The sequence below is a fragment of the Triticum urartu genome, chromosome 2, assembly GCF_003073215.2.
Source record: "Triticum urartu cultivar G1812 chromosome 2, Tu2.1, whole genome shotgun sequence".
NCBI classification, from domain to species: Eukaryota; Viridiplantae; Streptophyta; class Magnoliopsida; order Poales; family Poaceae; genus Triticum; species Triticum urartu.
In genome coordinates this window covers 732,339,361-732,411,449 of record NC_053023.1, presented here as the reverse complement: position 1 = coordinate 732,411,449, position 72,089 = coordinate 732,339,361, and the positions used below count along the sequence as shown (strand labels likewise).

Sequence of the window (72,089 nt, the reverse complement as noted above, 5' to 3'; positions counted from 1 at the left end):
AAAGTAACAGTCGGGGGCCGTCGGGAACCCAGGCCCACCTCTACCGGGATGGAGCCACCTGCCCCTTCAGCCCCCATCTCCGAACAGTATCACAGGTAATGTAACTGTGTAAAGTATATCGTATATGCCCGTGATCACCTCCCGAAGTGATCACGGCCCAGTAGTATAGCATGGCAGACGGACAAGAGTGTAGGGCCACTAATGGAACACTAGCATCCTATACTAAGCAGTAGGATAGCAGGTAATGGTAACAACAGTAGTGGCAAGGACAGGCTATGCATCAGGATAGGAATAACGGAAAGCAGTAACATGCTACACTACTCTAATGCAAGCAGTATAGAGAAGAGTAGGCGATATCTGGTGATCAAAGGGGGGGCTTGCCTGGTTGCTCTGGCAAGAGAGAGGGGTCGTCAGAGAGGGGTCGTCAACACCGTAGTCGTACTGGGTAGCAGCGGCGTCGGTCTCGGTGTCTAGCGAGAGAAGAGGGGGAAGAAACAATAAATATAATGCAAACAATTGCATGACGATGCATGACATGACAAAGCGTGATGCTAGGTGTGCCCTAACGCGGTACGAGGTGGTACCGGTGAAGGGGGAAAACATCCGGGAAATTATCCCCGGTGTTCCGCGTTTTCGGACAAACGAACCGGAGGGGGAAAGTTGCGTGTTAGCTATGCTAGGGTTGCGTGGCGGACGAACGGGCTGCGTATCCGGATTCGTCTCGTCGTCCTGAGCAACTTTCATGTACAAAGTTTTTCCATCCGAGTTACAGGTTAAAAGATATGATTTTTAAAAGAAATTATTAATTTCTAGAATTCAATTAATTATTTAATTTAATTCGAAATTGGATTTATGACATCAGCCTGATGTCATGCTGACCTCAGCAGTCAGCAGGGGTTGACTGGGTCAAACTGACGCGTGGGTCCCACTAGTCATTGACTTAGTTAACTAAACAAGATTAGTTAATTTAATTTAAGTGATTAGGTTAATTAATTAGGCTTAATTAGATTAATTAACAAGATTAATTAAGTAAACTAATTATCTTAATTAATTAATCATATTATTATTATTTATTTTTATTCTTTCTCTTTTTTTCCATTTCTTTCTGGGGCTGGGCCCCACATGTCATAGCCCCAAGGGGCTGGCGGATCGGGCGTTCGGGTGCGGGCGTGCGGGCGTGGGCGCCCGTTTGCGTGCACCGCGGCACCCAGAGGGGCGCCGGCGGGCACGACGCCGGCCGGGGTAGGGCGAGGTTGGGCCAGGGTACTGGAGGCAGCGGGCGTCCGCCGACGAAGCTGCGGGCGGGCCAGGGGGCGCGCGAGGCCGGCGCGTGGGCACGTGACCAGGAGGTAGGGCGTGGCCCGACGCACTAGGGGGTCGGGGTGAGCGCGTGCAGGAGCGAGCCACCAGCGTGGCCATGGCGAGCGGTTGCAGGCGGCATCGGCGGGTGATGGGGAGAGGCCAGCGCGGGTGCGCGAGGCGTAGGCGTGCGTGCAGGATGGGTTGCGGCCGCAGCAGCAGCTAGGCGCAGCGCGGGGCGACGGGCGCAGCCGGACGCGGCCACCGTGCGTGTGAGGTGATGCGGGGTGAGCAAGGCGCGCGTGCGGATCGTGGCCGGTGGGAGCAGCAGCACGGGGGGAAAGGGGAGGAGAGGGGAAGCTCACGAGGGCCGTAGGGAAAAGGCCGCGGGCTCGGGGTCGGCCGGTGAGGAGACCGTGGACAGGGCGGCGCCGGCATGGTCGACGGCGGCAGGGACGACGAGGTTCGGTGGAGGCCGCTGAGAAGGATGGCGAGGACGGTCCGACGAGGGGGTCGGGGAGGCAACGGGAGGCGCGGCGACGTTGTTCCGGGCGGCGAGGCACTCCAGGCGGCGGCGATGGGTGCCCGATCCAATCGGGATCGGGAGAGAGGGAGAGTGGGGGCGCGAGTGGGGGAGTGGGTGCGTGGGTGGTTAGGGTTTGGGGGGGGGGGGGGGGATAGGGGGGGCGGGGTGGGCCTCCTGGTGGCCTGGGTGTGTGGCCGAATGGGCCGACCTGCTGGGCCGAGGCCCAGGGGGCAGGGGGGTTTCTCTTTTTTCTTTTGTTGTTTTGTCTTTTCCTTTTATTTATTCTTTCCTGCTTTATTTTAGTTGCATTCTATTTTAGTAAAAAATACACTTAGTATCTAAATTAGTATTACAACTTAGCCCATAGTCACAAAAAGTCTAGACCCCAATTAATTTAGTTTGACATTTTATTAAATAAAAAAGGTATTTAAATAATCATTTTTGCTACTGTTTTATTCATCTCATAGTATTTAAACATTTTATAAAGTGGTTTTTCCACCATAATTATCTATGCAATATTTGGTTCACTCAGAACATTTTAGTTTTAATATTTGAAAACTTTTATTGTTTGCCTGTTTTTTGAACTTGAAGTTGAACCGGTTTCGAACTAACTCGAGATTAGTAACTATAAACGAGGTGACATGGCATCATTAGCAGAGGATCCCTGTAGCTTAATTACCCAGGCGTCACAGAAGCACATTAGTATGTTACCAAGTGGTATGAACCGAATCTTCCTTACTTTGGCTTGGCAAGGTATGGTGGACTTGTACCTACCAGACCACCATACTCTAATTGTTAAGAGTGGATCTTATCTTAGATAATGTAATCAACTAAAACCCCAGTTCACTTTTTCTTCTTTGTTGCTCTTTCCAAGTCGGAGTAGTGGTATTTTGCACATGCAAGCACATGCTCGCACGTATGTATGTACACACTCACTCACTTGTCACATGCACACATGCACACGCACACACAGAGAGAGATAAACGTAGCTCGTACGTAGGCGTAGGAAAAAGAGAAGATAGATGAGTACTATATACGTGCTAGCCGGAGGTGTGAAAACACATGCAGCTCTTTTGGATATCAGAGTCCAGAGCTACCAAAGGGCCCCTGCTATCCCCAACACGATGGAGGAAAGGAATCCACCATCTAGGTACTTGATTTTATTGCTTGAGTTACGTATGTGCCTACGTACTGAATAAAGATCTAGCTAAAGAAGTTGAAATACTGACCAACTGGCCATTTCATGATTCCATGGAAGTGTGGAGAAATCATCCCAATTTGCTTCGCTTATGGAATAACATTTACTTCCATTTATCATTCAAGGCAGTGAAGGTTCGAAACATGGTGATACCGAAGGAATATTTTGACTATAAAAGCTTATGTACGAGAATTTATATTTAATTGGACAGGTACATCACATGAAATGGAAGACAGCATAAATATTTTGATGATGAAGTTGAATGAATAACAGTCTTAATGCCTTTTTAATTAGTTTATACCTTATGTGATCTGCCTCCCAGTCTACCTTGTTCTGTGACCAAAGTTACAACATTTCAACATTTTGCACCGTCCATTAGGATGGTATGCAATACTGCTTAACCGGATACATATTTGCTCCTTTTGAGCTAGCATTTTCTCCTATATAATCTGACCCAATCTCTACATGTTCAGATAAGACATTTTAAATATTCTGAGTAGGATCGTTCATAAGCTATATTATATATGTACTTGCACACCTTCGCAAGTTGAAGATTTTTTTTACCTCATGATATTCACAAGACTACAAAATCAATGTTACAAATGGTATGTTTCCTCAAATCATTCTTAACTACTTATTATCTTAGAGTACAACATGGTAAGTTTTAATTCAATCGACGTCCGACTAGACTTCCTGAAATAACACTGTACAAGTAGTAATCTCATGGAATGAACATATTCCTTCTTCTAACATCAATTTAACTTCCCGCATGAGTTTCTTTCAAATTAGAAGACACCTTTAAAATTGTGTGATTCTACTGCATCTGCGATTTTGCCCGTCAAAGCAACAATAATGCTATTAGCCAAACATTTCTGGCTACAACGGAAAAATTATTAGTTGTTCACGTTGTAAGTGTTTTTTTTGTTCTACACGTAGCCTATTCACAATATTGGAAGAAAAAAAAGATGAAGTCTGTAGTCTCCCCTTAGCCACGCCTTCAGTGAAAGGATGGAGAGCAACTTCTCTTAACGAATCGCACCGAGACTAGGGGAAGCTTCACCATGAAGTGTATGCATCTTCATGTATGGGCAATCAGGAACATGGAAAACCTTCACTACGACGTATGCATATTGTACGAGCATCTTGAACATGTAAAACCTTCAGGATCTTAAGTCTTAACAGCCATCTCATTTTATACAAAATATTTTTACGTATTTGTAGGTTTTGCTATCATTACATCATAACTATTGTGGATCTAGACTTTCTTATACAATTTTTTGTTAACACAATTTTGTTTTTAATATCTAAATCAAAGTAATATTTAATACATCTCAAATGTCCATCCTTAGAACCGCTTGGCATGAGCGGTTTGCTATCCCCAAAAAAAAAGTCCATCGTTAGAAATACTCCGCTAAAGTCGAACTTCATTTTGTCATGGAGTTTATATTTATCTTTTTAAATTATAGATTGGAAAATTTGTTGAACATAATTACATCTAAGCTGAGTAAAGATAATCAAATTCATGCGAAGAATATACAGCTATATGTGTATTTTATGTGTCTATGTCTATTCTAGTATCTTTAAATATCTTGATGAACAATTCTCCAATGTACGAGTCTAACAAATGGCATAATAGATGTTTGCTGATGGTTACTTGTAGCAACTAGAAACTTCTTGTCTGTGTCACGTGTTCCGCTTCAGCTCGAAGTCCATGGCTTCTACTTCCAACCTTATTGGCAGCTGGAGGTCGTGTTGGGGAGGTTTCGTAGTAACATGTGGTCTTGTCCCCCGCGGCGACGAGGATGGCCTCGTGAGCGAGCTGTTATAGACCCAATTGCAATTTCCATGCTCTTTTGGGGTACTCTTTGTAAAAACTGGGAACTGGCCAGTGATTTTTCTTATATGTTGGGTTATGCTATAAGCTGCTTTGTATCACCGTAGCATTTTGTCCTTCGTAAATTGATTGTACCCACATCATTGTAAGGCTTCCTTTGATTCATAGGGTAGAAATATTATAGGAATAGGAAATTTGTAGGAAATGAGATGGCATGTATATCAAATCCTATGAATAGGAATAGGAAAAGAGATGTCCTTTGGTTCACATCATAGGAATTTTTTCATCGAGTCTAGGCTAATGTTTATTTTCCTATGGATGGTAGAGGATAGGAAGAATTCCTTCGTAGGAATAGGAATCCATTCCTACAAACCAAATGACTCCAAAGAAATTTTTTCTATAAAAATCCAATCCTATAGAATTCCTCCAAAGATCCTCCAAACCAAAGGAGGCCTAAATGTTGCATTGAGGACACTTGAGACTGACTTTTGCAGTGGGGATATTAGAGTTTAATCCGGTGCAGAAAGATTGTCGCTCTTCGCTGGAGTGAGAGTGCGACCGATAGTGACAGAATATGGGTCGCCTATCAGTACTGCATGGAGAAAATAAGTTTGGCCGAAAATTTCTTGCATGCATGCTTTGAGCCTTTTGTTGATTAGTTCCTTCTGACCATGCTGATGTGTACGAACTCTTACGTTTGTCCAAAATAGTTGGCCGTAATGTTTCTTCCCATCTAGATCTAGTATGGATCAAGCACGTGGCTCTGCTTTCCAGAACAAGAAGCAAAAACACTATGGACGTAGCTGACTCCGGCAGTGTGGCCGGCGACCAAACTCATCCACGTGCGTCTGCATGTGTTTGACACTTTGACTGGCTCTCCCTTTCGGATGTAAGATCATCTCCATGACCATGCACGTCCACAGCCTGTGATTGTGAATGTTTACTTCATTTTCTAGATGCACGGCACGCCATCTCATAAAATTGTAGGAGTATATATTATGAATAAGAGAAACTTAATTATAAACTTATCATATAGTATTATAAATTATAAATACGTTGAATATCATAAAAATACACATTTTTTGAGGGGCACATAGAAATAAACATTGTTGTTGGAAAATGCCAACTCGACCATTTTCTTTCTTCACTCGAAGTCAGCTTTGGTCGAGCCAACCATACGTAGGTCGGCACACTCTGGCTGATGCACACATATTTTGCTAACCACAAACAGACAAACTGCATGTTGAGTAGGTTATTTATTTGTGTGTTATCCACTACTCCAAAGGTCTGAACCTGACTTGGGATGGCTACGTATGTACGCTGGCCGATTCGAAAGAGAGAGAAAAACGTATGTCATACGCTGGCCAATTGTTTTCACACCTCTCATAACAAACACATCAGTAAGTTGGTAAGTGGTATGAACCGAATCTTGCTTACTTTGGCTTGGCAAGGTATGGTGGACTTGTACCTACCAGACCAACCTGCTCTAATCGTTAATAGTGGATCTTATCTTAGATAATGTATAATCAACTAAAACCGCTAGTTCACTTTTTCTTCTTTGTTGTTTTTTCCAAGTTGTAGTGCACTAGTGCAGAACCGGGCAATAGCACCGGTTCGTAAGGCCCTTTAGTACCGGTTTGGTAACCGGCGCTAAAGTGTAGGCACTAAAGCCCCCCCCCCCCCTAGTACCGGTTCAACACGAACCGGTGCTAAAGGGCAACCACGTGGCACGAGCCAGCTTCGGGGGCAGGGAGCCCTTTAGTACCGGTTGGTGTCACCAACCGGTATTAAAAGATTGGGGGGTTTTGGGTTTATGATTTCTTTTTCATTTAATTTTGTGTTTTCCATTTAATTCTTTTTCGTTTGCTGGTATTTTACGATACTACATATTGTACACGTTATGCATATATATAAATAGAATTTCTAGTAGAACCGATCATAATATATATATATATATATATATATAATTTCTCCTAATTGGTGCCTTCGGAGCCAGTGACATTAGCCTAATTGGTGCCTTCGGAGCATGATAACAATTGGAAGTGGTTCATGGAGGCGGTAGCGGGTAATAGTATTCTCCTTTGGGATCTATGACCTGGTCGAGCAAAAATCCCGCTATTTCCTCTTGAATTGCTTGTATGCGCTCCGTTGGTAGGAGCTGCTCCCGCACCTCTTTGAACTGTTAAGAAGGAGATCAATATGCATGTGTATTAGTTGTGTGACTAGATGTCGATAATGGTGTAAAAATTGTGAATAGTGTTCTGACAAACGTACCCACTCCTGTCTTTGAGATTTGCTCCTTTCGGACGCCATCATGCGAATGTTCTCGCAAACGTAGTATGCACACATATTATTCCCCGGCGCCTGCTTCAGGGCCTTTACGAGAATGGAATTTGATCAGATAATAATTAATCAAGCATGATAATTAAAGAGATGGCAGCTAGCTAGTACTACTTAATTACTTACCTGGGGTCGATACCATTTCAGATCTTGTTTCCATGGGCCTGGAGTGGCCCTGATGAACTTTGCCCAAACCCTGCCCGCCGATAAAGAAAATGAATAAATGGGTTATTAAACAGTTGTTATCAGGAAATGACAAACTAATTAAATAAGCCGAGATATAGTTAATAATGATTGAAATTACCTGTTGACTATCCCCTTCACGATGGTGTAGTCACTTGCTTTCTTAAGTAGTGAGTCTAATACTTCAACTGTTCCTTCATCAACTTTAAGATTAACAAGATCCAGTAAAATCTGCATGCACACACGTTTGCATGTCTAAATTAAGCGGACATATGTAAGCAGAAACATGTAGCTAGCTAGTAGGCAAAAACAAAATTTGTAGTACAAGACAGTGTGACTCACTCGAAGTTGTAAGGAAGTAATATATCTTCATTGTATTTGAGGTGCTTGAAGAACTTTGGCATGCTTTCCTCTAAACTTTTTTCGTAATATGAATCTATTTTCCATGTGTATTCATTAATGGTATTTGGGTCAACGAACCCAATGCCATAGCGTCCACCTTTTTTCATTTCATAAATCTTCATCCTGCATAATACCACAGAAAAGAATATAGTGAGGATAATTACAAGTAATGATTGATCAAAATGATCACTACAGCTAGCTTGAGACTTAAATTACAGAAAGAAATCACTTACAGACAATAGCAACTGGCGATAGATTTGTCGAGTGCGTCTTGATTGTATAGCTGAAATAGTTCTGAATACTCAACGCTCACAGCTTTCTGATGGTAGTAATGATCCTTCTTGACATTCACCATGAGGGACTCTCGATTGGAAATCTTGGTAATGTCCATGTACCATTGATGCAATTCATACATTCTCGTTGGGAGCTTATTGAACTCGTCTGGCTCGACCAAAGGTTGGCCCCGGACATATTTCTGTTTTAGTTCCTCCTCTCTAGTCGGAAACATGGACTCGATATCGAGGAGTTGTCCAAGAGTGATCCCGATCGTTTCAGCCTGCGCAATATGCTCCTCGGTTATTACCACATTGCCCACCCCGGGAACATTAACGGTTTGCCCACAATAATATTGGGCGCGCCTACTCTCATGTGTTGTTGGCACAACAAGTGGGGGGATTGATTGTGCCGCCTGTTCTCCCAGCTGGGGAACGGTTTTACTGCTCCTTTTGCCAGCTGATTTGCTCGAGCTCGAGCTCGCCTCTTTCTGTAGACATGCTCGATTTAACTTCTTGATGTGGCGCTCATAGTCTGTGTCAATACGCTTGGGAGCTGGTGCTCTAGCCATACGAATGAAGTGGTCAATCTTTTCCACAGGAATTTTCTCCCTTGGCGGCGGTGGCGGTTTCGGTGCAAAATGGGCTTCCACCTCGGCCTTCGATATGGCTACGTTTTCCTCATCGGACTTGTCGTAAGGCCTCTGCGAAAGAGGCGCGAGGCTTGGACCATATTGAAATCGCTTGCCTCCGCCTGTACCTCCAGTACTACCTGGACTTGTACCGCTACGCACCATAGCTGAGGCGGCTCTCTTCCGTGATTGCTGAGGCGGCGAAGACGGCTGACGTGGCTGAGTTGGAGGAGGAGTGGCCTGAAGCTGTGCCGGACTTGGAGGAGGAGTGGCCTGAAGCTGTGTCGGACTTGGAGGAGTGGCCTGACGCTTTGCCGGACTTGGAGGAGGAGGAGTGGCCTGAAGTTGTGCCGGACTTGGAGGAGGAGTGGCCTGACGCGTTGGTGGACTTGGAGGAGCGGGAGTCTGCTAACTCGGTGGCGGACTTCGACGAGGAGTCGGATGACGCGGTGTCGGTGGCCTTCGAAAGATGATGCAATCCTTTCTCCATAGGATGATACGATGGTTGGCCTCTCCCAGTGTGTGCTCATCGTCACCTCCAGGAATGTCAAGCTCTAGCCCCGAATATTGGTCCACCACCTCATCAACCAAGACACGAGCATAGCCCGCTGGAATCGGGTTTCAATGGAAGGTTGCCTTAGGGGGATTTGTAAAAGCAAGTGCGTCCGCCACCTTCATGGATATGTTCTTCATTTTGAAGTGTAGCTCGCAGTTAGTGTTATCCATGATGTCATCCACTGGGTAGTTATCCAGCAATGCGTCGCCCGGGGCGGAACCCACGCCGCTTCTCGGCATGGATGGGACGGTGCTATCCAATGGTGGATCATCCGCTAGCTGTTGAGACCCCCTTTGCTAGCTAAGTGAGTCGATCTGCTCCTGCCATCGCTGGAATTTGACTGCCAAGTCCGCGTGCGCTGATTCTAGGCCTTGAAGACGTTCATAGTCTAGCTTCCTCTGCTCCTCCTCCATCTTCCTCTTCTTCTCCTTCACAATCTTCTTTCTCGCATGGGTTCTATAGTCGGCGTTCCAGTCCGAAAACCCCTCATACCACGGAATAGCGCCCATGCCTCGTGTTCTTCCCGGGTGTTCAGGATTTCCCAGGGCACGCGTAAGCTCGTCGTTCTCTCTGTTGGGCTCGAACACCCCCGATCGAGCCTCTTCTATTGCAACAAGTAGCTTATCTTCGGCTCCGTCCAGACATGCCTTCTTCGAAACTTTGCCTGTCTTCGGGTCCAACTCACCTCCATGCGCATAGAACCAAGTCCTGCACCTGGGGGGCCAGCTCAATGTTTCTGGAGTGACACCTGCATCCAGCATCTCTTTCTCAGACTTACCCACTTAGGCATTCCCACCGCATAGCCACCTGGCCCCAGCTTATGGAACTTATCCTTTTTTGCGGCATTGGCCTTGTTTATTCTCGACCGTTCCTTAGATAATTCCGAATCCTTGAATTTCACGAAATCGTCCCAATGAGCACTTTGCTTCTCTAGTGTTCCCTCGAATACTGGAGTCTTCCTTCCTCCCTTGACGTACTTGGCCCATTCACGAATCTTGTGGTTCTTGAATGCAACCGCCATCTTCCTAAGAGAAGCGTCCTTGACTTTCTCCACATCTGCATCTGTGAAATGATCTGGTAGGGTGAAATGTTCCATGAGCGTTTCCCAAAGCAGAAGTTGTTGTCTATCATCGACAAAAGTAACTCATGGGCGTGGCTTTGCTGGCTCTCTCCATTCTTGAAGGGAGATCGGGAGTTGGTCCTTCACAAGAACTCCGCACTGACGAATGAACTTGTCCGCAATCTTCTTAGACGCTAATGGTTCGCCATTAGGTTTGATGGCCTCGATATTGTACTTTACGCCCTCCTTCAACTTTTTGTTCGGGCCTCGTTTCCTGTTGCCTGAAGATTTGCTCGATCCGGATGGCTGAAAGAAGAAAGATCGATTCGTTAATATATCTTCAAGTCATTTAAAACATGTGATGATCACCAGATGCCTGCTTATATAAATATATATACCTCGCCGGTCTTTGTTGTTTCAAGATCAACAATTTCTTCGTCATGTTCATAGTTCATGACTTCATCAATTCGGTCGTCGCGATCGAATATCATATCACCCTCCCTGGTGTTGTTTAGATATTCGGAGTCGTCATAATCTTCTTCATTCTGATCATCATCTGGCCCGCGAGGATTGCGTATGATATTGAACAGGGCATCTTCTCCCTCTCTGCTGGTATTGTCCGCCATAGGTTTTGTTTAACTAATCCAAAAGAAATATATTCAAATTACAATGCATGGATGCAATCAATTAATAAGGAAAAACTGAATCAATCATAGTACATAATAAGCATCATCGAATATAATCTCGAATATGTCGTCTCGAATAATAGATATAATCTCGAATACATCGTCTCGAATAATAGATATAATCTCGAATACATCGTCTCGAATAATAGATATAATATCGAATACATCACTAGCTAGCTAGCTAGCAATCTAATAAAGATCGAATACTACAGAGTAATCTAGGCCACTCGCGGTTCCTGAGGTGCGGGCGGTGGACACCCAAAGAGAAGGAACCATCACTGGATCATAGCTCGGGTGATCTCCCAAAAGAACCTGCCAGGTATTGGAGAACCTGACGTCCATAGCAGCCATGTAGCGATGGACGTGCTCGTCCTCCTCCCTGACACGGCGAAGTACCACCTCCGGCGGGGCCGGCTCCCTCCGCACCGAAAGTGGCCCACGCGAACGCCACCAAAGGAGATGAGGGTCGACGACGGGACCCGGGGCCGGGTTCCTCACCAAGCGTCGCGCCCCTGAAGGTAGCACCTCCCAGTGCCAGGCCGGCGGAGCCCAGTCCCGGACATGGATCCTCTGAAGCAGGACGTCGTCGCGAACGGGTCGACGGCGAGGATGCGGGCCGGGCATTGTCGACAACAAATACTATATGCCGCAAAAGTAAAGTAAGATTTTTTAAATGATGGATTGTGATTTCATATATGCAAATTCTAAATTTTATAACTAAAACTAACATTTTTAATATTTCTATAACTAAAACTAACATTTCATATTTCTAAAACTAACTAACATTTCTATATAACTAACATTTCTAATATAACTAACATTTCTATATAACTAACATTTCTAATATAACTAACATTTCTATATAACTAACATTTCTAATATAACTAACATTTCTATATAACTAACATTTCTAATATTTCTATATAACTAACATTTCTATATAACTAACATTTCTATAACTAAAACTAACATTTCTAATAATTCTATAACTAAATAACAGAAAGATTGCTAACAATTCTATAACAATGTGTGTGTGTGTGTGGTTGGCGGCCGGGGCAGGAGCTCACCGGCGAGGCGCGACGACGGTGGGCGGCGACGGGGACGGAGACGGAGACGGGGCGGCGACGACGGGACGGGGTAGCGACGACGGGGACGGGGACAGGCCGGGCGGGGATGACGGGAGGACGGGCCGAGCGGGGACGACGGGAGGACGGGGCGGGCGCGGCGACAGGGACGGCGGGGACGGGGACGGCGACGGATGGCGACGGGGGCGGCGACGAGGGGCGGCGGCGACGGGGCAGAGGAGAAAGAAGCAGGGAGAGATGAGAAACTGACAATTTTTTTTGAAGTGTTTTCTTATATAGAACCCACCTTTAGTACCGGTTGGAGCCACCAACCGGTACTAAAGGTCTGTTTTGGCCAGGCGAAGCGGCGGGAACCGCACCCCCTTTAATACCGGGTCGTGGCGCCAACCGGTACTAAAGGACCCCTTTAGTACCGGTTGGAGCCACGACCCGGTACTAAAGGGTGTGCGCTACCAGGCGAGGGGCGCAACAGTTTAGTCCCACCTCGCTAGCGGAGGGGCACTCGCACCTGCTTATAAGCCCCGCCGTCGCAGCTGTCTCGAGCTCCTCTCTTAAGCAGGCCTTCTGGGCCTACCTCTTTTGCGATGCCCTGTTGGGCCTACTGGGCTAGCGGTCCTGCATCCTGGCCCAACTAGAATTTGGGTTTCTAGTCGTATGCAGGCCGTTGTGGCCTAGTAGGTGGGCTTTTTCTTTTTTCGTTTTATTTATTTTTGTTTTATTTATTTTTGAGTTGTTTTTTGCTGTATTTAGAGTTTCTTTGTGAATATTTTTGCTTTAGGTACAAAAAATTACAAACTTTCTGTTAGTACCGGTAGTTTACAAATTTGAATAGTTTAAATTTTGAATTATTTGAAATTTGTGTGAATCACTAGTTTGTGAATAACTTAACTTTGAAAATAGATTTTTCAGTGATTCTTTTTTTTATGTTTAATATTAGTGTGTTTTATCATTATATTCAATTTGGTAATGCTTAGGTTATTTAAAAAATGAAATGCCTTTGTAACGGATGAGTTTTCGCACGAAACCCTGATACTTCGAAAGAGATTGTCCACTTTATACACGAAGTGCATCCAGTTTTTGCGGTAACCCTCTCTACTTTTTTGCACATGCTATGTGGGTGAAATTATGATACCATGCCAACTTTCAACCTTTTCTGAGTTCATTTGCAATGCTTTTCAATTTCAGGGCTAAAAAAATCAGTAAATGCATGAAAGAATTTGCTTGCACATAAAATTTCTTCGCGTTTCAAATGCCAAAACACATAACTAGCTACCCTAACTATTAAAGAGATTCCCTCCTGGGTGTGAAACACAGAAGAAAGTGATGATAGTGAAGCCGATCATATCCCAGATCTTTGGGTGTGAAACTTTTTCTTCGCGTGTGTCCCTTTGCGCCGTAGCCATTGAAAATCTTCATCATTTAACTGGATGCTCGGGTCAATATTCACTGTGAATGGAGCAATTTCATCAAACTTTTCATAATCTCCTGACATGTCTGTCTTGTCATCCACTCCCACGATGTTTCTCTTCCCAGAAAGAACTATGTGCCGCTTTGGCTCATTGTACGATGCATTCGCTTCCTTATATTTTCTTTTTCTCGGCTTGGTAGACATGTCCTTCACATAGAAAACCTGTGCCACATCATTGGCTAGGACGAATGGTTCGTCTGCATACGCAAGATTGTTGAGATCCACTGTTGTCATTCCGTACTACGGGTCTTCAGTTACCCCGCCTCGTGTCATATTGACTCATTTGCACCGAAACAAAGGGACCTTCAAACCACGTCGTCAAGTTCCCGTATGTCCTGTATATAACCATAATATGTTTCCTTTTCCATCTTGGTTTCTGCATCAAAGCGGACACCACTGTTTTGGTTGGTGCTCTTCTTATCTTGGGCGATCGTGTAAAATGTATTACCATTTATCTCGCACCCTTTGAAAGTCATTATATTCGAAGATGGTAACTGGGACAGCAAGTACAGGTCATCTTCAATAGAGGCGTCATGCATGGTACGTGTCTGCAACCAGCTGGCGAAACTCCTGGTTTGTTCACGTGTAATCCAGTCATCAGACCGCTCCGGGTGTTTGGAGCGTAGCAAATTCTTGTGTTCATCCATATATGGAGCTACCAAGGCGGAATTCTGTAGAACTGTGTAGTGTGCTTCAGTGAGAGAATGTCTGTCAATACATATTATTTGTTCCCCTCCTAGCGTGCCTTTTCCATCTAGTCTGCCCTTATGCCGCGATTCAGGAACACCAATCGGCTTAAGGTCAGGAATAAAGTCAATACAAAACTCAATGACCTCCTCATTTTCATGGCCCTTGGAGATGCTTCCTTCTGGCCTAGCACGATTATGAACATATTTCTTTAAGACTCCCATGAACCTCTCAAAGGGGAACATATTGTGTAGAAATACAGGACCCAAAACGTTAATCTCTTCACATAGGTGAACTAGGACATGCGTCATGATGTTGAAAAAGGATGGTGGGAACACCAACTCGAAACTGACAAGACATTGCACCAAATCATTCTCTAACCTTGGTATGATTTCTGGATCGATTACCTTCTGAGAGATTGCATTGAGTTCTCTAACCTTGGTATGATTTCTGGATCGATTACCTTCTGAGAGATTGCATTGAGGAATGAACATACCTTCACAATGGCTAATCGAACGTTTTCCGATAGAAGCCCCCTCAATGCAACCGGAAGCAGTTGCGTCATAATCACGTGGCAGTCATGAGACTTTAGGTTCAGGAACTTTTTCTCTGCCATGTTTATTATTCCCTTTATATTCGACGAGAAGCCAGACGGTACCTTAATACTGAGCAGGCATTCAAAGAAGATTTCCTTCTCTTCTTTGGTAAGAGCGTAGCTTGCATGACCCTGATGTATGCCGTCTTTTCCGTGCATACATTGCTGGTCCTCCCGTGCCTCAGGTGTATCTTTTGTCTTCCCATACACGCCCAAGAAGCCAAGCAGGGTCACACAAAGATTCTTCGTCACGTGCATCACGTCGATTGCGGAGCGGACCTCTAGGTCTTTCCAATAGGGCAGGTCCCAAAATATAGATTTCTTCTTCCACACGGGTGCGCGTCCGTCAGCGTCATTCGGAACAGGTTGTCCACCAGGACCCTTTCCAAAGACCACCTTCAAATCCTTGACCATATCATGTGCATCAGCACTAGTACGGTGGCGAGGCTTCGTCCGGTGATCCGCCTCACCTTCAAAATGCTTGCCTTTCTTTCTTACGGGATGCCTGCTCGGAATAAATCGATGATGTCCCAGGTACACATTCTTCTTACAGTTAGCCAAATATATACTGTCGGTATCGTCCAAACAGTGCGTGCATGCGCAGTATCCCTTGTTTGTCTGTCCTGAAAGGTTACTGAGAGCAGGCCAATCATTGATGGTCATGAACAGCAACGCCTTTAGGTCAAATTCTTCCCCCATGTGCTCATCCCACGCACGTACACCTGTTCCATTCCACAGTTGTAAGAGTTCTTCAACTAATGGCCTTAGGTACACATCAATGTCGTTGCCGGGTTGCTTAGGGCCTTGGATGAGCACTGGCATCATAATGAACTTCCGCTTCATGCACAACCAAGGAGGAAGGTTATAAAAACATAGAGTCACAGGCCAGGTGCTATGGTTGCTGCTCTGCTCCCCAAAAGGATTAATGCCATCTGCTCTTAGACCAAACCATACGTTCCTTGCGTCATCTGCAAACTCCTTCCCGTACTTTCTTTCGATTTTTCTCCACTGTGACCCGTCAGCGGGTACTCTCAACTTTCCGTCTTTCTTACGGTCTTCTCTGTGCCATAACATCGCCTTGGCATGCTCTTTGTTTTGGAACAAACGTTTCAACCGTGGTATTATAGGAGCATACCACATCACCTTGGCAGGAATCTTCTTCCTGGGGCGCTCGCCCTCGACATCACCAGGGTCATCGCGGCTGATCTTATAGCGCAATGCACCGCATACTGGGAAAGTGTTCAAATCCTCGTACTCACCGCGGTAGAGGATGCAATCATTAGGGCATGCATGTATCTTCCGCACCTCTAACCCTAGAGGGCAGACAGCTTCTTTGCTTCGTACGTACTCTCGGGCAATTCGTTGTCCTTTGGAAGCATATTCTTTATCATTACCAGCAACTTTCCAAATCCCTTATCAGATACACCATTCCCTACCTTCCATTGTAGCAATTTCAGTGTGGTGCCCAGCTTTTTCTTGTCACCTACGCAATTTGGGTACACCAATTTTTTGTGATCCTCTAACATGCGCTGCAACTTCTTCTTCTCCAAATCACTTTCGCAGTTTCTCTTTGCATCGGCAATGGCCCGACCTAGACCATCAACGGGCTCATCCGATGCCTCTTCTTCAGCTTCTTCCCGCATTGCCGGCTCAGTTTCTTCCCGCATTACCGGCTCAGCTTCTTCCCTCATTGTTGTATCATCGTATTCAGGGAACCCATGGCCAGGATAGCTGTCGTCGTCCTCTTCTTCTTCATTGTCTTCCATCATAACCCCTCTTTCTTCATGCTTGGTCCAAACATTATAGTGGGGCATGAAACCGGACTCAAACAGGTGGACGTGAATGGTTCTTGACATAGAGTAATTGTGACCATTCTTACAGCCAGCACATGGACAAGGCATAAAACCATCCGCCCGCTTGTTTGCCTCAGCCGCAAGCAGAAAAGTACGCACACCATTAATGAACTCAGGAGAGCATCGGTCATCGTACATCCATTGACGGCTCATCTTCAATACACAACACCGAAAACACTAAATTAATACAATACGTAAAGTTCATACATAAAGATCATACAACACTTAAATGCAACAAACAAATAACTCTCTAGCTAAAGAATTTAAATGCAACAACAAATGCGATCAAGATCGCAACTAAGGTAACAATTGATCCAACAGCATAATGATACCAAGCCTCACTATGAATGGCATATTTTCTAATCTTTCTAATCTTCAAGCGCATTTTCTCCATCTTAATCTTGTGATCATCGACGACATCGGCAACATGCAACTCCAATTCCATCTTCTCCCCCTCAATTCTTTTCAATTTTTCCTTCAAATCCTCGTTTTCTCTTTCAACTAAATTTAACCTCTCGACAATAGGGTCGGTTGGAATTTCCGGTTCAACTACCTCCTACATAGAAATATCTATGTCAACTTGATGGACATAATTTGTCATAAACACGAAATGCAATGAATAGTTTTAAAAGAGAATATACCACATCCGAATCATAACCCGGACGAGGCCGACGGGGACGGATATCAAAACCATTGCACTATGTATAACAAACAACGTATGGGTAAGATAATTATACGAGTAACTATATATCCAAATCACACAAACATCAATTTTTTATATAAAACTTCATGAACAAGAGGCTCACCACAAGATGGTGCCGGCGACGGGACGTTGCGAGCGATCGACGGTGGTTACGACGGAGATTTAGAAGGTACTAAGTAAACCACACCTACATATGCAAACTAAGTGTTATTTTTGACCTCAAATTGCATATAAATCAAATACTAGCACATATATAATTCCTCCCAAATTACTAAACTCAAAAATCAATCACTATATAAAGCATTGCACGAGCTAATCTAGCAATGAGAGATGAAAGGACAAAGTTGCTAATCTTTGTGATCATTTGAATGGATGTGGGCCTTCAAATCTTGACAAATTTTGGGCAAAATGTGATGAGCTTGAGAGGAAGAGGGAAAAGAAAAGAGAGGAGAGGGGAAAGGGAAAGAACAGAGCGAACTCGGGTGGACGAAGGGTCTATGTAGGACGACCTTTAGTACCGGTTCGTAATACGACCCGGTACTAAAGGTGCTGGAGGGGCCCCAGACTGACAACATCCTGTCACCACTCACTTTAGTACCGGTTCATGGCACGAACCGGTGCTAAAGGTTCGTCACGAACCAGTAGTAATGAGAGCGGCCGGCTAGCCGTTGGAACCGGCACTAATGCACACATTAGTGCCGGCTCAAATTCAAACCGGCACTAATGTGCTTCATATTTGACCCTTTTTCTACTAGTGGTGGTATCGTGCACATGCATGAACATGCTCGACGTATGTACGTACGCACGCACTCACTTGCCACATGCACGCAGAGAGAGAGAGAAGAGAGAGAGGGGGGGAGATGAACGTAGCTCGTACGTAGGCGTAGTTTCGACGAAAAAGAGAAGAAGATAGATGAGTAGTATATACGTTCGCAAAATCCAAGACCAAGTGACCAAGTGGGATTCCTGCACGCACATGGATCAGTCCACATGCGAAGTTGACTCGGAAGAGTGTGGGCCTATCGAGAAAGTATATATGCATATATGTATACGTTGTGAGTTGGTGATGATGCCGATTATACTACGTAATCCAAGACAGGTCGTTGCAGTTGCATATCTTCCAAGATAGGTCGTTGGCTCCTTTTGAAGGAATCAGAGCGAGTAGCCGTCGACTTTTCCGTGATCCAAGGCAACGCGCGCGCCCGATCCGATCCTAGCCCGTGCTTTCCACAACGGTGACCCGGCGACGTCAACTCACGCCAAAACATGCATACGTTCACACATACTCACGCAGCTGACACAAAGGCATACACATACACACCTCCTCATACACATCTCCACATACTGTTGGAGTACTATTTATTTATTTCTTGTGGGAAAATGCATATACATGCTACTTCGATCGACTGAAGCTAGAGGAACATGCTTGCCATGGACGACCTAGCTAGCTAGGTCCCGGACTTTGCGTCAAGTGGGTGTTTTCTCTTCGTTTAATTAGCTTTGCTTGGTTGGGCAGGTTTTGGCAACGTCAAGCGCAACAACTTTGCGATATGCTAGACTTGCTAGCTGTACTGTGAAAATGTTAACTGATATTGGGACGTACCTGAACGATCGACGATCGATGCAGCCGGCTCAAGCTTCTCCATTAAGCATGGCTATGGCTCTCAGTTTCTGCAGGGATCTATCGAATAGTACTACCAAGTTCGCTTGCGTACGTTACGTGCACAACTAATAAAGCATGGCATGCATGATCGACGTGGACGCACGTACGCCAGTTTAAGTACCAGCACCACACTGATTGGTTCCATGCATGCATGAGTAGCGGGTAGATAATACTGATCCAGTTTTTTTTTTTTGAGAACTGATCCACTGTTTAGGAGTCAAAGAGAAACTTAATTATGCAGTTGCCCTTTTCCCTTGCGTACTCAGACCTAGCTAGGCAGCTTTTAGAAAGTGTGTGTGTTTTTTTCACTAGTAGAAAACAGGGCTTTGGTCACGGGGCAATATTTACATTAGTCCCGGTTCAGTCACGAACCAGGACTAATGTGAGCATTGGTCCCGGTTCGTGCGGCTAAGGCTTTAGTCCCAGTTCACCTGAGCCCTTTAGTCCCGGTTTGAGACACGAACCGAGACTAAAGGGTGTGATGCCCTTTAGTCCCGGTTTGTGTCTCAAACCGGGACTAAAGATTAGACCTTTAGTCCCGGTTTGAGACACGAACCGGGTCTAAAGGATGCGATGCCCTAAAGGTTCCATTTTTGCATCTACATCTACTAGTTATATTACTACATCTACTAGTTAGGAAAATTTAAAAACTTAAATTTGGACATGTTTTGCAAAAAATGTAGGGAAAATGTAAAACGGCTATAACTTTTGCATACGATGTCGGGAAAAAACGTATAATATATCAAAATGTTCGGAATGAAAATCCGCATCCGATGGAGACGACCTATGGCTTGTTTGCAAATTTTTAGAATTCTCAAATTCTAAAAGGAAAAAAAGTTATGCTCAAATTTCAGTTTTTTTTAAATTTTGTTAAACTGGTCAAACTATGGTCAAACTACTTATTCAAGAAGTATTAGTGTTACTAAATAACTATTCAAGAATATTAGTGTTACTAAATAATTATTTCAGTTTTTTTGAATTTTGGTCAACTATGGTCAAACTGTGGTCAAACTATGGTCAAACTGTGGTCAAACTACTTATTCAAGAAATATTAGTGTTACTAAATAATTATTGATTTTTAGAACAATAGTTTCAAACTCAAACAGTGAAATGTGTGACTTCATGCTCAAGCTAAATTCCTGAGGGTTAATATGATTGACATCTTACTATTGTTAGGAAAACAACAAGTGCAGACTTGGAAACGATGGAGAATAGAACCTGGAAGTTAAGCGTGCTCAAACTAGAGTAGTGAGAGGATAGGTGACCGTTCGGGAAGTTAGATGATTTGGAATGATGAGGGGTGAACCGGGACTAAAAGTGGACCTCCAGGCAGCCTCCATGTGAAGGGTCTTTAGTCCCGGTTCCAGTTAGAACCGGGACTAAAGGGACTAAAGGCCTTTTTTCTACTGGTGTTTGAACTTTTCAGAAAGCTTGCTACTACTCCGAATGGTCCTCGATCGGGCGCCAACCGCATTCATCAGGAGCCCACTCTTCGTTGTTTCTTCCCTAGACATATGTGGCTACCTAGGCTCTGCTAGCCCGGACACCCCGCCTAAACCATGAACGCCCAACGAGAGTGGACTCTGGGCAGGAAGGAATCCAATGACTTATCTTTGCTTGCAGGGTGGAGCAACGAATGTGGAAAAGCGCGCGTCGACGCGGAAAGAACGACGACCTTGTACGTACTCGAACGTTTGCCGTGAGCGCTAAGCAACGTCCGGGCCCGGCACCGGCACCGGCACAGGCACGGCGCCTTTGCTTCCGGTGGCGTAGATGCCGGGAGTAACGAACGGTTCGCTCGAGTTGCTCAGTCCCATGCATGCATGCCTTCCCACAGGAAACCGCATATACAATTGCTGATTTGTGTTCTGGCCCGGTGATGACCTCGACTCACCACGCTCCCATGCTAACCTCGTGCAACAGTCTGATACAAATTCACGCCACCACAACACAACACAACACACACGCCTAAGGCTGGATACAAAGACGCTCAAACAGCAACACCACCCCAAGCAACTTCAAGTAAGCATCAGGTGCACAAGAAGCATTGCTATGAAGTTGTCGAGGCCCTCAACCGTGGACAAGCCACCGCAATGAGAGAAAGTTGAGCATGACGAACCATGGGCTCTAAGGCGGTGCCTTTTAAAAAGGGAACGATGCCGGAACACCGCCACAGCCCAGCCCAAAAATCAGCGTTTCCCTCGGAGCACCACGACGAACAATGAGTAACCACGATGGCGCCTTCAAGAAGGGGACGACGCCAGAATACCGCCGCTGCCGGCCTGACAAGTCGGAATGGATTTTCTACCCTGCAAGCACTCACCGTCACCAAAATGTGGTACATGCTATAGAACCACCATCACCGAATGTCATACCCCGGCCACAACACCGCCCACACAACCATGGTCACCGCAAGGTGCTGGAGCCACGTGCCCCGCCAACGAGCACCCCGGATAACACCACTAGGGCCACCGCCCCAGCATCTGAGACCTTCCCTCGGCAATTGATACACAATACAAACATGGTCGACCGGAAAGAGGAAGAAGACCCCTCCTACCCAAGCAAACATCTGGGTAGGATCGGTGATCGCTCCAAACAAGGTATGTCGAAAGGGAGCTCTAGCAATTGCAAGATGTAGCCGTTGGACGCACAATATAGTGTCGTCACGGAGGATGAGGTGGCACCCCTGCCTCCCTCCACAAAGAACCCCTTCTGTCTCTGGCCATCCCCTGTTCGGCATGAGCAGAGCCCCCAAATCCACACCAAGACATTGCCTCTGCCTACCGAAGCCCATACATGTAGCAGCAGAGGAGGGAGAGTGCCCACCCAAGCCAACCGCAAATGACCGCTGTCGGAACACGTCCCGCCCCCACCGCAACAAGACACGGTCGACCACCATGGCTGCAGCCACGCCCTTGCAGACCACCACCACGCATCATCCCTGCTAGACTATTGTCACCACACTGCGCCGCCCACAACCACCCGAGGTCAAACTCGAAGGGTCTGGACAGAGATGCTGGAACACGCTGCCGCCTGATCTGCGTCTTTTGCAGCCGCTGCACCGCCAACGCCTCCCAGGACGCCAACACGACGCCACCATGGGCTTCCAGCTTTCCCCTTTCCATTGCTTTACTTCCATAACAGAAATAGTAAAATGTTCGGACATCAAGAGATACAAAGGAGGAAAAGGTAAAAGGGTGAGTTCGATGCATTATCAGGACATCCGTTGTGCACGCCCGGAAACGGCTCATGCACTACGAAGGTAAATTTCTGATAATACTACACTTAAACTATTGTGCAGGCCAAACTACACAAAACCTAACACTACAACAATTGATGCCTTGATCTTGGGCATCTCTACGTCATTCTTCAGCTCTGACTCCCTTTCTGTTTTTTGAAGACCTGCACAGTAAAAGGACATCGGGAAAGCGGTAAACACAATATCGAAAAGAGATTTGATCAATTTCTTCTCAAAGGTTGGCTTGTTGCGAGCTAGTCAAATGGCCCAACATATAGCAGCCAAGCCCACAATGTAAAGCTTATCACCACCAGGGGAAAAAGCATAACATCAAGCATAAAACTCCAAACATTATTAGGACAACAGTCAGTGTCGAAAGTAGATCCCATAGTGCATCAAACCACTCTAGCAACATGACCGATGACAAACAGGTGTTGCACAGTTTTGGGTTGATCACAAGACGAGCACGCAATATTACCAGGCCATGTCTTTCTACTCACCACATCTCTAGTTAACACAACATTTAAAAGAAACTGCCGAAGAAAGATTTGTATCATCAAAGGGACTTTAGCTTTCAAAATCCACTTAAAGTTAGCTCCATGAGCATCATTTTTAGGCCATTGGTATGTACTCCCTCCGTCCGGAAATACTTGTCCTAGGAATGGTTGTATCTAGACTTATTTTAGTTATAGATACATCCATTTTATCCATTTCTAAGACAAGTATTTCCGGACGGAGGGAGTAGATTTGGTAGTCAACCAACCTTTTTTATTCAACAACCAATACACCTAATCAGGTTCATCCTTCCTAGCCAAAGCATCAATCCTATTGACAATCTCATTCATTGAGCAATTAGTGCAAGAGACTGTCTACTTTGAAAGTCAACAACATGGTCTATATTGATGTACTCAACGGTACCGAGTTTCCCACAAATATCGAATAAGTCATGGTAATGTTCACTACTTCTTTTTGTTATCGATATATATCCAGCCAGATTCTAGCTTTATCCCCCATGTCTAAGAATATTTCACGGGCAGTCATATACAACCCCTGAACTTCCATGATGGAATTCCTACCAGGTGAATCTGTGGCTTGAGTTTTGATAGTAAAGCATTTGGCCTTGATAATTTGTTTCCACAACCCCTGTTTATAGGGGAAAGTACTACACAACAACCAAAAATATGCGCATAATTCAATACAAGAACACTATGGAGGTACAAATAACGATTATCTCACCAACAATGCATGCGGCAAAAATTAGAGGAATAAAGAGATGGTGAAGTTTTGCCAATTCCCATAGCTAGGTTATACCTCCCAGACACGAGAATTTGTCCTGGATGATCCGCTAATCTTGTGACAAAATGCACAAAACCTTCAAGGCATCCACGAGTACTGATCCCCGGGTACCGAGCTCGAATTCGCCCTATAGTGAGTCGTATTACAATTCACTGGCCGTCGTTTTACAACGTCGTGACTGGGAAAACCCTGGCGTTACCCAGTTGGTCGGGAGAGACTTTTTTGGTCCCTCCGGTGCTCCCCTCGCCCATATATAGGTGGAGGGGCGAGGGGTCAGTCGACCCAAGGAGGTGGAGTCCTACTAGGAGAGTCCTCTGGACCCAGGGATGTGGTGTCATACTAGAAGAGTCCTCTCCCGGGTTGCCTTGCCCGCCAAGGCACCTAGGGACTAGACGGCTTGGGCCATTTGTGGAGCCTTGCTCCCCAAGGCTAGGGAGCCGACCCACTAGAGGCCCTCTAGAATATTCTAAAAGCCTTTGAAACCTTTCAGAAGCTTCCGTGACCTTTCGGTAAGATCCGAGACACTCCTAGGTATCAATCGGACACTCTCGGAACCTCCTAAATACTTCTAGGGCCCACCTTCTGATAACACCCCGGACAATCCCGGGCATCACTTGGACACTCTCAGGACCTCTTGGAGTACTTCTGGGGCCCATACTCTCATTTGTCATTATCTCCGAAATATGGTTCAAATCTTAAAGAAAGTAAAGTGAGGAGATTAAGGTTGTAGGCAATGGGAAAAGATGGACTGGGATCTGCAGGTTCACTAGTGGCTTCTCTTCAAAAGAAATAATAAGGTGTGGTAAATAAATCACAGTTCTGTATCCATCAATTACAGTTTTTATGAGTATGATTATATATTGCATAACTAGATATAGACATCACATCTGGACCGTTAATCCAACAACATTAAGACCTCTATCCAGCATGCATCCCAAAGTATTAAGTAAAGAATAGAGTATTTCATTAAGTATGATGACATGATGTTTGATCATGTATAGTCTTCACCTTGTATTTAAAGGACAACTGGGCAATCATCTTTTTATCCTTAGTGACAACAATACAATACAAGCCTTGTCCACCTTTTGTCACCGTGGTAAATTATTTGCAAGATTGAATCCAACCAACATACACAATGTAAGCAAGATAATCCTACCCCCCGGAGACATAATTGCTTTCCCTGGTCCCAAGTTTCTAAATAATTTTTCTTCAATAAAGTCTCAATCTGACACCTTAATACCAACATAAATGGTAGATGTACCCAAGTATTTCACAGGAAATGTCCCTATAGTTGGCAACTAAAGATATCAACATGCGTTTTGCATTGTCATCATGTCCTCCCATGCACATGATTTCCTTTAAGGAACTATATGTTAAGGCCGGACATCAACTCAAACAAGTGCATGCCAAGTTTTATATCCACAACCTTATCTAGATCATAGGACAAACAAAGAACAGTGGCATCTGCATATTGCAGTATTGCCACACCATTAGAATTAAATAATCAGAATGACGAGTAATAAGCCCATTTCCAAAGCTCTAAGCACCATCCTAATCAAACAATCAGCTTCAAGATCATAAAGGAAGGATCCCCTTATCTAACTCCTTTTGCACTTTGGAAATATGGTCATGTTTCGTTATATTAAGTTTCACAATGACAGTCCCATCAAAAAACACTTGTTTAACCCATCTCACCATCTATCATCAAAGCCTCTCATCGTATGGAAATCAATCTGGAACTTCCAGACAACTTTGTTGTACGCCTTTTGGAAATCTACTTTTAAAATAATGCACGTTTGTTTCTTAACATGAGCATGATGCATCGCCTCATGAAGTATCATGATCCCAACCATAATATTTCTTTTCTTTATAAAAACTATTTGATGAATGCTAATGAGTTTCCTACTAACAAATTATGGACAACCCTCGGGTCACGAATATTGTACTACAATCACAAACACATCTATGTTGCTTTACAAAGTTGAACTTCAACCAAAGTTTAAAGCTTCAAATTTTTAATCTGAATTTTGACTATATGAACGACCAATTTGGTCTGAATTCCAACAATCTACTCAAGTAATTGTGTGAGGTTGATTTGATTTTGGCTGTATTAGATTATAATCGCTAATCTGTACTCAGAACATTCGCAACAGTTATGTGTAACGACTTCGAGAGTCCTGACAAGTTTTCAATAAATACAAAGCAAGTAGTGATTATGAGCAATCCTATGCTTAGTTTTCACGATCTGATGTAACCTACTCTTTTTAGACTTGTCAAACAAGCTATGGGCAATGTTCTGGTTACAGTAAACGTATACTATGACCACAAATACATTCAGTATTTTCTAGAAACAGATACACTCTGAATCTTCAAACTTGAAAACTGAATGTTGACAAAATGGTTTGTCACTTTGGTCTAAATTTTCCATAGCCAACTCAAGAAACTATGTACAATTTTCTTGTTTTTCTCTCAATTTTTTTTTATTTTGTGATACGTACTCCCTCTATTTTTATTTACTATGGATATTACCTTTGTCATAAGTAAAATTTCATAAGTTTGATAAAGTTTATAGAAAACAAGATAAACATTTACAATAACAATGTATATGGTGTGAAAATATATTTAATGATGGATCCAATAGTATTTATATATTTCTTCTCTATAAACTCAATCAAAGTTTACAAATTTTGACTTAAGACAAAGCTAATAAGAGTAAATAAAAATGAAAACAATACAATGCTTCTCAAATTGTGACCATTTTTTAATAAATATTAAGTAAGTGGTGATTATGAGCAATAATCCCGAGTTTAGTTATCGTGGGCTTAGGTAGTATGCTCTTTTTGACTAGTCAAACAAGTTGTGGGCAACGTTCAGGTCACCAAATTTGTATACTACGACTAGAGACACATTTAAGGTTTTTCTATAAAGAAACTCTCAACCAAAGTTTGAAGCTTCTCGCTTAAGTTACAAATTTTGACTAATGATTGGTCCATTTGGTTTGCATTTTTAATACCCACTCAAGTAACCGCATAATGTGACTTTCTTGATTTTTTTTAGTTATACACGCTTATTCATACTCGGAGCACCCCAATCGAGTTATGTGCAACAATTGCCCGTTTCATGATCGTTATTAGTAAATATTAAGCAAGTAGTGGTTATGAGCAATATTACGCTTAGTTTTCACGGGTTTGAGCAATCTACTCATTCCAGTCATGTCAAACAAGTTATGGGCAACAGGTCACCAAAATTGTATACTATGACCACAAACGTTTAAGTTATTTCTGGGAAGTTGAACTTCCAGCCAAAGTTTGAAGCTTCAAACTTGAAAACTGAATATTGACTAAATGGTTGGTCAATTTGGTCTGGATTTCCAAAAGTCCACTCAATCATGGCGTTTTTAAGCAACTACTCCCTCTATCCCATAATATAAGAACGTTAGTGTAGTGCCAAAAACGTTCTTATATTATGCGACGGAGGGAGTAGTACTACAAATGAACAATCCTACACTTTAGTTTTCATCGGTCCATGCAATGGAATACTCTTTTTCACACTGGTCAAATAAGTTATGGGCAGCATTTAGGCTGTCAAAATTGTATGGTATGACCACACAAGGTACCGACCAACCTGCAACAAATGATCAACCACTTGCCACACCACCACAAAGTTGTCCCCTTCAACAGCCGCCCCTTGACCCTGACCACTCTCTATATGGTGTCCAACACGTCCACTTCATTTTCCAGTGCCACCAGAGTACATTTCCTCTACTTATTTTGTCCACCTTTTATTAATTGCCCTTGTTTTTCTTCCAGTTTCATTCCGTTAGCATCGCTAACCCGTACACGGAGCATCCACTTTCATTTATGTGCAACGACTCCTCTCATCCTGGCAGTTTTTCAGTAAATATTAAGCAGGTGGTGATTATGAACAATCCTTTGCTTAGTTTCCGCGGGCTTCTGCAGTCTACTCTTTTTAGACTTGCCAAACAAGCTCTGGGCAATGTCCTGGTAACAAAAAATTTATATTGTGACCACAAATACATTTAAGTTATTTTTTAGAAGCCGAACTTTCTGCCAAAGTTGGACGGTTCAAACTTGAAACTGAATTTTGACTAAATGGTTGGTCAATTTGGTATGAACTTTCTAGAGTCCAGGCAAGAAACTATGTACAATTTCCTTGTTTTCCTCTTTGTTTTTTTTTGTTAATTTCTGATATGTACTCCCTCGTTTTTTACAGTGCATATCACCTTTGTTGTGAGGCAAAATTTATGAAGTGTGATCAAGTTTATGTAAAAATATATTCAATGATGAATCCAATATTATTGATTTGGTATTTTAGGTATTAATATTTTTTTCTCGATAAACTCAGTCAAAGTTTATGAAAATTGACTAAAGACAAAACTAATATGCGGAGCAAATAAAAACAAAGGGAGTACCATGCTTCCTCGAATCGTGACCATTTTTCAGTAAATATTGAACAAGTGCTAATTACAAGCAATCCTGGGTTTAATTCTCATGGGCTCATGCAATCTGCACTTTTTGACTAGTCAAACAATTTATGTGAAATGTTCATGTCATCAAAGTTTTTTTTTTGCGACGACTAGCACATTTGAGGTTTTTCTAGAAAGGAACTCTCAAATCTGACTAAATGGTTGGTCAAATTGGTCTCAATTTTCAACAGTCCAACTCAACTATACGACGGTTTTCATAAATGTTAAGCAAGTACAGTACTCTGATTATGAGCAATCTTACACTTTACTCTAGTTTTCATGGATCCGTGCAATGGAGTGCTCTTTTCCACACTAGTCAAACAAGTTATGGGCAACATTTGAGGCCACCAAAACTGCATGGCACGACCACAGACGCACTGACCATGCACGCAAGCTGCTTATCCACCACTTGCCCCACCAGCAGCCGTCCCCCTCACCGGCCGCCCCTCGACTCCGACCACTCCCTATCCAGCCCACTCAATTTTCCGGCCCGGCGCCACCCCATTACATTTCCTCCACTGGTTTCTGTCCGCCTTTTATTTTATTATTATTATTATTAATCGCCGCTGCATGCGGTGACGGAGACGGAGACGACGACGACGACGACGGTGACGGGCGCACGGGAAAGTTCAGCGTGGGGGAGACAGCGACGCGAGTGAGATAGGCGAATCCAGCCCGCACTGACTGCGCGCATCCGAGTCAAAACCGCACAGACCACAGAGTGGCAGAGTGCCCGTCCCTTTCCTCCCTCCGCCCCTCTGACTTTCCCCCGCCCCACCTCGCCTTCTTCACGTGTCCTCCCACCCCTCCGACCCCTCGCCCTCGCCCTCTTTCCGCCGCTCTCACGGAAATCTCGCGATTTGTTTCCGCTCGAGGTGGACTGGACGGGACAGATCTCCGCCGCCCCGCCGCCCTTGCTTCGCCACCGAGCTCTGCTCGCCGGGATTAACTTGAGTTTTCCCCCGTCGGGTTCCTGCAGTGTTTGACATCTCTGTGTTCTTGCGGCGCTGATTCCTCCGGCCGGCGGCGGCGCAAGGTGGCGGTGTGGGGTTTCGGCGGAGAATTGCTCGCCGTGGGCTAGCGGATTTTCATGCTCTTCAGGAAAGGAGCCGCCTTTCGCAGTTCCGCCGCCGCCGCCGCTCGCCGGTGATGGGGGCCCGCTGCGGCCTGCTCGGCTTCCTCCTGCTCGCCGCCGTCCTGCTTCGGGTCCGCGGCGCCCACTCCCTGAACCAGACGTGCGACGCCGATGACCTGGAGGCGCTCCGGGCCTTCTCCGACGGCCTGGAGGGGAAGGGCGCCGATGCCGGGCTGGCCGGGTGGGGGGCTGGTGACGGTGGGTCGTGCTGCTCATGGGCGGGCGTCTCCTGCGACCTCGGGAGGGTGGTTGGGCTGGATCTCTCCAACCGCAGCCTCCGCGGCGTCATCTCCCCCTCCGTCGCCTCCCTCGGCCGCCTCGCCGCGCTGAACCTCTCCCGGAACTCGTTCCGCGGCCAGGCGCCGGCGGGGCTCGGCCTGCTCCCCGGGCTGCGGGTGCTCGACCTCAGCGCCAACGCCCTCTCCGGCGCGTTCCCGCCGAGCGGCGGCGCCGCCGGCGGGTTCCCGGCGATTGAGGTGGTGAACGTCTCCTTCAATGAGTTCGCGGGGCCGCACCCTGCGTTCCCCGGCGCGGCGAACCTGACGGTCCTCGACATCTCCGGCAACCGCTTCTCCGGCGGCATCAACGCCACTGCGCTCTGCGGTGCCGCGCAGAACCTGACGGTCCTGCGGTTCTCGGGGAACGCATTCTCTGGCGATGTCCCAGCTGGCTTAGGCCGGTGCGAGGCGCTCTCCGAGCTCTCTCTCGACGGCAATGGCCTCGCGGGGAACCTCCCGCGTGACCTGTACACGATGCCTGAACTGCAGAGGCTAAGCTTACAGGACAACAACCTCTCCGGTGACCTCAACAACCTCGGTAACCTGTCGCAGCTTGTGCAGATTGACTTGTCATATAACAAATTCACTGGCTTCATCCCTGATGTGTTTGGGAAGTTGAAGAAGCTGGAGTCCTTAAACTTGGCAACCAATGGCTTCAATGGCACATTGCCCGGTTCGCTGTCAAGCTGTCCGATGCTGACAGTGGTCAGCGTAAGGAACAATTCGCTCTCCGGTGAGATCACACTCAACTTCAGCTTGCTGCCAAGGCTGAACACTTTCGATGCTGGGTCAAATAGGCTGAGTGGTAACATACCTGCTAGCCTTGCCCAGTGTGCCGAGCTGAAGACGCTGAACCTTGCAAGGAACAAGCTTGATGGGGAGATACCGGAGAGCTTCAAGAATTTGAGCTCACTGTTGTACCTGTCGCTGACAGGCAACGGCTTCACGAACCTATCATCGGCACTGCAGGTCTTGCAGGGCCTGCCCAGACTGACTAGCTTGGTGCTCACCAATAATTTTCATGGTGGTGAGATGATGCCAATGGATGGCATCAAAGGGTTCAAGAGCATGGAGGTGCTTGTCCTGGCAAACTGCGCGCTCACCGGCACAATTCCGCCTTGGCTGCAGACCTTGGAGAGCCTCAGTGTGCTGGACATTTCGTGGAACAAGCTGCATGGTAACATCCCCCCATGGTTAGGCAGCCTGAACAATCTCTTCTACATTGATCTGTCAAACAATTCGTTCACCGGGGAACTCCCCGAGAGCTTTACACGGATGAAGGGTCTGATTTCAAGTAATGGCTCGAGTGAGCGGGCATCGACAGAGTACATCCCATTATTTATCAAGAAGAATTCAACAGGAAAGGGTTTGCAGTACAACCAAGCCAGTAGCTTCCCGGCATCACTGTCCCTCTCCAACAACTTGCTTGCTGGGCCAATATTACCAGGCTTTGGTCATCTTGTGAAGCTTCATGTACTGGACCTCAGCTGGAACAACTTCTCGGGGCGAATTCCCGATGAGTTGTCAGACATGTCGAGCTTGGAAAAGTTGAAGTTGGCTCACAATGATCTCAGTGGGAGCATACCGTCATCTCTGACAAAGCTCAATTTCCTCTCCGACTTTGATGTGTCATACAATAATTTGACTGGGGATATCCCAACCGGGGGCCAGTTTTTGACATTCGCAAATGAAGGCTTTCTGGGCAATCCTGCGCTCTGCCTCCTTCGGAATGCCTCCTGCTCTGAGAAGGCTCGAGTTGTGGAAGCAGCGCACCGTAAGAAGAGCAAAGCCAGCCTTGCTGCACTTGGAGTAGGAACTGCAGTCGGGGTTATCTTTGTCTTGTGGATTACTTATGTGATTTTGGCAAGGGTTGTCCTTTCAAGAATGCACGAGCGCAATCCAAAGGCGGTTGCGAATGCTGAAGACTCCTCCTCAGGCTCTGCTAACTCAAGCTTGGTGCTGCTTTTCCAGAACAATAAAGATCTCAGCATTGAGGACATCTTGAAGTCCACGAACCACTTTGATCAAGCATACATAGTTGGATGTGGCGGTTTTGGCCTCGTCTACAAATCAACACTGCCAGATGGGCGCAGGGTCGCAATCAAGCGGCTTTCAGGTGACTACTCTCAGATTGAGAGGGAGTTCCAGGCCGAGGTGGAGACTCTTTCACGGGCCCAGCATGAGAACCTTGTGTTGCTGCAGGGGTACTGCAAGATCGGTAACGACAGGCTGCTCATCTACTCATACATGGAGAATGGCAGCTTGGATTACTGGCTTCACGAGAGGACGGATAGCGGCGCGCTGCTGGATTGGCAGAAGCGGCTGCGGATAGCTCAGGGTTCAGCAAAGGGGTTGGCATACCTGCACATGTCATGTGAGCCACACATACTGCACCGAGACATCAAGTCAAGCAACATCCTTCTGGATGAGAACTTTGAAGCCCATCTAGCCGACTTCGGACTGGCGAGGCTCGTCTGCGCATACGACACCCACGTCACCACCGATGTCGTTGGGACCCTGGGCTACATTCCTCCGGAGTACGCGCAGTCGCCCATCGCGACTTACAAGGGCGACATCTACAGCTTTGGCATCGTGCTGCTGGAGCTGCTCACCGGCCGGAGGCCTGTGGACATGTGCAGGCCCAAGGGGAGCAGGGACGTCGTGTCGTGGGTGCTTCAGATGAGGAAAGAGGACAGGGAGACTGAGGTTTTCCACCCGAATGTGCATGACAAGGCAAATGAAGGTGAGCTGCTGAGGGTGCTCGAGATTGCGTGCCTCTGCGTAACCGCTGCCCCCAAGTCAAGGCCGACATCGCAGCAGCTTGTCACCTGGCTCGACGACATTGCGGAAAACCGTAGCTTAATAATCCAGTGATGCATCACTTTCACTTCAGATATATAGTTCTGGTTTTTGCTTGAGCAGAGCATCAGTTTGGTGGTAGCGCCGTGAAATGGTTGGTTATTAGTGGTGTACATAAATATAATAGTACTGTTTTACATAGCGAGAAATACTGAGAAGTTTCTTTGTTTGCTACATATGCCCGCCTAAGTTTGGGCCTGAGCTTCCTCTTTTCCATAAAGGTGATCGCCAGAATGTCACAAAAAAGCTTTGTAGTTCTAAACCATCTGGATAATAATCAAGCGTTTTTATCTGAAGGTATCTGTTTTGTAACTTCAGTTACTTATGTCTGAATTTCTATTGTTTTATGTTTTCGAGTGAATTTAGGAACTTAATAGTTTGACACCGAGAGCCAAAGGATGCTGTGTTGTCTGCATGACCTTAGCCTTAGAGCATCTCCAGCCGTTGGCCCACCAGGGGGCACCTAAAATCGCCGCCTGGAGGTGAGCCGGCGCAAAAAAATGGCCTGGGGGCGAGTTGGTCCCCAGCTGCCGGCCCCAGGGCCGCCCCCAGACGCGTCTAAATTTTTTCGAAAAAGAAAGCGTTCGGCGAAGTTCGGCTAAACACGTCTAAATTTCGGCGAACTTTGGCATATATTAGACATGTTCGCGGCTTTTTACATAGCAAATATATTTCAAAAAGGAACTGGCTGAACGCGGAGTAGTCGCCGTCGTCGCCGCCATCCTCACCGCTGTCGTCATCGTCGGCTTTCTCCTCCTTGACGCGGCCATCCCTGGTGGACCCCTGACCAGCGTCGCTATGGCGGACTGGTGGCGGCGGCGCATCGTCGTCGTCGCTGTCTTCGAGGACGATGACTCCTCCTTCATCGCGGCCCCGGCGGCGCTGCTCGAAGCGCACTGGCGCTCCCTCGCCATCTTCAGGGAGTCCTTGCGCGCCCATTCCAGGGCCGCGTCGTCGTCGAGCTCCACGTCGCCGTGCTCCGTCTTCACGACGGGGAGACCCGGCCCCGTTTTCACCGGCGCGAGCCCTGGCTCCGTCTTTGGCTTGACGAAGCGCGGAGGAGCCGACGAGAAGGCGCGCCGGCCTCCCTCGTTGATGATGATGCCGGTGTTGCGAGTGCGCCGGCCGAGTGGCGTCTCCGCCGCGGGCTCGGCCTTGACGCCGAGCAGCGCCGGAGAGCCGGAGGAGTGGGAAGAAGAGTGTGAGGAGGAAGACGAGGAGGAGCCGAACCTCCTGGGCATCCATTGTCCGGCGCGTAGCCGATGGGCCGGGGCGGCCGCCCTCGCCGGGGGAGGGTATGCCAGCGGCGGGTTGTTGCCGCCCTCAAGGTGTGTCAGCACGCCCTCGAGCGTGCGGCCGGGGACGCCCCACCACAGGTGGCGTCCCTCGCTGTTCTTCGTGCCGCCCACCACCGGCGTCCCGTTGGTGGACGCCAGCCTCTACTGCTGACGGCGCTCGAAGTACGCCGTTCACGCCGCGTGGTTGTCGGCGGCATACTGGGGCAGGGCGAACTGCTCGTCGGTGAGGGAGGAGCGCACGATCTCTACCTCGGCGGCGAAGTAGGGGACGCGCGCCACGACGTCGGGCAACGGGGGAATGGGCACTCCCCCGTTGCTGAGCCTCCACCCCATCGGCCCGGCGCGCATGTCCGGCGGCGCCGGGATGTTGGCCTCGAACAGGAGCCACGACTCCTATTCGCGGAACGAGCGGCGGCTGAAGCCGTTGGCCGCCGCCTCGTCGCCGGGGAAACGTTCAGCCATCGGGGCTGTCGGAGTGAGGGAGGGCTCGGAGGCGGCGCATAGGAGAGGGAGAGGGAGGGCTCGGCGGCGGCGCACGGGAGAGGGAGAGGGAGGGCTCGGGTGGCGGCGCATGGGAGAGGGAGAGGGAGGGCTCGGGCGGCGGCGCACGGGAGAGGGAGAGGGAGGGCTCGGGCGGCGGCGCAGGGGAGAGGGAGAGGGGGGGCTCGGGCGGCGGCGCACGGGAGAGGGAGAGGGAGGGCTCGGGCGGCGGCGCACGGGAGAGGGAGAGGGAGGGCTCGGGCGGCGGCGCACAGGAGAGGTAGAGCTCGGCGGCTAGGGCTGGTGTGGCCAAAGGCGAGGGAGGCCACCGGCTTATATAGACGCGCCCGTGTGTATGCCGCGCCCGTGTGTACGTGTGCGCGGGAGGGGAGGCGTCGCCGCGCCGCCCCGTGACGCGCCGTCCGTGAGGAATCAATGGTAAGGCTGACCGGCGGCGGCAGCGCGGCAACCTTGGCATTGATTCCCGCGGGAACCGAGGCGATAAGGGCGACGAAGCACCCGTCTCGCTGACTCGGCTGGCCCGCGGTTGCTTCGCGCCAAAACAACTCGCCCCGGCGCCCCCGGGCGCCCCCCAGCGCGCCGGGTTCGGCCTGAGTCCGCCGGCGCTGATTTCGACCCAGGTGGCGAAAATCGGGCTCCTGGGGGCGCGACTGAGCCGTTTTTCGGTGCCGGCGCGAAAAAATCGCCTAGGAAGGCCTTTCTGAGGGCGCGGCTGGAGATGCTCTTAGTCTGCTATTTCTCAGTTTTTCCCTTGGCATATCTGTGTATTCTGTGATATTTTTTTGTAAATGTATTTTGTGACTTGACGAATGGCTGGAACTGAAGCTACAATGTTGTTCTAAACGAGTTTAACATCATGGAATATTATTTTTAACCAAAAAAATAAAATTGTTTTGTAGTTCTAAACCATCTGGGTGATGATTCAGCGTTTCTATCTGCAGCTATTTTACAGATTTTGTGGGCATCTGTTTTGTAACTTGAGTTACTGATATGGTATACATTTTTCTTAGTGGCTATTTTGCTGTAGTAACCTGCTAATACACGCCGTTTCATGCTCGCGAGCGAATTTACTAACTTGAAGGATCAAAACATCCATGCTCTGATGATATTCAATCTGCAAGGCACTCACTAAACTTGAAAGATCAAACATCCATCCTCTGGTGTTGTTGTCTGCACGTCCTTAGCCTTGGACTGCTATTTTTTTTCGTGTACATATATGTTTATTATGTTATCTGACTAGACTACTAGTTGGAACCGAAGATACAAAGTTGTTCCAGATGAATGACCAGACCAGGTGTTAAAACGCCAACGTGCCTACTCAAATGCTTTCAAATTGAAGTTAGTAACTAGGATATCTTGTTTCGTACCTCGAGTTCAACGTATGAAGCACTTGTTGCACTTGCCATCAAGCATAGTCCTCATGTTGCTGACCGTCTCTGACTCGGTACAGGTTTCAACTTAAAAAATGCTTAGCTTCCAACTTGAACTACTATGGCTGCAACTTTGAAATTGAAAAAAGGATTTAGGTTCCAACTTGATTAACTAGAGGTTTCAACCAAATAGCATCCATATATTAACCAAATTTTCGCATGTTTCAATTTGGTGAGTTAGAAATTTCAATCGAAGAACTCCAAGATTTCAACTAACTTCCAACATGTTTGTACTTTTGGATCCATAACTTCCAACCAAAGAACTCCAAGACTTCAACTAACTTTTAACAATATTTAGCTTGTGGAGCCATAGCTTCAACCACAAATAAAAATATCAGCCCTCAAATTTATTCTTGGATCCTAGTTTCAACTTCATGCAAACTGAATTTGATTTAGCAAGACAATAAAACATATCAAAAAATAAGGGGAAAACATTAATTCCAAGCCCAACTTAACCTCCCTAGTACGACGCGGAGAGCACTCCGACATTGCGAGATGAATCATTGTAGCAACATGAGGGGTTGGGAAACGATGTCCCACATAAGAAGACATCATGGTAACACATAGCGGAGCCATCATAAAAGCTCCCATGCAGGGTCTATGATGGCGCTCGAGGACAAGCGTTGACTGGAACAACATCTTGATTGTTGGTGGAGGTGGCATTAGGGGCATGAGGGCAGAATGGCCATTGCAACAAACTGCGAGAGTGACGACGAGCGCACAACGAACAACAATGCTAACGGGACATGGAGATGACAGAAAGAAATGACGAGCAAACCAGGAGAGATCGAGAGATTAAGGAAGGTCCCTGAAGAGAGAAGCCTCTAGTGAGATCAGTCTCCCGACCCCCACGTCGCCTCCCCGAGTGAGGCAACTGGGGGATCCCCTTCCCTCCTCCTAATCCCCTCCCGCCGTCGTCGGCGTAGGCCACCGGGCCTTGCTCGCGTGGTGCCGGCGGCGGTGGCCCCGTCCCCTTCCCTCAGGCGGCGATGCGGCTCGGGTGGTGACGGCCAGCGGCGGTGCACCCAGGCCGGCGATGGATCCGGCGGCGGTGCGTCTTCGCGGGCGGCGCGGCTCCGGGTGGCAAGGTGGCGGTGGCGCGGCTGCTTGGCTGAGGGGCGGCGCGATGGCTGGCGGCAGCGCAATTCCGACCCAGATCTAGGCCCTTTTGGGCCCCATATGGGTCTGGGCGGGCCTTACGTGGGCTTTGCAGCGTCATCTCCGACGGACGGAGATGTGGCTCGAGCTAGGGGTGGTGGTGACGACGGCGCGTGTACTGCAGCGCAACGACGGGAGCTTCATGAGCCCGCTTCGGGCTCGGTCGGGCAGGGGTGCCTGGTTTGCTCCTGAGCTACGTCCGACCGGTTACCGCCGAGGGTGGTGGAGGTTGTCCTCTCCCACGTGGCTGCTGACCCTGCTGCTCCTCGTTTCCGGCTGCTTCCTCTCGATCCCGCCGGTCTCGCTTCGCTTGTCACAGTGAGACGGCAATGGCGACTGCAAGACCGTGGTGGCGCATATTGGTGGATGGCAAGTATGGTGGAGCGTGATGGATCGTCTGGGGTCGTGGTTGGTTGGTGTTGGGAGAAATCCTAGTCGGCTTGTCCGTCACCGACGCGGCGACGCCCGTGGGCGCAGCCGTGCCTTCCCAAAGGGCGTCGGATATACCTCTTCCCCCACGACCCTTCGCGTACTGGGGGAAACCCTAGGACATGTCCGGACAGCAGCATCGTTGTCGTCGCGTTCCTTCTTGAAGGTGTTGCTTGGTATGCGGCGTTTCGGGGTGCTAGGAGCATGGTGGAATTCTCCGGTGGGCACAGCGGTTGCGAGTCATCTTCGTTTTTGTTGATCCGCCGTTGTCGGCATTTTTTCTTTTTGTATTTTCTCTGTCATTTCTTTTGAGCGTGCATGTGTTGCTTCCGCCCCGGCACCTATCGTTGGTTGTATCGATGTTGTTGCTTTGTAATATAAAGCGGGTGGAAACCCTTTTTCGGTAAGGAAGGTCCCTGAAGATAAAGGAAAAAATGTGGGACTGACACGCACATCTTGCCAGAATTGTTCATCCCACAAAGTAGAGAAGTCGATAAACTAATTTAAATTCAATATATTTGATATACAGAGAGAATCTAGATTGAGGACAAAGGTTTCCATTTGTTACAATTTGGAATCTTATATATCATTTCCAAGGTAACAACCCAAAATACACAAGGCACATAGGTGTTCATTTGTTATCATCAAACATCTCAACGCGGTCTTTCTAAGATAACTAGTGGTTGGGGCGCGCCCGTGGCGCGCCGCCTGAGGGGAAGCTGGGCGGTGCCAGGTTGGACGCGCCCCTTGCACTTTCCTATATGCAATACTTGGTGTTATTCCGTCAGACTCATGGCACAGGGAGATGTCAAATAATAACACAGTTGTGCAAAAGCAACACATTCAGAGAGGTTTCTAACTGAAACAATAAGACAGTTGTGCGAATGCAACACATTCAAGGACCGGATTCTTAGAGGTTACATGAACAACACATTCAAGGACCGGATTCTTAGAGGTTGCATGAACAACACATTCAAGGACCGGATTCTTAGAGGTTACATGAACAACACATTCAAGGACCGGATTCTTAGAGGTTACATGAACAACACATTCAAGGACCGGATTCTTAGAGGTTACATGAACAACACATTCAAGGACCGGATTCTTAGAGGTTACATGAACGACGATATAGATAATAAAGGAGAGGCATATTTCCTCACATCATACGGCAAAATTAAAAGGTCTTAGAGAAACAGGAAACACGGCACATGGATTCTATGCATAGACGATGGTATGGTCGTCAATGGCGCGTCCAGAGGCGTAGAACAACGAGACCATACAGACTCTTGGTGGCACGGTGCCTCTTCTTTGCAGCCTCAACACGAATATCCTGCAATCTCATCACGAGAATTATAAGCCACAACTTCAAATGCCCATACAATTTGTAGTTGCTTAAAAGAAAGCAAGCGAGTACTCAGGAGCTTTGGTTAAAACCCATCTAAACATAGATGAAAACTGGCAAACTATACATCCACTTACAACAGAGCAAAAGGAAAGAAAATTACACATGATTAAGTAATATAGATCATTCATGTTGGAACAAAGAGCGGACTAACTGACACAATGTGGTAACTAAATCATTCAATCCCTGAGACTGATTGGATGTCAATTTCTTTTACTGCCAGTACCTATTGGTAAATTAAACTACTAACCAGAGGAAATATTTAAGCAGCCCAATTACCTACCAGATTATTGTACTTACACTTCCTAAGTCAGCTGCTTATTTGCATTTCATTCAGTTACCTCAAATTGACGATCGGCCGTTCATAGGAGCCTCAGCAGGAGAATTGGTAGGCGTCATACTTTTTATTTTTGAGGCAAAAATGTTGAGCGGCGTCGAACTCTTCTCAGCAATGCCAACAAAAATCACGCTAGGAAAGTAGCACCACATTGGACACGTCCTTAGAAAAAACAAAAAAAATCCTTTCAGCAACAAAAAGAAAAACTTGATCATCTGGTGCTGGTGACATAGCAAAAACAAAATATGATCTCCAAACTTTTTTTAGATGTATCTCCAGAGTTTATATTGACCCTATATTGTTCTCAACAGACAAACTAATCTCAAGGTTTTCACGAGTAAAACTTGAAACGACTGAAACCAACAAATCCTAATTCTCAAGAGCCCTGTGCTTTCCACTATTGTTTATACAGCACCATGTTCCCTTGGGGACTCGACACAATACTGAACAAAGAGAGCAAGTTGGGCGGTGCCAGGTAGGAGGCACCCCTTCTATTTTCTTTTTTATAGTAGGTATTGTTATTGAATCATAGGCATATTAAGCAGCAAGAAGCCAAGATAAACCAGGAACAAAACTGAAAGTTCATTAGACACTTGATGGAACAAGTGGCACATGCATCTTGGCTCTAACATGACACAGATAAAGAGTACTGAAATCATCTCCATGAAAATAAGAAAAAGAAACATTGGTCGTGGATGGAGTGGCTGATCTTCAGCTCGAGCTCAATACATCCATTGTCCCAGATCCCGGGCCAGTGTTCGTCGTCGTTGTCGCCGCGGGTAACCATTGTATCTTTTTGAGCCTCGCCTCACATTTTCAATGCAAAATTCAGCCCATCATCTTGCAATTCCTCAATAATATCCTTGCCAAGTGCACCATATATATCTATTCTGGTATGGTTAAAGCTATAAAAGAAGCTGGGTACCTTTTCTTGGATGTCATCCTTGGATTGAAATCCAATGGAGCAGCTCTGTTGAGGGCATTGTTGGTGCTTCCACCTCCTTGGACCTTCAGAGTGAGGCTATAGATTTTGTCGTTTGAACCTAGGGCAGAGCAGGTGTATGAAATTGAACAAATCAAGAATAAAGGAAACATATCATGTCATAATTTCGTTTAGACAGTCTCTAAGTTCACATTGTGAATAATGAGTAAAAAAATTATCGAAGATGTCGCCTTTCGTTTTCAGTAGTTTCCCTTGAAATTTGAATCCATCAATACATGGATATGGTTTCTATTAACACCCAATCTGAAACAAAGCTAACTATAATAAATTAGAGAACATAATTTAATAGTTTTCAGTGATCTTACCAAAGAATTATAAAATGTTATTGCCACTGTACATCATACCTTTACTGGATTGATATTCATAATTATTTCACAGATGAACTGGGCTTTATTTAAATATTATATATTTTTGTGTTTCGTCAAAACCTAAAATATAACCTTGGCAAGAGGTATCCCTAAACCTACACAACCTCGGGTTGTAGTTCTGCCGATCTATCTCCTCTAACACCCACAGCAGACCTAAAATCAGTAAACGAAATGATGTATTTATACCAGGGATAATTCTCACGAAAACTATTTTCTTTTTTTTTCGAGAAAACGCAACAGACTTTGCGTTTCATTTCATTGAACAGGAAGACATCAGGGTACAACCTCCAGAAAGGAGGGACACACACACACACACACACACACACACATGACCGTCCTCACCAAGCAACTACAACTAGGTGAGGAGGTGCCCTCAACTACAGACACGCAACGACATTAGGCCTCGCCCAGCAGGGCGGCGTCACTGCCATTGCCAGAAAGCTCCAGGGAAGATTGCAGCTCCAGGACTGCCCAGGCCAACGTACCTCTCACCCATGTGACTAGAGAGTCGGCGGGTGAAGGGCAGAGCTCAACAGGAACTGGTGTAGCAATCTTTGGAGAAGCGCAGGCGCTGGCATACATTGCGATCCGCTCCCTGTGTAGCAGTCTATGCCAGAGCGATGCATCACCAGCCTCCATCTGCTGCATCAAACACCACTTGCAGCCAAAGCAGCGCCTACAAGAGGGGAACGGCGCTGAGACGCCGCCGCTGCTCGGTCCGGGAGGCCGGACCTGGTATTTCTCCCGGTGCTCGAGGAGGAGATCTGCTCAGGGTCATGCCAACGCCTCCAAGGAGGTGACGGCACCCTCGTGCGTCGCCGTTGACAGCACAGGCCATCGCCGCGCGGGGATTTCGCCCCGACCCATGAACAAGGACCTCAGATGAAATGGCAGACCGGACATGGAGAAGAATGTTGGAGAAGACCAACACACATGGAGGGATGCCTAGGAACGTTGTAGTCGCAGGAGGAGCACCGACCGGCGCAGCGCCAGCAGGCCGGCCACCGCCGGGAGCGCAACGAGTAGGCGACAACAGCCACCTGCACCGCGCCGTCGTCACGCCGGCCCGCAGCATCCGCCGCCAGGAACCGCCGGGGCACAGCAGAGCAGCAGCCGTCAAGGACCGCCGCGCGCATGCTCACCGGCCCGGCGGCTACCACCAGCGGCGGCCGGGAGGGATGGAAGGATGGGGACAGATGGGTTGGGGCAGAAACGCGCAGCCCAGATCTGGGCGCTCTCATCTCTGCCGCTCGCAGCAGCGGCCGGCCGCCGCCACAGCAGCGCCACCGCGCACGCGTTCCACATCATCACGGCCTCCCCGGAGCACAGACGACCGCCTGCCTCGCCACCGCGCGCTCCCGCCGCTCCAGCGCACAAACAGCAGCGCGCGAGCTCACGGACGAGGGCCCCGCCCTCCGGTATCCTCCGGCGACGGTGAGGGGAGTTTGAGGTGGCGGCTAGGGTTTCGCCACCCGAGTCGCCCCCTGGGAGCGACACGGGGGCCGGGGGGGGGGGGGGGGGGGGGGGAAAAAAAAAAAAACCTCTTTTTTTTGCCGGGGGGGGGGGGGGGGGGGGGGGGGGGGGGGGGGGGGGGAGGGAGGTAACATAATTAACACTCTTACTTCTGCACCAAAGTTCAACCTAAACTACCCAATCAAGAAGTCTCTTACACCTGCTCGCATGATGGGAGTTGTTTGAAGCTAACATTTAGCTGCATCGAAATGATATGCATCAACTACAATATACATTTTCATGAATGGGATTACATAAGCATTGAAAACTGTTAAATTACTATTTACAATTATTTGTATAAAACGACTCTTATTTTTACCATGCATGATATCCCTAATTGGAGAGTATATGTAGAATTTCTAAATGGAAGGATGGCTACCTTGAGTATACATAAAAAATAATGGCAGACAAGTGTAACTTCATGCTAGATGAGCTATCAGCATATGTATAGAAAAGTTGGTCAATTCGCTCTATTTCCTTTGAAACCGCTTTAGTGGGAACAGGAAAAATAATGGAAATGTAGCTTCAAATAGATCTAAGTAACCTGACAGAATTTAGCCTGCAAGGAAAAATTATGCATTTGGTAATTATAATGTGCAAGCAAAAATTATGCTTGTGGAAGAAGCAGAAGGAGAAGGCCGACACATAGCTTGACATAAACCAAATAACTAACAGAACATCCCATACTTCTGCTATAATGTGTATATTTAAGGCCTACGTATACCTTTGGCAACAAAGTTAAGAAGTCCAAAAATGGCTGATGGCATAGTAAGAGAAGCAACACTATACCATTGGCTACTTACCATCATAATGATTGCAAGGTATATAAGCAGAACAAATAAAACGTGAAGAGATTTCATCATTAACAAAGGACCAAAGCATTGTGCTGATATTAGCAATAAATAGGAAAGAGGATGCATGATATCATAATCTCACTTGGGGCAAAAATACTCACATCAAGCGATAGCAGCTACGGCACTCGGATGGTGATGATGTCCTTTGGTGCTCATGTTGCTGCCTGTCAACTTGCTTTACCAGTACAAGCCATCATATATGGGCCTCATGTCCTCCCCTCCGGTCTGCATTAATTTCTAGTTACTTCCCGGCCGGCTACGACAAGTATTATCAAATGTACGTATTTAGCAGTAGGAAATTAATATACATACACAGATCCTTTGATTCGCCTCCTTAATTTTCTACTCCTCTCATTTCCTCCTTTGCAACCCCCTCACCTTCAGATTCTGATCGCTCCTGAAAAGCAGAAGTGCAAAACGAAAAAATGAGTGTGTATTAGACTCTAGCATAGCAGTGAACTAATAAGATGAAATGGAATCAACAAGAGGAGATCAAGTAAACAGATTAAATATAAATATTAGCGCAGTCCAAGATCTAGATTATCATTGATCAGAATATGAACAGCCTGCTCAGTGGTTTCACAGTTATTATAGGTTCTGAATGAGACTTCGAAGATGATATATTGATATGAGATGACAAACCAACACAAAAAGGTTCCTACAGTAGTAGACAGGACAATTGAATATAGCATCATACATCAAATCTAAACCTAAATGAATCTAATAATCTACACACTGGGACTGTAACTGCAATTGCAAAACTAAATGTAAAAGCTTATGCAAAAATACATTGGATGTTACGTGAGCTAGACTCCCAGCTAGCATGCCAACCATCAAATGTGCAGCATGAGATACAACACTATCATCAGATTTCATTGCCAAATCCTGCAGGGCAAATATGCGAGCATGTTAGAAACTTTTCGACTACAGCAAGACAAATGGCTGATAAACATGTACTTCTAGGGAAATAGTCCATGGCGTTCACCTTAAGAAAAAACTCCTTAGTAGTTAAGGTCACTCGGGTGCAGGCTCAGGGTTCATTTTAGTAATACAGTAATGAGCAAACGGCTGCTTCGAATACCTTGCCCAATTGAGACATTGCATATCCAGCAACGAACCTCACCAAGCTTGAATTGCCTGGCCTGACAAATTGCTGGGCTGCAGCACGCACGTCCGCATCTCACCATTCCCATCCGTGCTCAGCACCATCATCTCGACCTGCACTCTTTTAGTGCCTGGGCAAACATTACAGAGAATCAGGTTACATGGAGAAATGGTAGCAAACGAATGTGTCATGTCTCTCTTCCCCAGCTCGGCCTATGTCACAAGATAAATAATACAGTTGGAAAGGAATCAGTAAATAAGTTTTAGATAAAAGCCCCAGACCAGAAGAAAAATTACAACTGGAAAGGAGTCAGTAAATAAGTCGCAGATTGTAGTTAAAAGCACCAGACCCTAATCATGCACATCATGTCCTTGAAGCATCACATCCTTACAATTAATCTTCATATAGATTTGTTTTTCTTAGTAAGCCAGTCCCCACGCTGCACCTCTCCTTTTGCATATGTAACGACCATCAACCAAAATAGGTAAAAAAAAGGTAGATTGAGCACATCATACACCAAGAATCATAAACTAAAGCATGGATTGCGCAGAAAAATCAAAGAACAACCGAGAAGGAGTAGCAATACCTACGGGCGGGTTGGAGCCGGCGAGGTTGCCAGCGAGGACAACCAGCACTGGCCGAGGACACCCAATGTTTCCACCACCAGAATCGCCGCCTGCTGCTCCCCTAATTCCGCCGCCGACGATGCAGAGGCGTCCCGCGCGGCTGCCCGTGGCCGCGTCTGTCCCCCGCTCGAGATTGAGATCCTGGGATGGGGAGGGGTGGCAATGATGACAACCCTAGGCACGGTGAGAAGAGAGAGGATCCCAACTGCCAAGAGCCCAGAGAAGAGAAGTACCTGTTCGTCCCGAGCGCTCGCTTGGCGAGAAGGAGACCTACGGGCGGAGGTCCCTGCCGCTGCCGCAGACACGGTCGAGGTCGAGGTCGAGGTCGATGTCGGAGGCGGCGACGGCGGCGGTGAGGGCGCCCACCTTCTCCAGTGGCCAGTGATGGACGAGCAGGAATGGCGCCGGTGGCTGTGGCGGCGGCGGCGGAACCCTAGCCGCCGGTCGGGATGGGAAAGAAGGAGAGGAAGTTGCGTTGGGAAAAAAGAACTGCTTAGGAACGACGCGTTTTCTTTCGCCCTCTCTCACACACAGCCAGTACGCTCCCTCGCCATTGGCTGGCACTCACGGTGCGCCTCTGCCGACGTGGCACGCGCGAGGGAGCGCCCTTTGCGCCACCGTTAAAGGTTTTACTAGTGGTTGGGGCGCGCCCTAGACGCGCCTCCTGAGGCGTAACTGTGCGTACTTGTCTCGCTGTGACAATTCTTAACGTGTTTGTACAGTCCTAATGATTGCCAGTTGCTCAAAACAGATTAGGAGCAACATTCTTAAACATCTAAAGATAATTTCGAAATGTATGGAAGTTCAGTTGCATGAGTCTGGTGACAACATTCAAACAGAGAATTAGATAGTAGTTACTCACTCCAGTTCACAAAATTATGTCATTTTTGACATAATTTTAATGAGTGTTTGGAACATAGGAATATAAAAAGTTGGGGATGCTACTACAATGACAGTATTGTGCAACTGCCACTAGGTTATTCCTTCAACATTAAGAGCATGAGCAAGCATATAAGGCCTAAGGTGATACCCAATGTTATCTCAATCTCATCCGTGGCAGCTGGAAAACCACGCTGAGTTTGGCCTGCCAAAAAAAGATCCAAAATTATGACACATGAACCGAGCTCTTTTCCCTGTTACAGGTAGTATTTGTTCAAATTTTCATATGTCTGTTTCTTAAATGCATAAAACTTAGATTAACCCGGAGATTATTTCGCAACTACATCAACAAGAACAGTGTTCGGGTTCTCAGGTTTTTTTTAGAAAAGGAGGATGACCCCCCGGCCTCTGCATCTGGGGGATGCATGCGGCCATTTTATTAATTATTCTCACAAGACCTTACAAAGTCATACAACAGTAAGACTAAAGCCACCGTCTAAGCAACAATTGTCGCTACACCTATCCAATTGATGAAGAGGCGCTGATAGCCTCGGCCTAATACCAACAGACATCGCAACCAGACCTAACATCTAAGACTTGAGGTCCCAACCAGGACGCCTGCCAGGTATGGGCACCCACCAGTCCAGCGTGCTCCTCAACCAGGACGCCTGCCGGGTATGAGGCCGCCGCAGCCACTTGCCACCAATCCATCTTCAGAGCTGTACTGCTGCATCTACCTTGCACGGTCTAGCTACCGTCGACGCCACCACGACGCCAGACAGCTTCCTCCTCCTGCGCGAGTCCATCTCCGCGCATCGGACGCTGAGTCTCCACTGCGCCATGCCGCCGAGACCCACCGTCGATGATACCGTTGATGCCACACCACTCCACCTACATGCCATCTCGCGTCGACTCCGAACTACCAGCAACTCCACCACCCTGAGTAGTTCTCGTCCGACGCCTTCAGGAAGGAAACACGACACCAAAGTGCCATCGTCGCCCAAACAAAGGAACAGAGGCTTTCGCCTGCGCTCATGGCAGAGGTGGGGGGCGTATGATCCACACCGAAGCCTCCAGGAAGGGAATCGGCGCCGAGGGCGTCGACTTTGGTGCGGCCGCCATGCCGGCCTGGAGTTTCCCCCGGATCCATGCCCGCCCGCCAGATCCATCCAAGCAGTATTGGCGTCGACCGTAGTCGCTACCGTAGCCAGCACGAACCCAAGTAGATCGAGTCGGAGACGACGCCTCCCATGGAACTCCGGTTTGCCATCGAGGAGCCTCCGTAGCGCCGCCGCCTCATCTGCACCCGCGGGTGCCGCCCGCCAGGCAGGCCGCACCGCGCACCACCGACCGGGGTCGCCGCCCCGAGATCCCCGCGCCTCCCAAGGCACCGGTGGTCAGATCTGAAACAGATCGACCACGGCCACCATAGGAGCGCCCCGAACGGCCCCCCACGCGACCACCGGGGGAAACAGCTCCTGCCGTCGCCCCTAGAGTCCTCGCCGGCGTGCCCCGTCGCCAACGCGCCGCCAACTGCCGCCGAACGCCACCCGCGCCAGGTCCGGCCGCTGCGGGGAGGAGAGATCCCGCCGCCGCCGACGCCAACCGGGCTTTGCCCGGCGGCGGCGGGCAGGAGAGGTGGGAGAGGGAGCCGAGGGCTTGGCGGCGCTAGGGTTCCCCCCTGGTCGCCGCGCGGGGGCGACCCAGGGGAGAGGTGGGAGAGGGCAAAAAAGAGGGGGTCGATTCGGGTTTTCAGGTAATAAAGTGTTGACCATTAACATAGATACAAAAGCTCATAAGATCAGAACTTCACATAGTACATGAAGTTTTCTGAGAGTCATGCATAATAGAGAGGGTTGGCAATTTTCTGAACATGTCCTGGGGAAAGACAGATTTAGGATTTTGGGTCAATGTGGTTGTTGATCTGAACCTCAGCAGGGCATCTAATGAAAGAAGCATACCTGATGACTCCTTGCTTCCACTTGAAGATTCAGAATCACTCTTAAAATCATGGACAAGTTTTCCTTCAACATGCACATCTTGATCCACGTGACTGCATTCAACATGCACATCTTGATCCACATGTTTGCATGATACCAATACAGGTTGAGCGGGTTTAACACTCGCACCGCAGTAGCTGATGGTTCTTGGCTCAAAGATCTGTTGCAACAACCCCGGAACATGCACACCCCCCCCCCCCCCCCCCCCCCCCCCCCCGCCCTGTGAGGAAGAGATGCAATTAATTGAAAGCAGATTCAAATGGAAATAAATATAACAGAGTACAAGAGAGAAATGACACAATTGAATTTACTTGTGACTATATGAGCAACTTAAATGTAAATATAGGATTAGTAGAAGCTATATCCATATGGTCAAATGAATGAAAGCAAGCACACATTGCATTGGAATCGAATCTGTCATAGGTTGGCCCAAGTGTATTAAAAGAGTCAGAACATAACAATAGAACATTAGTTAGTTGTTCATTCATGATTAGAAAGTGAAAGTGAGAGGCATGAGCACCATGGCTCACAAAACTACAAGGACAATGGTGACAGACTCAAAGAAGTGAAGCAGGGAGCAGCCTAAGGGAATAGAGACAAGGATACGACTATGAGTTAAAGAAGATACAATGAATTACAGAATGTAATGATGTAGAGAAACGCGGTGATAATAAATAATTTCCTGAATAAAAAAGCAGATATACAATGTGGGGATTTCCCCCAGCCCTGGCCATGTCAAAATAGATTAAAATGCATGGGTGCTTAATTTTTTTGGAATGGATGTAAGGATATGTGTACTATAAAAAGCAGGGGGTATTTTCTTTTTCATCTGAACAAACAGGCAAGGTGCGCCTTTTGTATCACATATAATTGCAGCCGTCATCACAAAAAGTTGTTCGAGTGGGGATCAAAGATCGATGAAAACAATAGGTGCACACACCCTATCTGATGCATTAACACAATCTTCGTTTTACACTTATTTTTCAAAAAAGCTAATGTTACATTAGCTCCGTCTCGATTCGGTGCTACTCTAGAATTCAAAGAAATTTAGAGAGGCTGATCACATTTTTTGTTTGTCTAATGCCAAATTTTAATCATGCATCATGAAGGTGCAAACTAAGAGACGTCCAACAGATTTCCGAATATAATTTGTGTGACTACTTGTTGGGAAGAGATCACCATCATGTGACAAAACAAATACCCAAAATATGTTTCCATCAGATCACACAACCAAGATGTGCAGTCAAGCATGAGGTTGCAATGCAATGCAAGAACAAAGGATTACAGTAGGTTGGGTGGGTTGTGGTCAGCTGTGATGAGGACGGTGAGCCCGGCAGCGTCAACGCCGTAAGTTACCTGCTCCGTCGTGGACACTTACCCAAACATACTGGCACCTGACTTGCTGGAGATAAGAGACAAGATACGTATCTGGTCCTGAATGGACTCCCTCACAAAAGCGAGCCCATAAATAGGAGGTAAAAAAAGAAACAGAACAGAGTGCGAGTCCTCAAGAACCACATAACGACCATTTAAAAAAAAGCCACAAATCGATTCTCGCCTGATAGCTTGATTGTTCACAAGGGAGATAGCACAAAATCAAATCCATGAGTATGTAAACCCAACTATAAATCATCCAAGTTTAGGGTGGTTGAGTTCATGACCAAAAAAAGACATAAATACCAAGTCCAGATGGATTTTCATTCACATCAACACAATAGAGGAATATAAAAGAAAGAAGAACACTGTATAGTAGATAAGGAAATTTTGTGAATTTGTAGCATAGCAAAAGAGGGCTCAGTTTTGTCTTTGATCTTCAAGCCCAACACTCACATCTCTTGCTACATAACATACCCATCGCAATGTAAACGAACTGCCCTGGTTATCACTCGTCAGAATGACCATCCGAGGTGCAGAACATCCAACGTTACCGATGAATTGAACAGGCTGCAAGAGAGGTAATAAGGGTGGGCTCTAATTTAGTACCCAGAGGCACAACAGTCTTGATTGCTCAAGACATGCTTATTTCAGCCAGAGTCATCATCATCGCCCCTCATTTTTTACCGGAAAGGAGGTTGTACCCCCGGCCTTTGTTCACCAAGCAACATGACCCTGATATCCATCCATACATACACACATCCGTCCATCCATTAGCCTCAAGAGCTACTCATACCTGGCCTTGACCGACCAAACCTCCTGGTACGCATCAGAGAACACAGTACGTTTTCCAGTCCACGCCACAACCGAATCCAAGGCACGTCGTGGGGCTTGTCCAGCATGACCATGAGCTGGGACTGGAGGCGCAACATGACCTGGTACTCGTCGCCGCGGGCGGGGGCAGGGAGAGGTGACGCCCACCACGCGGTCCCTAGAGACCTCGTCGGCGCACCCGACACCGCAGCGGCTGCCCGAGCCCGGGCCTCCATGCCGGCGGCGACGCGGCATGGACGGGATCCCTGGCCCAGCGAGACGGAGGGATCCAAGGGCTTAGCCTCCTCATCGCCCAGTCACAAATATGTGAAAAATATTCAAACCATGCCAATCGTGAGCTCATGAGACAGCCATGTTGCAGGGCAACAGCCCCTTACCTAGTCCGGGCAGCGATTGCAAGAACATCAAGGTAAGATTGGGCGAAGCGCCGCAGCAGTCGTCGGGCTCGGGCACCACGAGGACCACCGTAGCATCAGCGCCGATCAACTGGTCACCATGCAAGCACAACAGAGGATTGAAATATCTGAATCAAACGTTTGCTGCAGCAAACTCAATGAATCGTCAACTGTAAAAAACTGAAGAAAACTTCATCCATTTTCTACAAAGGAGCCTGAACATCTATTTGTTTTGCTACTTTAACTGGTAGATGATATTCTCTACCAATGGATCATTGACTCTGAAAAAACTCGGAAGAAATGTTCACCCTTCTGTTCTTTATATTACAGATAAGATAGTCAGGAAGCGTTACTGAACCTAAACGTGTGTGTTTGTTTGGTTCTGTAACGTAAGTGATTGTGAGCAAGCAAATCATGAGAAGCACATGCCATATTCAGCAACAATGAGCTAATCTGATAGTGCAACTATAATAATTAAGATTCTACATTACATTCAATATCAGTTACTTCGTTATTCAACACCAGTACAGCAGTAAGAGAATTACAGACGTACTAAACATGATACTGCAAATTTTCCTTAAAGACGAACTCAAAATCTTATAAAATGACTTCGATATACTGTCTTAGTCTCTATATAGTATTCAATGCCAATGATATAGTCATGAAGAAGAGTGGCTTTTAGGGTACATACTATTGTCAGATTACTTGCTCTTTATTATTTTCTGTGATGTCGTCATATGGACCTGCAGCTGTCTCAATCATCTAACAAACTATTTGCTGCACCACTTCTAAAACTGGGAAGTTATTTGTTGTTTCTTTGTAGATCATTGTATTTTAAATGGCACAAACAAGATCAGTTCTCGTTTTAAAGTGCACACCGCAGCAGAACTGATTTCAAATCCACCTTCACACAGTCACAAATAACAATCTTGCTCAAAATCTCTAAGAAGAAAAATAAGAACCAACCGAACAATCTTGCTTGGAACCTTATACAAGAAAAGCCACAGTAAACTGGTATATGTTGTTTCTCTGTAGATAACTGAATTTCAAACGGCAGGAACAAGTTCAGTTAACGTCATTTCCTTTTGAAGTGTACAGCACAGCTCAATTGATTTCAAATCCATCTTTATACAGTGGCACATAACAATCTTTCTTAGAATATTTAGGAACAAAAAGAAGAACGAACCACCCATAAAACTTACTTCTAGATACGCTGGATACTGGCAAGGGGGCGTGGACCTCCTCGTCTATAGGCGTGGCGTCGAACACCACCTCGCACCCATTTGCCGCCCGCAGCCAAGCCGAACCGCGACGCCATCGACTGGACCATCATCTCCCTCCAGCGACAGCGGCTCCCTCTGCCCTGGGATGGCCGTCGCCCCTCAGCCATAAGGCAGCCCAGGTCGATGGCCCTCATGCCGGCCACCTCCATGGACCTGGAGTTGGATGTCCGCCGCTTAGTTCAGGCTTGAGAGGATAAAAAGGAGAAACGGGGCAAGAGAGGGGAGAGGGGGGCAGGCACTGGGAGAGGGAAGGGAAGATGAGGCGGTGGCGGCCGGCAAGCCAGTGGCGCCTCCGACGGCGGCAACCCTAGCTGCCGCAGCTCGAGGGTGGAAAGAGCGAGGGGAGGGGAAGTTGCGTGGGAGAAGCAAGGCACTATTCTCTCTCTCAATCCTTTCTCTTCCTACGGTGCACCGCTGCTGATGTGGCTATCGCGAGAGGGCGCCGTTTGCGCGACGGTGAATGGGTTTGATATGACCACAATACAAACAAAACAGCATGGTTCTCATTTTTTTAATCATGTATCATGTCAAAACCTCTCCAAGATAACAACTACAATCTAGACAAAAACACAATTGTTATCATTTGTTATCTTCTTTCATCTAATGCAACCTCTTCAAGAAAAATCCTTCAAGAAGTTTTTCGTTAGGGACAACCGTTAAGCCTCCCTCTTGAGGAACACGATGAACTAGGCTATTCCATCTACTATCAGCGATAGAATATATTTTTTGAAACGAGGCAAAAGACTTGCCATTTCATTGATTAAGAAGAAGAGAATTGCCCCGTTAATTGGCGGAAAACCGGGCTAAAACCGATACAACTCAACCCATATGACATGGGCACCACCGGCCAACCTGGCCACCGACATGAAACTCGGGGCTACAAGAAGAAAGACATCCGCCGAGGAGTCGCAAGCGTCATCGTCATCACCGGTTGCCTCGAACGGGCGACTCCGACTTCACCGTAGAGTTCCACCATCAAAGTCAACCCGCAAACAGCCGCCGAAGCCACGACGGCACATGCCAACAGTTGGCCACACGCGCAAGCAACCGTCAGTTCCGACTTTGACGACGAGCTTCGAAAGGGAAATATGTAGGACTTGCGCCAAGCGTGCCCAGGAAGGGCACCTCGGACACGCCGGGAAGAACCGACTACCGAAGTCCATGCTGCGACCCGAGCTCCTCTCAACGCCATCATCGTTGCCAAAACAGAAACCAACGCCCCGCCTCAGCAAGCCACGCAGCGAAGATGTCGCCATCCACCAGTCTCCAGTCGTAGCCGGCTCCGAGACGATGCCCCCAAGGAGGAAAAAGACACGAAGACGCCCCCCATCGCCCGATCCAGCTGATCTGAGGTTTCCCTCCGAAGCCAATGCCGTGGAGAGGAGGAGCACAGCTCCAAGACGACGCTTTCAAGAAAGGTCACGACACCCGCGGGCGCCGCCGTCGCCGGCTTCGATGAAGATTGGAACAAAGGATTTCTTCCAGAGTTGTGCCACCATCAATCGCCACCGACCGCCGCCCACGATCCACCATCCCAGCGGAGGTCGACCTCACTCTGACCGCGGGATCCCACGATCCACCGCGCCCAGATACGCACCACCCCCTGGCCGTAGCCGCCAACCACCACCGCAGCACCGTCCCGGCCACCACCATCGCAGCAACCACCTGCATCGCAAGGAGCAGCAACCAGAACGGAGCACCAAGGCGCCAGATCCAGATCGAACCGCTCGAGCGAAGCATCTGAGCAGGAGCCGGCACTCCACACGCAGCACACCTCGCGCTACAGGGACGCCAAGCCCGCCACACCCAGCAGTCGCTGCGCCCGCCGCGCGCCGGCCGCCGCCGCGCCCGCCGCCGGTCCGCGCCCCACGCGCGCATCCGAAGTCGCCGCGCACACGCACGCCGCCTGCGCACGCCGTCCACGCCCAGGCCGCGCCAGGAGCTCGGACCGAAGCCGCCGCCCCAGCACCCCTCCCTCCGCCCGCAGCCTACGCGGAGCTCCGCGCGCCGGCCGCCATCCGCCGCCCGCCGCCGCGAGCGCCCCCTCGCGAGCGCCCAGGAAACGACGGGGAGAAGAGGCCCCGCCGCCGCCGGATCCGCGCGGGCTTCGCCCGGCGGAGCCCACCGGCGACGGCGAGGGGAGTGAGTGGAAGGAGGGCGCGCGGTGGACGGGGCTGAGCCGCCGCTCGTGTCGCCCCAGGGAGGGAGCGACGCGAGGGCCAAGCCACCACTTCGACTTCTATACTCGCTCTGGTAGGATGTTACGAGAAAAATATGTCTGCAATAGAATATATTATACCTACTTCAGAAGTTTCATTACGTATGTTCTTACCACTTCCTTCATGTTTGGGTTGAGGCGGCATTGATGATCAATAATGGACTTACCATCGGCCTCCATATGGATTTTATGAGCGGAAAAAGTCCATTTTAAACCCTGAACTCGTAAAAGTTCGGCCGAAATGAACCCTCAAATCGAAATCCCGGTCGATTATACCCTAAACTATGTAATCTCGATCTAAATCAAACCTTCGAGTCGTTTGGATGGCCGGGATTGCTGGGATTTTGCTGAGGGCACACACCTCCACCCCGCTCGGCCGGCCAGCTTTATTTATTTTTTTCCGTTAAGAAATAAAATTTCACAAAGGGCGCTACACCTTGCTTCTGCTGGGCCGGCCCGCTTTTATTTTTTTATTAAAAAAAAGCGCACGGTGTGCCTTGAACATGCGACCACGTGCTGGTGTTGTTTAACTTTTTTCAACGTATATAAAAAATATTCAAAGTATATTTTTAAAGAATTCAACCTATTTAAAAAATCACATTTGTTTTCAAGAATTGTTGAAAACTTTAAAGAAAAGAGAAATATGTCGCGATACATTGTACTTTAAAATTGGCGCTGCAATATAGACGTACTGAGTAGGTAGCTAGCGTGGTTGCCGTCGCTGCTATTTATCTACTTTTTCAAATTTTGTTCACAATTTTAAATTGTTCAGTGTACATCAAAAAATGTTCAACGGGTATTTAAATGGTTTTGCAGCGCATATAAAAAATTGTTCAATGTATAATCACAAAAATGGTTTTTCAGTTAATTTTTTTCAGATTATATTACAAAAATGTTCAATGTAAAAAAATTGTTCATCGTATATCATAAAAATGTATAATATGTTTTAAATTATTTCAATGTATATCACAAAAATGTTCGCTGTGTAGTTAAAAATTGGTCATCGCACACCTAAAAAATGTTGAATTATTTGAGAATCGTTCGTCGTATATAATTTTTTGTTCATGTTTTCAATAATTGTTCACGTTTCAACAGTTTGTTTGAGTTTTAAATTTCTTCAAGAAAACATTTTTCATTTTTTTGAAGGAAGATTAAAAAAAGGGATCTGTCGCTGACCATATACTTTAAACTTACGCTGTACTGTAATATCAATCCCAATCGATAGCCGCACTGGCTGGCGTCGCGGCTATCCAGCGAAAGGTCGCCTGTTCAAATTCAACCAGCCGCACAACTTTTTAGTTCGTTACATTTTTTTCCCGTATGTTCGCTCGTTTCCTGGCAATGGGCCGGACCGTTTGCGCGAGCCCTACAGGAGCATTTTTATTTTAACTACACAGCGAACATTTTTGTGATATAATCTTCGAGCGTTGTGATATAATTTTTATTTTAACTACAGCCGCAGTTCTGCGGCTAAAGAGCAACAGAAAAAATAAAGACAAATATGTTTGAGCAAACAAAAGAATAAATGGGCTGGCCCAACGCAGAGGAGGCCCACTAGCTAGACAAATCCCGGTTGACATTTGTCAGGGTTTGATTTAGACCGGGATTGCATTGTTCAGGGTGCAATCGACCGGGATTTCGACTTGGGGTTCGTTTCGCCGAACGTCTACGAGTTCAGGGTTTAAAATAGACTTTTTCCTTTTATGAGCACATAAAGATGGATTGATTCCCTTGAGATCATCCAAAATATCACCAATAGTTGTCTGGGAGCTCTCAAGACCTCCATAATCTCTTTTCTTCCTTTTCTGGAAGGTTAGCATAAATAGCGTGATATACTTTATTTTAATCAAGAAAGGTGTACTTGACTGTGTTAGGTAAATGTTTTAATTCAAACACAGGATCTCCCTTTGGGGGAGGCCTAGGTTTTCCCAATGGATCATGTGGAATATTAACTTTCAAGAGTGGTGGCTCAAAATAAAATGCTCCACTAGTTAGTCTTCTCTCATCATGATTAATTAAAAAAATGATGTTTAGTTAAATATATTACTCAAGCGGATCACTTGGAGGAATACCTATAGAAGCAATAAGTGCTAATTCATCCTTTGTTGAACTATCTCCAATGATACGTTGATTAGAGAATCTAGCGAAATTAAATTCAGAATGATCATCACCAAATTTAACGATCAACCACAATAGTAATTGTATGCAAGAAAGCTCTACCAAACAATATATGACAAAATCTATCATGTGGTTCTTCAAGCGTTAGAAAACCACTACAATATACTTAGTTCTACCGCAAAGAACTACAACATCTTTTACTATTCTTCTTGGGTGAACATAAGATGTATCATTTAGTTGGACCACAATATATATCAGCTCTTTCATTTTCCAGAGGTGATATGTCTTCAACAATTTCTTTATAAAGTGCAAAAATAAATGGCACACTAGCACATATATCACATAAACCATGATGACATTGAATTTTGTTTTTCATTTTTCTCCGTGTTACTTTATTTTAGGCTATCTTTATTCCTTTTTCTTTCTCTATTAAAATTCATGAAATCTCTTAAAACAATGCATGTTAAAAAAATCATGAACATGTTTTTAGAAATTCACGAACAAAATCCTAAACATTTTTTAACATTTTATCAATAAAAAAACATGAAAATTTTAAAGCAATGCAGATACATTTTTTTGAAAAATCATGAACATATTATATTTTTTAATTATTTTTAAAATTCATGAACTGCATAAAAATTGGAAAAGAAAAAAAAGACCCCGCACGATGCCGGCCCAAAGCCTTACATGTTTGCTCGTTGTCCCGGGTGGAGAACTCTCATTTGAGGCTTAGAGCATCTCTAGCAGACCCAGTATAACGCCGACCCGCATAATGAGTTTACAGTTTGCGGAAAAGGGGCTATGCGGGCCGGCGCAGGCGAGGTCAGAGTCAGACCCGCAAAACAGACCCGTAAAAAAAGATATTTGCAGAAGATGCTCTTTTACGGGTCAGCTACGTGGGGTGTGCTCGGGCACCACCGCGTTGACCCGCAAACCGAAGACTCCCAATGAGCGAATTTGACAGCGACTCCGACAATTGAGTTCAAATTCAAACAATAGAACACAGTTCGCGCGCAAATAAAAGCTTACTTTTGTAGGACAAATGCAAAAGGAGTTCACGCAAAAGTTACGACCACGTCCGGCATCATCTTGGTCGATCTTCACTCCGCACCACCTCCATCGAGGTCATCGCCGCCTCCGAATCCACCTCTGGCACCGAAATCACCGGCAGGCGCACTGAATGCATCGGCGACATTGGTTCCAAATCCCGTTGAGGAAACATCTCCGGCACTGTAACACACACTGGCCAACGCAAGCATCCTCCGCTTCAAGATGTCTCTTCTTTCCATATCATGCCATTCTTTGGTGAGGTCGTCCATGTCATTGTGGTTCAATGTCATGTTCTTATTCTCATCGGCAAACAGCTTGGACATGGCTCTGTTCTCAGCGGCACATGTTCTTCTCTCCTCAATGGCCGCCTTGCGCAGCCCCTCGTCCTTGAGAAATTGCCACTTTTCTTGTTTCTCTCGTGCCTTCTTCTCAGCCAACTCTTTCTTTGTCTCCAACGTCTTCGTTAACATCAACTCATTTGATTGCACCATGGCATCTATCTTGTCCCGCAAGCTCGATGCTTCGTGCTCTCTCTTGATCTTCTCCTTTGTCTTCTTGTCACCATCGGGCTTGTTCAAGTTTCTTGGGCCATCATCATCTTCATCTTCATCCATGTTCGTAAGTGAACCTCTCTTTGGTGGAGATTCTTTGTCAATCAACTTCCACTTGTCGCACTCTTTGAACAAGTCCCAACAATGCTCTAGTTTGAAAAATTTGCCTTCCGAAGCTTCCATGTCTTTATATCTTTGTTGGGCAATTTTGTCCTACACAATTAAAACAAAGTCAAATGACGCAGACACTTCATATGGTACAAATGATTTGCATAACTTGGGACGTGAAAATGAACTCACATAGTCGGATTCCACGGTTCCACTTGGAGGGCATTGCGAACTTGTTCCAAGCAAGCAGCCCAACGGCTATAAATCGGCTTGATCACGTCCCAACGACCTTGGAAGGTGCGTGGAGTCCTATTGGGATACCTTGCCATCATGCGAAAGTATTGATCTTCGATCCTTTGCCAATACCTCTCGGCGGTTTTGAGACGTACCCGTGCAAGCATCAAGAGACACCGCACTCCAAGCCTTGATTAAGATTTGATCTTCCAAGATTGTGTAGTTCTTCGATCTCACGTTTTTTTGCTTGTGCTTGCTCATATGCCCCTCATCTATTTCCTCCAATTCATCTTCACCACCGTGATCATCCATGCCACCCTCCGTTTCATTGTAATCGAATTCAGCGAACGGGGCTTGATCGATGTCAACGGCGTTGGTGTCCAACAACTTCACGAACTCGGCAGTGGCATTGTTCGAACCACCGCTATAGTGAGCGACAACAAGTCACGAGCTACCGCAAATGTTGAAAAGCAAAGAAAATAGAAGGGATCAAAGAGGCATACCTTCCGGCCATTTCGTCGAACACCTCGCTAGCGGTGGAAGCAGCGCCGTTGAATGGCATCACCGGGGAACCTCTTGCCGGGGCGGAGGGAGTGGATGAAGGCACCGGCCTCTTTGTAGGAATCTTCTTCCGCTTCACGCCCGAGACCTTGCCGACCTTCTCCGCTGCCGGCAGGGATCGCGCAGCAGCGTTGGCGCCCGGAGCGCGGGCCTTCCCGGCGGGGCTAGCCGGATTCCCACCCTGCACTACCACGTTGCCCTGCCGCTTGCGGGCAGGCGCAGTGGTGCCTTGAGCGACGGCGAGGGCAACATGGACGGCGACGAGATTCGCTGGAAGGGATTGCGCATGCGCGACCTCAACGGTGACGGGGGACGGCTGGGAGGCTTCCCTGGCGGCGAACTTCTAGGGAAGATGCACCGGAGCGGGCGGTGGCGGGGCGGTGGCGGTGGAGGGGCAGGAACGGCCGTGCGGAAATTTTCCTCACGCCAAATCTCGCTGCAAATAGGGGCCGAGCTCGGGTCGGCCTCCCACCCCATGAATCTAAATGTTGAGGGATATCTTTTGCCGCGCCCCGCAAAACATTTTACGGGTCGGCCTCCCACCCCGTGAATCTAAAAGTTGAGGGAGATCTTTTGCCGCGCCCCGCAAATCATTTTACGGGTCGGACGCGTTTGCGGTGTCTGATCGGGCCGGATTTTCCGCGCCGACCCGTATTTTGTCGGTTATTTTGTGTGTCGCGGCTTTATACGGGGTCTGCTAGAGATGCTCTTATTGCGTCAAATTTGAGGGAAAACATACATGGTTTGTGTGAGCATGCTAACCAAGTCCACCTGTCAAGTTTTTTACTCTTCCAGTAATTTTTTGGCTCACTCTTCTTTCTTGGGTTAGTTATTAATTATTTTTCCAGTAAAACATGAATATTGAGAAACAAAGATGAAATCTTTTTAAAATACTTTTTTCCAATAAGTTTGTGGCTACTAAAAAAATAACAAAATAAAAAATGTTCACATATCTGGAAAAACATTCTTATTTGAAAAAAATGTTTGCCAATTAAAAATTTATGTTTTAAAATAATACTCACAAATTGTACAAATATATAAGAATTTTGAAAACATTAATGAATCTAGAAAATGTTCATGAATTTTAAAAATATCATAATTTTTAAAAAATGTTCTTGTATTGAACACCCACCCTCCAGTGCTTTAGGGCCCATTTGGTATCGCTGAGCGCATAGCAAGGCTATGGCCCAGACGTACGTGTGATTTGGCCGTTTCGCTCGGCGTGCCATTTTCCCCTAAAAAAGCATATCTTGCGTGTAACTGTGAACGATTCATAGATTGTTTGAGTTGTCAAATTAGAAAAAAATTTGAGTTCATTCGTGTGCGTATCCATAGAATAGGTAATTAGCAACTGATCTATTCCAAGGCGAATTGATTGGTGAGATGGTGAAGGACTGGTTGGACCGAAGGATGAAAAGAGACATTTATATCATAACTAATATGAAGAAATCATGTTTTATAGTAAATATTTTTACTTTTTATGGCATCGGTGACAATTACATCATAACTAATATTATTACAAAATTAAGTATATAATATTTATTCCTTTTTTATTTACTTCTAACAATATTAAAACATAACCATGTCTGAAGTATTAAAATCAAAGTTAAATGTATACATTTCAATTTCAAAAGTCTTGTTTGAAGTATATACATTTTAAAAGCTAGATCATTTAAAATACACGAGTACTAAGGTAGAACTATGTTTTATTATGAACTTAATTATAGGTAAACCAAGAAATAATAACACACGACAAAATCACATTCAATTCATAGAGAGATGAAGTTATGCCGTTTATATTTGTATTTTGTCTCCATATTTGTTTTAGTGTCTTTATAAATGAATGGCCTCTCAAGTTCCCCCTCGCGCCGCCTTCCCCCGGGCGGCGCCAGGGGCCCTGAAACCCTAGCGCTGCCAGCACCTCCTTGCCGCCCCCTCCTGCCGCCGCTGCCGCCGGCGTGGGCCGCGGTGGCGGCGGGCCCGGTGCCAAAGGTTTCTGGGCGGGTGGATGTGGCGGATCCCATCTGAGGCAGCGGGGGCGGCCCTTCTCATGCGATCCAACGGCGGCGGCTAGGACGGTGAATCCGGGCTGTGCGGCGGGGGCCGGAGCACCATCGCCGGCGGAGCGGCGGCCCTGCATGGACGGAGACGGTGGCAGCGCCCCATTCGGCGGGGTGGGCTGTCCTAGTCGTGATGGTGATGGCGGTTACTGCAGATCCAACGCCCCGTTTGGATCCGTCGCGGGGAGGCCTTCCGCCGACCGGCGGCGCGTGGAGGGACCGGTGAGGAGATGCCGGATCTCCGCCGGAGTACCGACGGCGACATACGTCTTCGTGGCTCGGTTCCGCTCGGTTTCAGCCAGCCACGAGGTCGGAAAGACGTGGCTTCCGGTGAAAATCGCGCCTGACTGCGGTCTTGGCGGACGATGGCGGCGTCTCAGACGTCGTTCCCTTCTGGAGGCATCGTCGTGTAACATCCCGATTCTCGGAATGTTTAAGAAAAAGTTTTCCAAAAATCAGGGCGAGAAAATTTTGTTTGCTTTATTGGTTAACAAAGCTTAAATTGGACCTTTATAATTTGGAGGATTTAATTTGAACTAATGCCAACTTAAATTAAACTTTTGATTTTGTTCTTTACTTTAAGTTGGGTTTTATTTTTCTTGTCTTCGGCATATTAATTATGCGCGTTTGTATATTTGGAACTTCATTTGATTTTGTTGATCTTTTATTCCTTCTTTTAGATTTTCCTATTAGAACAAAATCTAGTTCGTTTGTTTGTTCAAACTCTGGCAGAATTTCCCAACACATCTATCTCTTCCATATGAGCAGCCCACTTTTTCTTTTCCCAAACTGCATGGGCCTAACCCAATGTGTTTTCATTTCTCTCCCATTCACTATTTCCTTTCCACCTGGGCCTTAGCCCATTTCCATCAGGTTGTGGCTAAACCCTTCTCACCTACTCATCTTTACACATAAGGAACAGCGATAAAAAAGTTTTCTACCCTCGAGTTTAGGGTTTCTCGTCTCTGGCGGCGCTCCTCCGCCGCCTAGAGATTTTCTACCGTCCGTCGACCGGATCCCACCGTGCTGCTCGTCCGGGCCTGCGGCGGGGGCTCATCAGGGCGGATCGCATGGTTCCTTGGCTGTTGGCTCGCAGTAGACGAGGCGCGAACCCTAGATGGCGGCAGATGCGGGATCATCTTCTGCGGGCTGGAAGGGGAAGAATCTTGAAGAGATGCTGCAACACCTTGATCTGCAGGACGACGAGTTGGATGACGTGGTTGTGGGGCAGGAAGATCTGAAGAAGTACGAAGCAGATGCAAGATGGCTAGCGATCGGGAAGGTAAACACAACTAGGGTTTTCAGCTCATCGTCGATGTTTGAGACCATGAAATCAGTTTGGGGATTAGCGCATGTACCCAAGTACAGGGAGGCTGGGGAAAATCTTTATATCTTCCAGATGTTCTGTTTGGGGGATTGGAAGAAGGTTGTTCATGGTGGACCTTGGCTGTTTCGCGGGATGGGTATGCTCATCGAAGATTATGATGGAAAGCAGGAACCAACATCCTATGTCTTTGATGGTCTTTATGTTTGGGCTCAGATACACAATATACCAGAGCTATACAGGAAACCTGAGGTAGTGGATCAACGAGCACGACGTATTGGTCGGGTTAAGGAAACTCATCTCTCCCCTAGGCTCTTCTATGAGGGAGATTATGTCAGAGTTCGTGCAAGGGTTCTGGTGAACAAACCCTTAACCAGGGTAACGCCGCTTAATGTGGCGGGCGAAGGAAGGAAGTTCCTCCCTGTAAAGTACGAGAAGATACCGTATTTCTGTCAAGTTTGTGGTTTCATGGGTCATAACCATGAGGAGTGCGGTGATGGAGTTTGGGAGGCTAAAGACAAGCAGTGGGAAAGTTGGATGTTAGCAAAGAGAAGGGAGACAACACCAGATCAGCAAGGAGGAGGCCGTTCCTCGCGCGGTGGCCGCTCGGGAGGTAGAGGCAGAGGCGGGACTGGCAGGGGAGCCCCCCAGGCTCGGCCAGCATCACCGTGCAAAAGATCATCACAAGAGGCCGGGCTGGATGAGGACGAAGAGGCTGGGGAAGATGTCACAAGCCCGCTAAAACCAGCAACTATACCGGAGGGCGAGGAACAGAGAACAGAAGCACCGGCAGTGCGCCGAAATCTTAACTTTGTTTCGGCTGAAAATCCACATGATCAGGCATTGAACTCAGTGGCACAAGGTTCTGGAGCAGCTAATAAGTCACAAGCAAATGAAAACCAAGCCCTAGTGATGGTTCCACCACTCCCTCCTGCATATGTATCTCCCAGGGATGCTAAGAAGGCGAAAAAGTCAGATTCACCAGTGAAGCAAAACAAGAACAAGATGGCATTATTGGCGGGCTCCGAGCCGGGGCGCCGCCAGGCCCAATGAAATTCTTAAGTTGGAACTGTCATGGGATTGGCGATCCCGCGACAGTTCGCGAACTCCGCGATCTAGTGGAGATAAGTTCGCCTGTTATCCTGTGTTTAGTGGAAACTCAGCTGCAAAAGAGTCGTGTTGAAGGTCTTCGTTTTTCTTTAGGTTATGATTTCAGCTTTGGAGTTGGTAGTAGTGGCCGCAGTGGCGGCCTTTGTATCTTTTGGAAAAATTCCGTGGATGTTGCAATAAAAAACTTTTCTGAGTATCATGTGGATGCCTGGGTTACAGAACCAGGGAGGGATCAATGGAGGCTGTCGTGTTTCTACGGAGAAGCAACCCGAAGTCTTCGGTACAAGACTTGGGATACTATGAAATGGCTTAGGGGAGAGAGCTCTCTACCATGGATGTGCATTGGAGATTTTAACGAGATTCTCAGGTCAGACGAGCAACACGGCCCTAATGCACGTGACAATGCTCAAATCGAGGCATTCAGAGAAGCTGTCGATGTATGCGGTCTTGCTGACCTTGGCTACCGTGGTTTGGACTGGACATGGGAAAAGAAGGTGGCTGGTGGGCACTACTACCGCGTTCGCCTAGACAGAGCTTTGGCTTCGGCCTGTTGGTCAGCTCTCTTTCCTTTTGCGACTGTTGAGCACCTTACAGCGGCAAAGTCCAATCACTGTCCTATACTTCTCGATACCGAGCTCGCTGATACGAATGTTCGTGTGAAACAGAAACAATTCCGATATGAGTGTATGTGGGAACGTGACTCAAGGTTTGAAGATACCCTTGCTGACGCTTGGACATCGGAGGGGCCAGCCCAGACCGTGGCTGCGTTATCGAATAAACTGGCCAATGTTGCTGGTCGCTTGCACCGTTGGGGCCGCACCAACTTTGGAGCGGTACGGACTGAGCTGAGATCACTACGACAAAAGCTTCAACAACTGCGCTCGTTGCCAAACAGGACAGGGCCATCCGCCGAAGAGAAGAGCATAGAGGCTCGGATGGTGGAATTATGTTTAAGAGAAGAGATTATGTGGCGTCAGAGGGCGCGCATCCAGTGGCTTGCGGAAGGCGATAGCAACACAAAGTTTTTCCACCGTAAAGTCAGCGCCCGCAAGGCAAAGAACCGTATAGCCAAACTGCAGCGTGGTGATGGTTCAGTCTGCAAAGAGGAGCATGAGATGGCGGATATGGCAACAAGCTTTTATAGTAATCTGTACGCTTCCGAGAATACGGTAGGGATTGAGGAGGTGCTCTCCCATATACCATCTAAGGTTGATGCAGCGATGAACACCATTCTTACTGCCGAGTATAGCAAAGCTGAGATAAAAACGGCTCTGTTCCAAATGTTCCCCACAAAGGCTCCCGGGCCGGACGGCTTTCCTGCACACTTTTTTCCGCGGCACTGGGAGCTGTGTGGTGATGAGGTTACCGCTATGGTGCTTCGAGTTCTGAATGGAGAGGATTCCCCGGAGGAGATAAACAAAACGTTCATTGTTCTTATTCCCAAGATTGCTAGTCCAAAAAATTTAGCACAGTTTCGACCGATTAGCCTCTGTAACGTGATCTTCAAGATCGCGTCCAAGGTTTTGGCTAACCAGCTCAAGCTCATTCTCCCCGACATCATCTCTGAGGAACAATCAACATTTGTACCAGGACGTCTCATTACGGATAACTTCATCTCGGCGTACGAGTGTCTACACTATATGAAGAGAAAGAAGAGGAAGAGTAATAGATTTTATGCTCTAAAACTGGACATGATGAAAGCCTACGATAGACTGGAGTGGAATTATCTAGAAAGAGTTATGCTTAATTTGGGAATTAGCTCATGATTTACAGAGATTGTGATGAGGTGTGTCACTTCTGTTTCGTTCTCGGTCATCTTCAATGGAGGGAAGCAAGAGGAGTTTAGGCCCTCTCGAGGCCTAAGGCAGGGGGACCCGATATCGCCGTATTTGTTCTTATTGGCAGCTGAAGGCCTCTCCTGTTTGCTGAAATCCACACTGCCAAATGAGAGGATTCAGGGCATTACAGTGGCAGCTGGTGCACCCCAGGTAAATCATCTTCTTTTCGCAGATGACAGTCTTCTGTTTTTTGATGCGACACCTGACATGGCAAACAGAGTGGATCTCCTACTGCATAAATATTGTGCCGCTTCTGGGCAGCGAATCAACAAGGACAAATCCTCAATATTCTTCAGCAAGGGCTGTTCGAAAAGTTTGAGACAAGAGGTTAAACAGATTCTTGCAGTACATGATGAGAAACTGTCTGACAAATATCTCGGTCTCCCGGCTGACGCGGGGAGATCGAAGGAGGGGTCTTTCAAATATCTAAAAGATCGAATTTGGAAGCAAGTCCAGGGCTGGATGGAAAAAACACTCTCAGTTGGAGGAAAGGAAGTTCTTATCAAATCGGTCGCTCAAGCAATCCCCACACATCCCATGGCATGTTTTAAACTGCCACGGGGCTTGTGTCAGCATATCAATAGTCTTTTGCGAAAATTCTGGTGGGGATCGAAGAATGGTGAGAGGAAGACCGCCTGGGTCTCCTGGGAAGTTATGACACAGCCCAAATTCATGGGAGGTATGGGGTTCCGCGACATCGAGCTTTTCAACTTGGCCTTGCTTGCTAGGCAAGCCTGGCGCCTTCTTCAGGAACCAAACTCCCTCAGTGCCAGGATACTGCAGGCTGTCTACTACCCCGCGTCCTCAATTCTTGAAGCTGAGTTGGGCAAGAATCTGTCACAGGTTTGGCGCTCAATAATTGAAGGAAGGGGCACGCTCAAACTGGGATTAGTAAGGAGGATTGGCTCAGGGGAGGACACACATATATGGCTCGATAACTGGATCCCACGGGATTTCAAGCTGCGACCAGTTTGTCCAAAATCCTTAAACCCTCCGCAAAAAGTTTCGGACCTCATTAACCCGATCACTTTTACTTGGGATGTAGCTGTACTCGAGGAGCACTTCTATGAGATGGACAAGGAAGCAATCTTGAATATTCCTCTAAGCTCTAGGGCCCGAGAGGATTTCTGGTCATGGCACTATGAACGGAAAGGAATTTTTACAGTACGTTCAGCGTACAGGTTGTTGTCATCAACTAAGCAGCAACGAACCGACTGGCTCGAGCATAATGAGGGGCACTCTAATGGGGAGTCCGACCGCAGGTCATGGAGCCAGCTGTGGGGAGCCCTGGTTCCTTCAAAAGTCAAAGTCTTTGCCTGGAGACTATCTAAGACTTCCATCCCGACAGGTGCGGTGCGTCACCACCGTAGCATGGCTGATTCGGCGGAGTGCTTGATATGTCACGCGGCAAATGATACTTGGCGCCATTCCCTTTTCGACTGCCGTATGGCCCGCTGTGTTTGGGCACTTGCTGATGAAGACCTCACGGAGACTATCATATCAAACAGATCGGAGGATGCGAAGTTATGGATGTTATGGCTGGTTGATACTTTGCCCTCGGCGGAATTAGCACGGGTGCTCGTGACGATGTGGGCCATTTGGTGGGCAAGGCGTCGCGCCATCCACGACAATCAGTTCCAAAGCCTGCTGAGCACTCATGTTTTCATTAGCAATTTCTTGACTGAGCTGGAGATGATTCCCGAGAAGACGGCAAAGCCTAAGGGCCGGCAAGCAAATCTCAGGGACCTGCATGTAAATTCTGGGGACTTGCATGTAAATTCAGGAATTTCAAACAACCGGACGCAATCTAGCTTGTGGATTCCGCCCGTCAATCATGAGGTCAAGATGAATGTTGATGGTGGCTTCTCGAAGATCGGCGACCGGGCAGCGTCAGCGGTGATTTGCAGAGACAAGCGAGGCATGTTTCTCGGTGCATCCGCCATCATACATGACGGCCTCCTTGACCCCACAGTCCTTGAAGCACAAGCCTGCAGCGAGGCACTCTCGCTCGCTATGGACCTGCATGCTCAATCCATCTGTGTCGCCTCAGACTGCCTCAAAGTGGTGACCAACATAGAGGATGAAGTCCCATGCCGATATTTTGCAATCATGCAAGAAATTAAGCACCAGAGGAGGCTTTTCCACGATGTAAAATTTATTTATGAAAGTAGGAAACATAATGGGAAGGCGCACGCCTTAGCAAAGGCTGCTGCCTCGCTTAGCTCAGGGCGCCATGTGTGGCTTACTAGTTTGCCCGACATCATCTGTATCCTTATGTCTTTGAACGTTTAATAAAGGGTGCAGTTGCTCAAAAAAAAAATCTTTACACATAAGGAAAAACGTACAGAGAAAAAACACATGTACGCTTGACTGCTGCCCTTCCTTTTATTCCCTCTCCCTTGCTTATTTCTCTCTAAACGCTTCATCTCCTTCCACTCACGCACGGACATGTACAGACACACATACATGTACAGAGAGGAAACGCCAACAGCCAGAACATTTCAAGTGAACGCTGCCTCCTGCCCTTCTCTTTTAATTCCATCTCCTCCTCCTTGTGCCTATTTCTCTCCACTTCATCTCCCAGGGCCATGCCTCAAGGGCTTCATCTCTTTCTTCACCCACGCACACCTACAGGCAGACAAACTAAAGGAACAGGAAACCTACAGGAGAAACAGCCCCTCCTCTAAATCGTTTAGTTCTTCACCGTTTCCAGATTTCAGCTCCATGGACGCCGGTGCTCTATGCCGGTGATTTAGGCGATCCCTGTTCGAGTCCTTGCGCCAAAATATTCTGCTCCATGCCGCAGCTCCATTCAGAGAAGAAACAACATGTTCCGTCGAGCACACGCGGAGAATTTTGCAAGTACGTATACACTGTTCGTCAACTTTATCGCAATGTTCCGTCGAACTCGGTGAGCCACTTTCCAATTCCTATTGCACACCTACGAAACATCACTCGTGTTATCTCCTATACATCTTAGTTCCTTCTATTTTTGTTGTTGGGCGCGTCGATGCTATCCGTCGCATGAACCAAATATTATAGGCACATTTACATCGTTTTTGTTTATCGTTTGATCTTGATCCCAATGGATGAAACATGTTAAGTGGTTAGAGGAACCCGTTTGTGGTTTTTGATTTTGCGTACATATCTTGTTAGACGTTCGTCTAGTCAAATGGGAATTACACTACGTGCATGTTTCTTCCACTTCTAAATTTTCACTTGTGTGACTTATACCTAGGAGTCACTCCTAAATATTTCTTAATCGTAGGAGTTCCAACTGATTTACTAGATTACTTGTTTAGCCAATCAAGATTTAATATAGATTTTATCTAGCCGCTCTTGTTGATTAAAACAATAGTTTTAAAATAGTGTTGCATGGTTATGTGTAGGAGTCATCGGTGAACTTCTGTTAATATATTGTCATTTCCTTATGTTCTTGGTATGCCTAGGAGTGCATGGTATTCGCCTCGTAATTTTGGTGTGTCATGTCACTTGCTTTATTTATTTACTGATTATAGTTATTTGATAATTGTTGAACAGGTTGTCCCATGTGACATTTTTCTTTGGTGCGTGTGTAGTCCTAGACATGTCTCTGTACAAGTCTTTGCAAATTCTTACCATGTGTAGGAGTTGATCGCTGTGATAGATTATTAATGTTCTTACATGCTTGTTTGGTGTTATTAATTTAATTAGATTTGGATCATTGTTAGTGTAATCTTATTATTATTATTTTAGTAATGATTGGTATTGTTTATTGTTTCACGGAGAACGTGTACATCATTGTGGTGAATATTCATCGTGCTTATAATTCTTTAGATTTGCTCTAGGTGTTCATTTACTTATCCATCTAGTCATGAAACACCTCATGTCTTGACTATTTAATTTTGTTTAGCATGGCGAAATCATAGATATGGTTTACATATTCATTTTCATCCATGTCACATGTTGGTTTTAAATCATGCCTTGTCTAAGATGGATGTTTAAATATTTTTGCATGTGTGTTGTATAGTTGTGATGTCATGCCATGTTGTTGGGATTGTATAAATAGATTGCATAAATGTGTGTAACGACGCGTGTGTTGTATGATGCCTAGGTTATCCATTCACTAGTGCAGAACAGGGCAATAGCACCGGTTCGTAAGGCCCTTTAGTGCCGGTTTCGGAACCGGCACTAACATTTCGGCACTAAAGGCCCCCCCCCCTTTAGTTCCGGTTCAGCACGAACCGGTGCTAAACGGCAACCACGTGGCACGAGCCAGCTCCGGGGGCCGGGAGCCCTTTAGTACTGGTTGGTAACACCAACCGGTACTAAAATGTTTGGGGGATTTTTGGTTTTATGATTTCTTTTTCATTTAATTTTGTGTTTTCCATTTTAATTCTTTTTCGTTTGCTAGTATTTTACGGTACTACACATTGTACACGTTATGCATATATATATATATAAATAGAATTTCTAGGAGAACCAATCATATATATATATCATCAATGTCTCACAAACCACCATATTAATTTACACATACACACATGTATAGCTATATACAATTTCTCCTACATATGCATGTTGCCTTCGGAGCCAGTGGCATTAGCCTAATTGGTGCGTTCGGAGCACGATGACAATTGGAAGTGGTTCATGACATGTTCGATGGGGGCGGTAGCGGGTAATAGTATTCTCCCTTCGGATTTATGACCTGGTCGAGCAAAAATCCCGCTATTTCCTCTTGAAGTGCTTCTACGTGCTCCGTTTCTAGGAGCTTGTCCCGCACCTCTTTGAACTGTTAAGAAGGAGATCAATATGCATGTGTATTAGTTGTGTGACTAGATATCGATAATGGTGTAAAAATTGTGAATAGTGTTCTGACAAGCGTACCCATTCCTGTCTTTGAGATCTGCTCCTTTCGGACGCCATCATGCGAATGTTCTCGCAAACGCAGTATGCACACAGATTAGTCCCCTGCGCCTGCTTCAGGGCCTTTATTACGAGAATGGAATTTAATTTGATCAGATAATAATTAATCAAGCATGATAATTAAAGAGATGGCAGCTAGCTAGCTAGCTAGTACTACTTAATTACTTACCTTGGATCGAAACCATTTCAGCTGTGGTTTTCATTCGCCTTCCGTGACGCTGATGAACCTTGCCCAAGCCCTGCCCGCCGACAAAGAAAATGAATAAAAGGGTTATTAAATAGTTCATATCATGAAATGACGAACTAAATAGGCCGAGATATATAGTTAATAATGATTGAAATTACCTGTTGACTATCCCATACAAGATGTTGTAGTCACTATTTGCTTTGAGTAGCGAGTCCAGTATTTCAACTGTTTCGGCGTCAATTTTAATGATACACAAGATCCAGTGAAATCTGCATGCACACACGTTTGCATGTCTTAATTAAGCGGGCATATGTAAGCAAAAACATGTAGCTAGCTAGTAGGCAAAAACAGAGAATTTGTAGTACAAGAAAGTGTGACTCACTCGAAGTTGTAAGGAAGTAGTATATCTTCATTGTATTTGAGGCGCTTCAAGAACTCTAGCATGCTGTCCTCTACCTGCTTTTCATAATACTTGCTCATTTTCCATGTGTATTGATTAACGGTGTTTGGGTCAATGAACCCAATGCCATAGCGTCCACCTTTTCTCATTTCATACATCTTCATCCTGCATAATACCACAGAAAAGAATATAGTGAGGATAATTACAGGTAATGATTGATCAAAAGGATCACTACAGCTAGCTTGAGACTTAAATTACAGAAAGAAATCACTTACAGACAATAGCAACTGACGATAGATTTGTCGAGTGCGTCTTGATTGTATAACTGAAACAGTTCAGAATACTCAACGGCCACAGATTTCTCATGGTAGTAATGATCCTTCTTGACATACACCATGAGGGACTCTCGATCGGATCTCTTGGTAATGTCCATGTACCATTGATGCAATTCATACATTCTCGTTGGGAGCTTCTTGACATCTTCTGGCTTGACCAAAGGTTGGCCCCGGACATATTTCCGTTTTATTTCCTCCTCTGTAATCATAGGCATGTCCTCGATCTCGAGGAGTTGTCCAACAGTGATCTTGAGTTCTTCAGCCTGCATTATATGCTCCTGGGTTATTACCACATCGCCCACCTCGGGAACGTAAACTGTTTGGCCACAATAATATTGGGCGCGCGTACTGTCACGTGTTGTCGGCACAACAAGCGGGGGGGTCGATTGCGCCGCCTGTTCTCCCAGCTGGGCAACGGTTTTCCCGCATTTTTCGACAGCTGCTTGTTGTTTGCTCGAGCTCGAGCTCGCCTCCTTATGTAGACGTTGTCGATGTAACTTCCTGATGTGGCGCTCATAGTCTGTGTCAACAGGCTTAGGAGCTGGTGGTTGAGCCATACGAATGAAGTGGTCAACTACTTCCACAGGCACTTTCTCCCTTGGCGGCGGTGGCGGTTTCGGTCCAAAATGGGCGTCGACTTCTGCCCGCACTATGGCATTGGTTTGCTCCTCGGTCCTGTCGTAAGCCCTCACAGGAAGAGGAGTAGTGAGGTTTGGACCATATTTATATCGCTTGCCTCCGCCTGTACTTCCTGTACTATGACCTCGACTGGTACCGCTACGCACCATAGCTGCGGGGTGTCTCTTCTGCGATTGCTGAGGCGGCGGAGACGGCTGACGGGGCTGAGTTGGACGAGGAGGAGTGGCCTGAAGCTGTGCCGGACTTGGAGGAGGAGTGGCCTGAGGTTGTGCCGGACTTGGAGGAGGAGTGGACGTCTGACGCTGTGTCGGACTTGGAGGAGGAGTGGCTTGACACTTTGCCGGACTTGGAGGAGGAGGAGTGGCCTCACGCGTTGGTGGACTTGGAGGAGCGGGAGTCTGCTGACTCGGTGGCGGACTTCGACGAGGAGTCGGGTGACGCGGTGTCGGTGGCCTTCGAAAAATGATGCAATCCTTTCTCCATAGGATGATACGATGTTTGGCATCTCCGAGTGTGTGCTCCTCATCACCTCCAGGAATGTCAAGCTCTAGCCCCGAATATTGGTCCACCACCTCATCAACCAAGACACGAGCATAGCCTGTTGGAATCGGGTTGCAATGGAAGGTTGCCTCGGGGGAATTTGAAAAAGCAACGGCGTCCGCCACCTTCATGGATATGTTCTTCATTTTGAAGTGTAGCTCGCAGTTAGTGTTCTCCGTGATGTCATCCACGGGGTATCTATCCAGCACTACTGCGTCGCCCGGGGCGGAACCCACGCTGCTTCTCGGCATGGATGGGGCGGTGGTATCCAATGCTGGATCATCCGCTAGCTGCTGCAGCTGCTGAGACCCCCTTTGCTGGCTAAGTGAGTCGATCTGCTCCTGCTGCCGCTGGAATTTAGCTGCCAATTCCGCTTGACTTGCTTCTAGGCCTTGAAGGCGTTCATAGTCGAGCTTCCTTTGCTCCTCCTCCATCTTCCTCTTCTTCTCCTCCGCAATCTTCTTTCTCGCACGGGTTCTGTAGTCGGCGTTCCAGTCCGAAAACCCCTCATACCACGGAATAACGCCCTTGCCTCGTGTTCTTCCCGGGTGTTCAGGATTTCCCAGGGCACACGTAAGCTCGTCGTTCTCTCTGTTGGGCTGGAACACCCCCGATCGAGCCTCTTCTATTGCAACAAGTAGCGCATCGTCGGCTCCGTTCAGACATGCCTTCGTCGAAACATTGCCTGTCTTCGGGTCCAACTCCCCCCCATGCGCATAGAACCAAGTCCTGCACCTGGGGGGCCAGCTCTTACTAACCGGAGTGACACCTGCATCCTCCATCTCTTTC

General features: G+C 47.1%; 1 protein-coding gene, 1 long non-coding RNA gene and 1 pseudogene across 3 annotated transcripts; 1 reads left to right on the top strand and 2 right to left on the bottom strand.

Moving 5' to 3' along the window:
* The first annotated feature begins 28,801 nt into the window (after positions 1–28,801).
* Positions 28,802–32,630, top strand: LOC125540262 (phytosulfokine receptor 1-like). The gene has a single exon (XM_048703851.1). It carries the CDS (start codon positions 29,212–29,214, stop codon positions 32,347–32,349), a length of 3,138 nt encoding a protein of 1,045 aa, XP_048559808.1. The 5' UTR covers positions 28,802–29,211; the 3' UTR covers positions 32,350–32,630.
* A 5,474-nt stretch (positions 32,631–38,104) lies between these two features.
* Positions 38,105–41,564, bottom strand: LOC125538334 (annotated as a pseudogene).
* Positions 41,565–41,854: 290 nt separating this feature from the next.
* Positions 41,855–44,890, bottom strand: LOC125540261. 2 transcript variants are annotated; one of them, XR_007297273.1, is made up of 7 exons: positions 44,591–44,890; positions 44,318–44,498; positions 43,612–43,861; positions 43,416–43,511; positions 42,939–43,023; positions 42,728–42,851; positions 41,855–42,331 (listed from the first exon to the last, which is right to left on the bottom strand). It is a non-coding gene; the product is annotated as an uncharacterized LOC125540261 (long non-coding RNA). The 2 variants fall into 2 exon arrangements; XR_007297272.1 differs by having other exon boundaries at positions 41,855–42,851; positions 44,591–44,889.
* Positions 44,891–72,089: the final 27,199 nt, after the last annotated feature.

Coding starts and splice junctions, on each gene's coding strand:
- LOC125540262 (XM_048703851.1), top strand. CDS start 29,212: ATGGGGGCCCGCTGCGGCCTGCTCGGCTTCCTCCTGCTCGCCGCCGTC.